Source organism: Molossus molossus, unplaced genomic scaffold (assembly GCF_014108415.1).
Source record: "Molossus molossus isolate mMolMol1 unplaced genomic scaffold, mMolMol1.p scaffold_m16_p_4, whole genome shotgun sequence".
NCBI classification, from domain to species: Eukaryota; Metazoa; Chordata; class Mammalia; order Chiroptera; family Molossidae; genus Molossus; species Molossus molossus.
Window position 1 is genome coordinate 120,495,446 of NW_023425377.1, and position 72,089 is coordinate 120,567,534.

The following is a 72,089-nucleotide window of genomic DNA, read 5'->3' on the forward strand; positions in this document are numbered from 1 at the left end:
AAAGCTTGGTACGGACAGGCTCTGAACGTCGGTTTACTAGAAAACTCGCTGTTTTGGTGACACCTCATTTTCTGACAACATGGATGGGTGAGGTATGAATTTACACATATTCATCAGGACAATGACTCCCAGAGACAGGAAGGAAGCATCATCCAGCAAATGGAAAGTAGGACACTACTTCGTTCAAACTGGGAAACAGACATCGAGGTGACTTCTTCGTGATTTCTCTTTTTTCACATTTGTCAGCGCTCTGTGGCTTCCACTGTTTTTAGTTCTCATTTCCCTGGGGCCAGACCCTGTCGTTACCACTCTGCCCCTTTGCTCAGCAAGGGCTAGTGTGGCCTTCGGTCTCAGTTCAACAATTTCAGATCAGCCTCCACAAAGAGTCCCTGGTTAACAAGCCCACATCTCCGACTCCGGTCCTCCTCCACCTTCGCTGTTTCCTGAACACGGCGTAGCTGTTGTCATCACAGTTCTCATCACTGGAAACATCCACGGGGGCCAGCATACCAGTGTCCGCGCAGAACACAATTACTGGCTGCTCAGTCTTTTGTCCCACCTTGTCTATTACGTCATCCATCAGATCTCACGTTGGAGCCAGATTCCCCCACCCAGGGCTAAAGACACCCATCACCTTGTTCTCTAATCCAGAGGTCACTGAACTGAGCAATAATTCCAAGGAATATGATATTTTCTTGGTGCTTTATTAAGTGCCCAAACTTTTCCATTTCCCTGCTTCGTTGAACACTCTTCAATGATCAGCTCTGATGTCTGGGGTTTTGCTGTGGATGCAAGTGTTTCTCAGTTGGAGAAACACTTTTGAAAAGGTGGAGCATTTTCAAAAGGCAGACTTTGGTTTCGGACTCGAGTTCTGGTCCTGGTTCCGCCTCACTTCAGTTACGTGACCTTGAAAATCGCTTTGTTCCTCTGAGCCTCAGTATATTTATCTCCATAAGGAAGTCATTGCAATGATTACATTACATAATGCTTGTGTGTAAAGCACCCAATCTGGTTCTTGACACACAGGAGATAATAAATATTGACTCCTGGCATTTTGTCCTTCCTACATGATTAATCTATGTCCTTTGCATTTTGCTTCCTTTCTACTAAAGCCATGCACAACAACATTTTTCCAATTATTTTTATGAACTTTCAGCTGCTCACCAAGTACACAGCAGTGTGCGGAGGGCTGCATTAGCAAAAGCGGCAGACTGCTCTTTGATTATGAATGGGCTTGCACTTGAGATCACAGCTCCCGAACTTCCTTTCTATGTACCATGGCATGCACGCTCCCCTTTAAACACCCCCCGAACGGTGGAAGAACTGGTAGGAAAAGCCATTTCTCCCTCCCCACATTCGGAAGCTTTGGCTTCCAAAACGGGCATTTCTGCCCTCTGTAATGAGTTGTAAATGTTCCTTTTGCTCTTATAATTCCCTCCTTCACTTTTCCCTCCAGGAAATGAGAAGAATCAAGGTAGCAGATGGAATTAAGGTTGCTCATCAGTTGACCTTAAAGTAGAGAGATTATCCTGGATAATCTCGGCGGAAATCAGTGTGATCACAAGAGCCCTTCCATGTGGAAGCAAGAGGCAGAGGAGTATCGTCCCAGAGAAGAGACCTAGGAATGCCACCTGCTGTTCCTGGCTTTGAAGACAGAAGAAAGAGGTCACCATCCAAGAAATATGGGTGCCTTCTAGGCGCTGGAAACTGCCAAGAAAGGGATCGTCTTCTAGATCCCCCAGAAAAGAAACCAGCCCTGCCCACACCCTTGATTGTAGCCCAATGAGACCCATTCTGGACGACTGAACTCTAGAACTAGGCAATGATAGATTCATGTTGTTTTAACCACTAACTGCACTCGGCTTTTACAGCAGCAACAGAAAACTAATACAGGCGGCAATGCAGGTAAATGACTGAATAACTGCTGAAAATAAGACTACTGGAAACTATGAGACCGAGATGACTTTAAATAGCAATTCTAAGATACCCCCCTATCACCCAGTGTGAGGAAGGATGCAGGAGGAAGATTAGATCATTTATGGAAAACAAGAAAAGCCACCTTTTGGTTGATCCCACTCCTGAACGCAGAGAGTCGAATCCGAGACCCTGTTGCACCTCTGTTCCGAGGCTTGCTTTTCTGTTAAAACCAATTCCCTTTGGAAATGCCACAGATTAAACTTTTCAAAATGCATGAGTTTATCGGATTGCCCCTGAAAACGAAGCATGAGTGAGGGGGAGAGGGGGAGAGTCCCGGCCGGCCGAGCACCCAGGTTCCTGGGAGGCCGGGGGAGGGGAGGCCGGGCTGGTCCCGATGCCAGTGCGTGGTGGACGCGGCCTGAACCCATTGCTGTCCTGGAGCAGAGCTGAGCTCAGTCCGCTCTGCAGTGTTCCTCACGCAGTCTCAGAGGTGCCACCAACTCTGCACCGCGTGGCACCGAGTGCGACAGGAGCTCGTTATGCCCAACAGCGAGAGCAATCGCTCCGTGCTCCTCAGGGCCCTCCTATCGCCCGGGCTTCTTCCCGCTGCATTTCAGGTACCTGTGGTGTGGGCTCTGCAGCTGGAGTCCCCCGTGGCACCCCTGGCCGCTGACCCCCCAAGTCAAGGCTTTTTTAATCCAAAGTTATTTTTCATTTTAAAAATAAACATCGCTGCCCTCGCCATCAATGCGTATATTCTTTGCTCTGGAGAGGCTTAACAACATGACGTTAGCGCAACACTGAGGAGGTGATGATGACCTGCCACATTCTACGTGGGCCCCACCCACGGCAGCGACGGCCGGAATGTCTTGTTTCAAAGGCGCACACGCACGTGGGGTACTTTAAGGGCAAGTTCACAGTATCTGTGCTGCCCGGGAGCTCACCCCGGATGTAGCAGCAGTTGCTGCTTAGAACAGGGAGTAGGGAATGAAGCTGCGTCCCAGGAGGGGGTGAGTCTAGGGAGTTCCGTGGCCAGGAGGCAGGTGAGCATCAGACGAAATGGGTTCGAGTCACCCCAACACTCTGACGCTTGAGAAGTACTCGCTGTACCGCTGTGGCCACCTAAGAAAAAAGTGAGGTGGGGATCACAGTGCCTGCATCAGAGGGTCCGTGCGGTGGCCGAGTTGATTCCTATGGAACACTCAGTGCGAGGTAGAAAGTGAAGTCTTGATGAACACTGGTCCTTTTTCCACAGAACCCAAAACTTGAGAAGTCGACACTTTTGCCAGACCACAAATATTTTTCTCACTTATTTTCCACTTTACTACACATCAAGATAAATGTTTAGCTCACTTTGATCCCCTGCTCACCTGAAAGTCGGTGTCCAGTCCCTTGCTCACCGGGAGTCCCTGGAGACATCTGAGAAGGCCGGTGCTGTGTCCGGGTACCCCTGACAGGCCTTCTTCTCTGTTTCCCAATCCCTGCCTTTCCCCATGTGGTTCCAATATCAAAATATTTAGTCCATCTGTCCCAGAGGGTTTGGACTTTCTCTTCATTTGTGCTTCTTGAAATAATATGCTCCTGAGGCACAGACTGTTCCTTCATCACTAAAAAAGGTCAAGCATTTATTAGTCTGTGTATAAACATGACAACAAAGGAGCCCTTGTAAAAAATGGAATGTTCAGCTTGGATAGAACACAGAGGAGTTCCTCTTGCGTCTGGCAAATACCCTTGGATTTCATCTCCTTTAAATACACCATGTTAATATCACTGTTTCTTTCTGGATTCTCAAGTCTTAAATCCCCAGGAGGACTTTCAGGCGCACTCTGCATTCATACAGTCTGTAAGTGCAACCTCGTTCTCAATTCAAACACATTGACAGTTGCTTCAGATAAACGCATCCCGGTACTACGACGAGGTGTGCTCTCCTGTGTGTCACACAACCACTTATCACCAAGAGGGGAAGACTTTCCTCTGCCCACCAGCAACTGTTTCGTACCAACGTTATTCCCATCCTTCTGGAACCCTCCACTCGGATACATTTTCCTTTTTTTTTTTTTTTTTTTCTATTTTATTGATTTTTAGAGAGAGGAAAGAAGAGGGAGAGAGACAGAAACATGGATGAGAGAGAACATCAATTGGCTGCCTCCCGCATGCCCCCCACTAGGGATTTGGCCCACAGCTTGGGCATGTGCCCTGACCAGGAACCGAACTGGCGACCTCTTGGTGCAGGGGTCGATGCTCAACCACTGAGCCACATTGGCCGGGCCATTTTCCTCTTTAGATGTCCTCCTCAGATGACACGTGCCCCACACAGAGTTCTCACTCAGCATCGTGGTTTCCTTTTCACCACCTACATTAGCCTGTTCCCTTTTTGAGCCCCGATCCTTGCCTGCCATATATATTATCTCAGTTTGTAAAACACAGCTTCTCTGATTTAGCAACATGCACAGTCTGGGCTTAAAAACATTCTTCAATTTACTCGTTGTCTCTTTGTAACCTGTTGCTGATGCAGCTCTTTAAGGAACGTTTTCTTGCCTTCCTGTCCGAGGAGGGACGAGCTGGCCTGCGTAAGGACAAAGATTCCAGCCAGTTTCAGGCAAAGCTTATCTTGAAGAAGGGCAATTACGTTCCATGTCCCTTTAAGGCTAACAGAGTAAAAACACCCATCTCTGATCGGAGAGCCCTCATTTTATGTTTCTGGTGAGGCTTGAAGGTATGTAGGCTCATTAAAACCAGCTTGATCAATCTGCATTCCTGCTCCTGCTAAAACTCTCTGTCTGAAAACATTCTATACGAACAATAGAGTGCTGGTAGTCTTCTCCAGCTCCTTCCTCTTCCTCTTCTTCCTCTCCCCCCTCCAGCTCTCCTTCCTCATTCTCCTCTTCCTCTTCTTTTTCTTTTTAGCCTGACTTGCACTTTTGCCCAGCGCTGACCGGAGAAGCAATGAGACTAGTTAAAGAACCCACCACTAAATCCTTATTTTACTGCTGTGAATTTCTCTGGTGCATAGCAGGAAGTCACGTGATCGTGCTTTTTCAACTTTATGTCAACTTGTATTATTTTGTAACCGCATAAATGAATATCAGCCCTGAAATTTAGCAGCCTTCCCTTCTCACAGGAAGTGCAAAGTACATTTCATTCAAGTAAATGAAACAAACATCTGCTTCCAGGGGCTGGCCCCAACTTAGTTTGCTAGTTTCTTCTTCATCTATCCTCCTCACTTCCCCAGTGAGTACACACACACGCACGCACACACACATACCATGCTGTCAGTACATCACATTATTCCCATTCCTCTGAGCTTAGAATGACTTCTGAGCTCCAGCTCGGTGGATGAATGAATGAAACAAGCTGTGCCATCACAGCCAGTGCCTTTGCTAATATTTTCCCTGTTTTTGGAACACCACCCTTTCCACCACCCCATTTTTATTGAGGAAATTTCTACTCATCTTTCAAGGCTCAGCTTGCTGCTGCCTCTTCTTGAAGTCCTCACTCTTCTTCTTACACTCACAGTTTTCCTGCTTCTTCTTATTTATTTTTTTTAAAAAAAATCTTTTTAGAGAGCAAGAGGAAGAGAGAGAAAGAGAAAAACACTGATTTACTGTTCCACTTATTTATGCATTCATTGGTTGATTCTCGTCTGTGCCCTGACTGGGGAGCCAACCAGCAACCTTGGTGTATCGGGACAATGCTCTGACCCACTGAGCTGCCCAATCAGGGCAAGTGTTTTACTTCAAAGGGTCACTGTCACCCTGTCTGTCATTTTTGTTTGCTTATATTCCTCTCTCCTTACAATGGAAGTTTGGAAATATCTCTTTTCATCTCTGTATTCCCCCAAACTAGCATAATGGCTGGCATAAGATAAGCATCGAGATGTTTAATGTCTTGGTTTGGTGGACGGCAAGGCTGAAGGTGATGCGTACCCCGACACAGACATCAGGTCGTCCCTTGAATCTGCAGGTCTGGGGCTGAAGACAGATCAAAACCAGATACACAGAGCGGGGAGTTATCAGTGTAGAGGTGAAAAACAAAAACCCTGGGAGTGGGTGAGGGCACTGAAGAGGAGGCTCGCGAGTGAGAACTGAAGAGGGCTGGACACAAACCCGAGGCAGCCAGCGGGGCACAGGGTCCACAGTGGACTCTGAGGACTGGTTTGAGGACCAGGTGGAGAACCAGAAGGGAGTGACATCATGAAAACGAAGGGGAAAGTCACGTTCAAGAAGGGTGGACTGGGACCAGGGTTAAAAGCGACAGAACTGAGCAACAGCTGGAGAGCAGTAGAAGGTTGATATAGGACTTTCAAAGAAGGGAAGTAACATTTTTCTTGAAAAGGTTCTTATGTTTAAGGACAAAAAAAGTAGTTGATAATTAAAACATAACAGGTCTAGGGACCCAGCCTCTCATTCAGACAATTATACACCTCATCAAATCTCACCAGGAAAACCATACTCCAATCAGAATTTCCTTGCTCCTTCCTATAAAAGAGATGACAGGAATATGACAGAAACTTTTGTCCACACCCTGTGACGTTAGAATAACTGAGGAACTCCAAACCAGATGCTCCGCCTGGATGATGAAACCCTACCTTGTTGGGACTCACGGTGGAGGGTCCTCGTGGAGAACCTTTGAGGACACGGACAAAATTACCCATGGCCTCCAGGAGGGTGATGGAAGGGAGCACTGGAAAAATAGCCTTGAGGTAAGCACTCTGATTCTTACTATGCTGATAATGGTTATCACAATTTAATCTATAGTAATTTGCATTTATTGTATTCATATTAAAAGAAAATATGCCTCTTTTTGAAACAGATTGCATTGATAGTGACATAAAAAACAATTACATTTTTTAATTTTATTTTTTAGGAGAAGAGGAGACCCATCTGTCTATTCTCCTGCTCATTCTTTCATCTACCTATCCATCCATCTGTCTGTCTGTCCATCTATCCAAATTATTTTTTAAGGCCCTCTGACTGACTAGGCTTTGTGCAAGTTCCTACCAAAAATGAACAGCACCAGATCCCAGACCTCAACATAGTCCTATCCAGTATATAGGAATTTGATATAAAACATAATTAAAATTAGGTCAGGAATCAGGGTATATATCAAATTAAAAAAAATAAATAAAACCCAAGGATATGCTTTAGGCAGATCTCTGTACTGCTTTAGTATACTAATGCTTCCTGACATTATTGCTATCACCGATAAATGTCAAAGGGGAGAGTGATATTTTTGGAGCTGTTTTTTTTTTTTTTTTTATCCTATTACAAAAATAGATTATAAACACATACACATATGTCACAGAAGGAACTCAGGCTAATATTTCTATACAGGGACAGGAATTAGCATGTTTTTAAAGTTCAGTTACATTCCTATTGTCAGTTATAATCATCTGTTGGTTTCAACTTCTTATTTTAGAATAACTATCAAAATCTATTGGTATGATGTAATCTCCTTAAATTTCACAAGGATATAAGAATTTTATAGTCAAAGGCTTGCTGAAGGAGGCTGTGTGAGTCAGTATTTTCATTCAACCATCTTCATAAAGGCATAATCTAAACCAACAACAAAAAAAAACGATCCCTAGTAATAACACAAAGGCATACCTGAACTCAGAGTTATGAATATTTTATTTTTAGGTCATTTCCCCCCTATTTCGGACATTAGTCTAAGTCAGTATCTAACTGTAATTTACATGAGGCCTACGCTTTGGGAAAAGACCATATATCCTAAGGCAAAGCACAAATGAGTCAAAGCTATCTGTGTGGTCATACTACTCCACCACAGGCCCCTCAGGTCCTCTTGGAAGGTTCTCAGTGCCTCCGAGGTTGGAGGGGGCACTAAGGTTAACCTGAATTGCTGCTCAGAGAAGAGAAAAATGCAATGCTTTTCATGAGGCTCTCTGGAGAAAGCTAAGGTTTCTCTAACCCAGGAGGGCACACCCTCGTAGAAAAAAAAGCCCAACTTGATCTGTTGGGAGTTGGAATGTCACATTATACGACATACTATGCTATATTTATTTCAAGGAGACTGTTGGAGGTACTGTCAAAACAGTAGGTACAAGGGCTGCAGGAGCTTTTATTATTCATCACAGATTGGCAGCCCGATGTGTAAAGACCAGGAGAGATGGAACATTCAAGTCACAAACTTCTTCTATTCTCCTCGAGCAGCGTGAGTTAGTCAGCTCTGCTGCTATAACAAACAACCTCCCACATTTCAGTTACAACTATGAAGGATTTTTTTCTGTGGTCTGAAATGAAGAAGACGTTGCATTAAAACTGGCCTCATGTCTTCTTCATTCCAGATCCAGTCAGAAAGAGCAGTCCATTTTGGGATGTGCAATTCTCATGGCAAAGAGAGAATAACAGGAGAGCTGATGGAAACATACAATGGCTCCGTCTTAGGCAGTTTAGGCTGCTGTAACAAAAAGGCCATAGACCGGATGGCTTAAACCACAAATATTACTTTCTCCCAGTTCTAGAGGCTGAGAGGTCCAAGATCAAGGTACCTGCAGATTCGGTGTCTGGGAGGGACCTGCCTCCCTGCAGCCTCACGTGTCTGAGAGAGACCGTCTCTCTCCTGCCACTTCTTGTATAAGGGCACTAACCCCGTTCATGAGGGCTCCATCCCCATGATCTATTCACCTCTTCAAGGCCCTGCTTCCGAATACCATCACCTTGTGGTTAGGGCTTCAACACACAAATTCTGGGTGGAAATATTCAGTCCACAGCAGGCTCAGATGAAGCATAATCAAGGTCACCCACATATACCACCGGCCGAAGTGCTCATGCGCCCAGGCTGACATCACGGTGGAGAAACTGCGTGGTATCCACAGCTCGTTGTGTACTCCTCGGGCGCAGGGGCGTGAGTCGCTAGGAATGATGACACAGTCCACCACACCTCCTTCCTTCCTGCAGCCCCGCCGGATATTCCAGCCATTCCTTCAGCGCAAGGACACCTGGAGTGTTCCATGGAAAACGCCGCACAGGACGTGAGCTGCAGCAGCCGTTCTCATCGGCCTCCGCGTGCAGGAGGCAGAGCTGGTTGCTGGTTGGGGAGGAAGACAAATGAGAGCCCTGGGACCTTTCTCATTAATGGGAGGGGTCACTCGGGCAGTGCCCGGGGCAAGAGACACAGTGACCTTTCTGTGCATCTTAGAGGGCTGAGCCTGAGAGAAGGTAATTAAGCCTACTCCTCCCAGCCATCATCCTATTCAATTAATATTTACTGAGCACCCACTGAGACTGGCCCGGACTCAGAACCGCAAACTCACTTGGGCTGGGAAAGGCTCTGACTCATTTGCACATTAAAAAGCACACAGTGAAAACCCACCTTTTTTTCCCTTCCCAGTCACCCTGGGAGAGAACCCAGCCTTCTTCATTCAAGTGTGGAATCCCAATTAAACAGCGTAAACAAAGGAAACTTCTTACGTTGTAATTCTCCTCCCTCTCCCCTTGCTTTCTTCGCAGTCAGATTTATGGCTCTAGAATGGCCTCCTTTAAGCATCATCCTCTATTACCCAGAGAGATAAAAGCCATAAAGACAAGGGAACTCCTTCAGTTCTTCTCACCAGTCTTGAGACAGAGCAGCGCCTTCACAAGGGGAGTTGACAGCTGTTGCCTGAGACGGCCCGTCCTGGACCGGGGCTGGACCCTTGCTCAGAACGCAGACTGTAGCCATCCGAGACAGAGCTGAGTCTGATGACCGCTGGAGCCCAGAGCAAATCTGCTTGGGCACAGGAAAAGAAGTCGTGTAGTTTTAAAGCAGAGGTGTATTCTTAAAATGGCTGGTTTGTAAAGCAATAAAATGTGGCTATTTTTCCTCTTCAGCCTATCGCAACAGTTAGAGTAAATAGTGTGACTTAAAACAGAGCGATTCTATCAGTCCCTTGTAGTATTTAGTCCACATAACTGGATGAAGCTTAAATCAGCATCATATATAGAAAGAAAGCATTTCACTGTCGCACGTACGGTATAATATTAGGAGCAAACAACATATGTCTCCATGGTTATAAACAAAGGTGTCATGTTTGCAAAACAGATCCTATATGTAGAACATGTATAACTGGGAAAAAACATGGGGTTTTCATTGGAAATGGTGTTAAATATTTCAATCCACATGATATTTGTAAGAAACATTGTCTCCTTCTCTGTGAATACCAATGAGCATTGACTTTACCTTTCTCCAAACCTGAGTTCTTGGCTCAGTTATGCCTCAGTGACCTTGAGAATGTCAACTAGTCCGAGCTCCTGTTCCTTCACCTGTAAAATAAGGTTGTTGAGCTGGACCTGGGTCGGAGTTTCTCCAGGTCTATTCTGGGAACATTGTTTCAGAGGAAATTAATGGGCATAACATTTTTAAAAGGTGGAACCATGGTCAAGTAAGTTTAGAAACTGTGACATTAAACAAAATTAAACACATTTCTTCTCTCAGAGCTTCAGCAAGCTAATCGCATTCATCTCGATCCTGCGAGAGGGAGACAGTATGCTTTGTTTCTCCCATTTGCTTCACCAGGAAACTTTTTCTTGCAGATCATTTCTCAGAATCAGTCTAAATATATGCTTTAAAGACCCTTCAGCGTATGACATTCTATGATTAAACTGCCTTTTTATTCTAACTTTCCAATTCCTCTCATCCGTGTCAGGAAAAGAGCTACCTGGGCTTTCTGAGTCCTTCGTAAGGTGAAAGTCGGTTTGTTCTTCGTTCTTTTCTCCCTGCAATTTACTGTGAAAAATTTCAGACCCGTAAAAAATAGAAAGAAAAGTACAATAAGTATATATTCTTCATTTAGATTCAACAATTGTTAACATTTTGCTCCAATGTTTCTCTCTCTGTCTCCCCCACACATATACACATACACACGTTTTATGTACTATCTGCATAATTTTACCGCTGAACCATTTGAAAATAAATTGCACTTATCATGACGCTTTACCCTTAAATACTTCGAATGCTTCAAGATGCATCTCCGAAGACAAGAACATTTTCCTATATAATCGCAGAATCATTACTATACATAAGAGGTTTAATATTGATTAATATCATCTACTGTATGCTCTGCATTTAAATTTCCTTAATTTGACCGCAAACTGTCCTTTATAATTGTTTTATAATCCGGGACCCATTCGAGGTTCATGCATTGGATTTGGTTATGCCTCCTTGGTTTCTCTGACTTAGACCCATCTATTCAACTTGTTCGTCTTCCATGAAATGAAGTTTTTAAAAACCCGGGTCATTTATTTTGTAGAATATCTAACACTTTAATTTTGTGTGTTGTTTCTTCATAATTACATTCAGTTTAAATTATTTTTGACAAAATGTTAATAGGCGATATGGTTGATATACTTCAGTCTACACCATATCAGGACATAATGTCATCTTGTCCCATTATTGGTGGTATTTTGAATAAGCTTGGTTAAGATATCGTTTGCTATATTTATCTATAATAAGGTATCCTTTCCCCTTGGTAATTAATGTGTAGTCTGGTAGCTGGTATTTTAAGACTTGTGAATAACTTCTTTCCTAACAAACCTTCACACAGTGGCTTTAGTAGTGATTAATTAAAGATTCTTGCCTGGACCAAATACTACATTGGGATCGCAAAATAGTGATTTTTAGCCTGGTTGGTGTGGCTCAGTGGTTGAGGATCAACCCATGTGCCAAGAGGTCACCAGTTCCATTCCCGGTCAGGGCACATGCCCAGGGTGTGGGCTCGATCCCCAGTGGGGGGCATGCAGGAGGCGGCCAATCAGTGTTCTCTCTCATTGATGTTTCTATCTCTCTCTCCTTCTCCCTTCCTCTCTCTCTAAAATCAATAAAGAAAAAAAAAAAGATCAAAATAATGACTGTTATAATCCTATCATTCCTTCTACTTTATCAACTGTTATTCTTCTATAAAGAAATTTCCCTTTCTCTCTTTCTCATTTCTCTCTCTCTCATTGAGAATCATAGATTCTTCTTTTTATTCAATGCTTTATAATCAATTATTGTGATTCCTTCTCTTTTTTTTTGTATCCTCACCCGAGGATATTTTCTCCATTTTTTGTTCAGGTAGAATGGGAGGGAGAGAGGAAGAGAGAGAAAGAGAGAAACATCGACGTGAAAGGGACACATCGAGTGGCTGCCACCTGCACAACCAACCAGGGCCGGGGACAAACTGCAACCGAGGTACATGCCCTTAGCGGGAACCGAACCTGGGTCTCTCTGTACCACAGGCCAACGCTCCAACCGCTGAGCCAAACCGGCCAGGGCTGTGATTCCTTCTTTTAACATTGATTCAGAGACTACTCTGTGCAGGTACTAAAGTGAGCCTAACTAACGGTAATCTCGGAGTTCTTTGCCTTTGCCCGCAGTGCTTAAGAAAACCATCAGTGCAACATGGACGACGGCCACCACTTTGTCACAAAGTTTTGTCCGTGGGAGAGGAAACTGAACACGGAGATGGCAGTGGAGGGAGGTATCCAAATTATAATCATTATTCCCCTTAATCACCCTTGGCCAGGTTACTATGGTTCCAACAATCATCAAATGGCCATCTGAATCATCACACTGGAAAAAAAATCAATTACCGTCTCTGTGGAGCCGTGCTGGGCCTGCCTCAGAAAGCAGACAATTCTATCACCAAGACCTCAGCCCCAGTACTCGGGCAGGATCCACGGACAGGGAATCATAACTTCTCTTTCTATTTATTTAATGATCACCCAGGTCATCAGGGAGACTGGGGGAACTATGTCCATGTCTTCAACATATAACCAGGTATTAAGCAAATATTCAGGTTCCCAAGGCCTTAGGAAACAGGAGTCCAGAGCACGTCCCTGGCCAAGCACAGGCCCCAGGCCCGCACGAGGGCAGCATCCTCACCTTTCCGGCAGGATCTGAATCATGGATTCCAAACAGTTAGTCACCAAATGAATCAGAAACAGCTTTTAGAGGAGTCTGCTGTCAGTGGACAGATAAGGGCCCTCTGTTCCTGGGATAGAACAGGCGCACCCAGGTTGGTCACATTGTTCTGTGGAAGAAGTGTTCTGAGCATCACATCCGGAAAGACCATGTCAGTGCAACAGGCCTGGATGCCCTAGGACCCAGCTGACTGTCAGAGGTCATAAAACATATCCCAGGCTGCAATCTTTTAGACGTGAAGAATATCACCCAGTCTGTGCTGCGGGGAGGGAGGGAGCAGGCAGAACAGGCAGAAGCTTGTGTCCTGCCAGGGAGTCGATATTCGGCGGGTGATTGTGGTACCCGGAATCTCTGTTACCTCAGGTTTATAAAACTTCAGTGTCTCTCTGGGGCCGCTGGGGAAGACCCTCCCAGCTGCCAGGGCACCCCCAAAGCGATAAGGGCCCAGTGGAAAAAGCCCAAGTTTTAAAAGCCAGAGAACTTGAGTTCAAATGCCATCCCCGAAATGTGTAAGGCCTAAGGCCCTTGCAGCTTCGTTCATGCCACTGCCCTCATCTGTAAAATCGAGATTCAAAACGCCTCACAGACCTGTTGTGAAAATCCTATTAAATGAGGGAAAGCTTGTGCATCACTTTATTAGCTAGGATTCCTTTCGTTCCAGGTCACAGAAACCAACCTGAGCTCATTTAAGAAAAATGTGAGAGATTGAGACACAGAGCATTCATTAGGAGGCTACAGTGAAATCCCGTCTTTCTTCAAATCCAGAATTCAGCTGAGTCTTCTGATGGGGCTGGAACCCAAAACCAAGAGTCATCAGGAATCGCTGCCACTTCTCTTTGTCATCTGGGTTTTCCCCGCCTTTGGTGAGGACTGGCTTTCCCTGCTCTTGGCCAACAGAGCGGACAGAAGGGGACCGCCACAGCTTTCGAGTTTACGTCTTCCCTTCCCAAGGCACCGATGCTGAGGGCAAGGGATCCCAGACTCCAGCCCCAAAGTCTCAGCTGGGGCAGGAGTTCACTGTGGCAAGAGTGGGTGGTGGCTGGGGACAGTGGGAGGGAGCAGGGAGCTCAGATTTCGAAACAGGGCTGAAGGGACTCAGCCCGTGGTGAGCAGTGGAGCTGGGGGGATCCTGGTGGGCTGGGTGCACCCTCTAAAATGTGTTTGCTGTAGTACCTGGCCCAGTCTCTTTCACACCACAAGGGTGTTATTTTTCTTTTTCCTTTCTCTTATTCCAGATACGATGAACCTAGGAGGAGAACGGGGGACATGATGCAGATCATTCGGGGGCATGTAGGGCCCTGTCATAGCTGAACTGGAAACCATTAGGACGAACATGGTACCTGGCCATAGTAACACCACTGGAATAAGTAAAGCAGGCTGCGCACTTTGAGGACCTTCCTTGTCTTCCTGAGTTTGGTCTCTCACTGTGCTCTCTGAAATGTATCTGCCCACTCTTGGGAAATCCCTTGTCTCTGTGCTATGGCGGCAGGGATAGTCCTTCTCTGGAGCAAAGTGCCCTCTACGGAAGCAGGAGGGTTTGGCGGTAACGGGAGGACTAATGGTTGAACGGAACACTAGAACAGAATTGCACAGAAACTTGGCTTTTTTCCTGCAGACCACATTTCCAAGTGTAGCAATCACGCCCCAAGCCAATAGTCATTCATTCTCTCATCACCCCCACCCCATGTTCACCAAGCTGAGCCCTGTGCTATTGACAGAGATACAAAGAAAAGCACTCAAGACATTTTACTGTTCCCCTTTCTCTCCTAGGAAAGTAGAGGCCCCGAGAGGACAGGCTGCCCGGGGCGGGAGCCTCCCAGGGAAGCCCCCAGGCCTTGGCCAGGGAGGCACCTCTGAAGGAACCCAGGCCTTTCTGACCTACAGAGAACAAAACGAGAGACTTCTAACGTGAGAAATGTTCTCCACGACAAATCTTTCTCTAGTAGCGACATCAGCCTGTAAAAGCCTCTGTCAGTGACTATCCCCCGCCCACCCCCAAACACGATTTGCAAAATTGCGATGAAAGAAACGTATTTCTTGGGGTTCACGGCTGAGACTGACGCACTCACGGGAGGGCAGACCAGACCCAGGCTCTGTCCTGAAGACACGACAACGTGCACGTGGCCCCTTAAGCATAATTTTTTTTTTACATCACCACTGAAAACAAACTACGTCTGGGTGGTAAAATACATTCGATGAATTTTGGAGTTTTCTCAGATGTTAGCAACTTAGATTTGAGGCAGCATTTCATCTTCACGTATTGGCATTTGTCCTTGCCTGAGTTTCTCAGCCCGCTGAACGCCCCGAATCCCGAGGAGATATTTAACAGGTAATAAGAATCACCTGAGCGACAAGTCCTCTCTGCCTAAATAGCCCGGTCATGTCTCTGCCGCTGATAGAAATGCTTCCGTATTACATTCGCGCCATTGATATCCATGGTGGAAAAAAATGTATTTCAACAAGTATGAAAATAATGTGGCAGGAAGGCAACCCTGGGGCATTATAAATATCACAGAAGTCATAACTGTAATGATAATATTGGAATTTATCTTCAGAAGACAAAGGTTGAACTTATCAAGAGGCCACAAGTGGGCAATAAAGACTTCCTTATTGAGTGCAGATAAATTTCAGATTTTCAATAATCTTGTTAAACACCCTGTAGTTCCTTATTCTTAACGCTATGCCTTCGTTTGAAAACGGCTCCCCGCTTTTATAGTTGCTGCTGTCTGTTGCTTTGCATTATCCGATCATCTTGAGTGAAGCACTGGTGAGGTGTCACAGTCTTTTCTCTGTTTCAGCTTCTCCCCCCCCAATTTCTTTCCCATCTCCCTTCTCCCCATCATCTACACCTAATAGTAGTACCGAAGACATAAACAAAGAGAATAAACTGCAGATAAGAATTAGATCATCGCCCTGGCCGGTTTGGCTCAGCGGTTAGAGCGTTGGCCTGCGGTCCGGAGAGACCCGGGTTCGGTTCCCGCTAAGGGCACGTACTTCGGTTGCAGTTTGTCCCCGGTCCTGGTTGGTCGTGCGGGTGGCAACCACTCGATGTGTCCCTTTCAAGTCGATGTTTCTCTCTCTCTCTCTCTCCCTCTCTCTCCCACCCACTCTATCTGTACAAAAATTGGAAAAATGTCCTCGGGTGAGGATAAAAAAAAAGAATTAGATCATCAATAACAGGAGAGAGAGATGTCCCAAGCCCCTGCATCCCTTTTCTCTAACAAACCTCATTCCTCCCTCAAGGTCACCTTACTAGTCTACACGGGCTGCCGGAACAAGTAACACAGACCAGGTGGCTTAAACAGCAGAAGTTCATTTTCCCACAGTTTTGGAGGCTGGAAGTCCAAGATCAAGATGCCTGAAGAGTTGTTTTTATTCTGAGCCTCCCTCCTTGGTGGCCTTGAGGGCCACCTTTCCCCTGGTCTTCCCATGGTCTGTGAGTGTCTGTGTCCTCATCTCCTCTTCTTAGCAGGACACTAGTCATATTGGGTTAGGGCCACCCTAATGACTCATTATAACGTAACTGCCTCTTTAAAGACCGTGTCTCTAAATACTGTCACATTCTGAGGTTGTGGGGGTTAGAACTTCAACACAGGGATTTGAGGGGGACACGATTCAATACACTTTATTAAAATATCACTTCTCTTCCACACCAGCCCACCCTGGTGTTGACTGTCCACAGCCTTGGTGATCTCTGCCATTATTTCAGTGGCTGATACAATGTAATGGCCACTTAGAGACACTGTCTTGAGCAGTTTGGGAAGAAAGTCATTTCTTTTTCCATACATTCCACGAGCAAAGGGATAGTTTTTAATCTCTTTTGATGCCTTGAACATGGTCAGCACGTGAGTAGATCGTCTTACAATAAACCAAATCAAAACATAAACAAATCTCAAAAGAACTGAAGGAATGTCCTTCTTTAAGTTGCTGTCTTTGCACATTTCATCCCCTTGAGAAGATCCCTGGAGGCAAGAGTGTGTGTGTGTGTGTGTGTGTGTCTGTCTGTCTGTCCGCCCCCCCCCCCCCCCCCCAGGAGAAAGCCATACAACTCGCTCAGGTTGGCCAGTGAAGAGAACACTCGGACAGTTTTCAAAATGTTTTGTCTTTCCAATGCGATTTTTAAGCCTAGTGATGTGAAAAATCTCATAAACAGGTCAACTCCACGAGCACAGAACAGGTCCTGAAAACCCGTCTGGCGGAGGTATCATCTACATTTTGCTTTGCAGTTGGGTTTTCCCATTTATAGAGCTACCTCAGATGCCTTCCCCACTTTACCAGCACGGCGGGTGAATCGTCTGCATGGTCTTGGAAGTCATCTGGCTCTTCCGTCTCCAGAACCACACCAGGCTCTACAGGGCTCACTCCGGGCACGCCGGAGGCTGTGCCTCTAGAAGAGTCTATTCAGTTACATTATCTCGTTCATTCAGAAAAGTCAGTCTCAAACAGGAGATGAAATTTATGGTGTTTTCCTGACTCTTTAGGGATGTAAGCAGATATCTACCTTATTGAAATAAATCACAATTCTTTAGCATAGGAAATAAAAACCAGATTTAGGAAATTCCAGAATGGCCAAAGTAATGGTTTATGTTATCTTTCAAGACATCTCCAAGGAGAAAAGACCCTCATTATCATGTCGTGGATAATAAAGAGGACAATGACAGAAAATTCTGATTTAACGCTTTCTGGGCTGTTCACTCTTCAATACCCAGGATCACAGCGAGGGTGATGGTGGTAATTCTCAGAAGGAATTAGACATTTGCGTAGTGTTCAGCCCATGAGATGATTCCTATTTCGAGGGAGACTAGAATGCCACTTGGCAGATGAGAGGCTCGGCCCAGGAATGCTGCGTGCCTCCCATTTGTCACCTCACTTAATCCCCATAACAACGTACTTAATGCGGTGAGTATTATTCTTCTCACTTTTACAGATGAGGAAACCGGGGAGTAGGGTGGGGTGAGGTCAAAGAGTTTGTGTAACTGTCCCAAACCCATGCAGCATGAGCCGGGGGCAGAGGGGTGACAATGTGTCCATTCCTAGAGACTGTCAGACCCAAGGGTGAAATTGGGGCGGGACACGCATTTGCCAAGGCGACAGGCTGGACTTTTCATCCTCTGTGAGGCACCTCCCTGGTCCAGCTCCGTCCAGCGTGGTCCCCGGTCTCTGTTTCCATCTTCTGAGAGGAAACCGACCTGCCAGACGACCCAAGAGCTCTCCACACTGGAGTAGAGGAAGAGTGTCCCAAATGCCTGAAAGAAGGCTGATTACGTAGGAAGAAATCACATCATGTGTTGGGACAGAGATTTTCTCTCCTTGAAGAACAGCAAGAACTATCATCCACAGGAAACAGGAGGGTGGCTTCTCTCCCGCGCTGGAAAACTCTTCGTTTCAGAAAATACTGTTCTTCTGTCACGTCCTTCGGGCTCCTCCCCGAGCCCGCGACCACTGTGACCCTGGACTTAGGGACCCCTCGCTGCCCTGCACAGCCTGGAGCACAGGTGCTCTCGCGGGGACAGGAGCCTGGCGAGGCTGAAGCCCTGACCCGCACGGTGTCCGGCGAGATTTCAGCCAGACCCGGCTGTCCCACCAGCCGTCGGAGCCCCTTGTTGATTCCTACCTTCAGCAAAAACCCGTGAGGAGAGCCAGAGCAACAGGAACCTGTCGCTGGCGGCCACCGGGGGCCCCACCAGCGCTGCTCAGAGCGGGGGCGCCCCTGGATCGCCCGCTCTGCCCCATCGGGAGGGCTTTGTCCCGCCGTCGGAAAACAGAACCTGCACAGTCGTCTGTCACAGACACCGCGAGCGCTGCGGGGCACAATCAAACAAAACGCTCGTGTACCCTGGTGGACGTGTTCGCATTATTTCACCGACCCGGATGAAGCACGTGAATGACCCTGCAGACCAAGGACCACGGCCTGACTTGCTTGCAGTCTGCCTCCTGCAACACAGCCATTGCCGCTCATTCCACTCACCCAGTTCCCACCCTGGAGACGCACTATTTTTAGACCAGCTTTGTCCATCACTATTTACAAAAGGCACTGTTAAATGCTTTGAATAGCAGCCAAGAGGTTGGGCGAGAACCTAGGAACCTGCCACACCGATCGGCACCCTAATCAATGCTGGGGCAGCCGGTGCTGAGGATCTGCCTTTGTCCCCTCCTCCTCTCTGCCCTGGCCTCACCAGGCTGTCACTGTAGAGAGGCGGGGGACAAAGACGTGGCCTTATCTGTGCTTGTCCTTAGAATGGGTTGGTTTACTCCCTGTCCCAGATAACAGTCCGTTTGTCAACATCTTTGGCCGTTTCAGCTGTCCTTTTGTCAAAACCACTTTTGGAAAAGATTTGATCATTTATTTACTCGGGAGCCAGCATGACGGCAGCAGGTGCGTCACGGAAAACTCAGACGCGTGTGCCTCGCAGGTGCTGGGATTCGGCCACCCGGGAAGGAGGGGCACTGGCGTGGGGCAGGTGGCAGATGAGGAATTGCAACACCCGGAGAGGCGAAGGGCTTCCTCGCATCATGCAGCCCACGAAAACCCTGAAGGCACTAAGTTTGGCTCTGTTGCTACAGCTTAGAGAACGGAAGCAATGACTGGGCTAATTCTGAACAAAGTTTTTAAAACTGAATTTTGATAAAAACCCGGACCTTGGCCTCAGGCCTGAGCTTCTGTGTATATTGCTCATTTTCCAACATTCTTTCATGTTTCAGGTGTCTTGACTTTGATTTGGTGCCCAGAGTGGGATTATTTGAGACATCCCTGCTGTCCTAAAATAGGAGGAGTTTGGGCCTTGTTTCCTTTTGCCCACCTTCCACACGGTGCTGTTTTGTTCCGTCACGTGGCCTGGGTGGGCTGGTGCAGCCACCTGAGGCTGGGCAGTGAGACCCTGTGCTGCCCTGCCCCTGCCCTCCTGGGATGCCCTCCTCGTCTGGACAGCATCCCTGTCTCTTACAGAACTCATCAGAGGGGAAACAGGAACAAGCTTTGAGTACTTGAGGTCAAAGTCTCTGCATTTAAGGCGGTTTATTATTTTATTTACTATTTCAAGTCCAGTAGGGTCTTTATTATAATGGTAGCGGTATCTGATAGAAACGTAGTGTGTCAGGATAATGAATAACCATAACAACAAAAGCAACTTACTTCTGAGCCCATATGTGCCAGACACATATCCACCTTACCAGCAGCTCTGCTCTTTCCCTCCTGTGAGGGACTACTGAGCGTCTGGGGGGACTTGGCCAAGGTCACCAGCCAGTCGACAGCAGATCTGAAATTCAAACCTAGGTTCATTGCCTCTTTCTATGGCACTAGGCAATACCACATGCAAATGTGAACCCATTGCAAGAACCAAAGGGCAGTTGGTTTTACTTTGATGAATCTCAATTCCATATAAATTTGGGTTCAGTTATTTTAACAGATTCAGCATGTTTATTTATCTCAGGATTCTTCTAGTCGAGTAATAGGATTGTTACTTGGGGTTTCACTGATAGAATTAGCTCATCAGAATTAGCTTGTCTGCTGCTACTTTTAATTTGTTAATATCTTCTAAATATTCCATTTCACCTGATTCTTTTCCTGGATGTGGTATGGAGAATGTGGTCTATAGTAACAGTGCATAAGAATATCCTGGCTCCTTTTATAGGTGCATAAATAAATCAGAAAAAAATAATTCCCCAACCCTGAGCATATAGGCAGCACCACTACATGGCAGGCTTGCGTGAACACAAAGCTCAATGAAACAGTCACGGATAAAGCCTGGGCAAGGGTTGGTGCTCAATAGCAAAGGAGCTAAGTTCATGAAGAGGTACAAAGAAAACAGGAAGCAGATATTGGTAAAATTTGCCTGCACAGTAGCATTGTTGTCATAGTAAATATCTGCTCAATAGATTATTCTCACTTTCCTCTTACATGTCCATTTATCGGTTGGTCACCATCACCCAAAAAGGGTAATGTGAAGAAATAAGGAGAATAGGTTTTTATCGATTCTAGAAAGGGAAAACTGCCCAAACCAAAGCTTTTGGCCTCGATGCAGATTACAGATATCTCTATACTCTTTATTACCTGGGTTTTTCTCATTTGCTTCTATCACCATGTTCCATTTCTGTCTCATCTGAAAAGAAAATGAAATAGAATTACCTCCTGCTCTCACACTGCTATTGACATTAAATTGCATCTTCTTTTATTATGATCAACAAAGTTACTCATAACACTGGAATTTGTTTTTTGCTTTTAAAGTTACAGCTACTGCTGCTGTTGGAATAATTAGTATTGCTTTGGACTGTGTTCCACCTACACTCATGGCGTTTGTGTACTATTTACCTCTCAGCTAAGCTGTTTTCCAAGAAGAAAAAGGAAATGCGTGTTCAGGTTTCCAGCAGCGCTCTGAGAGGGACGCGTGGACAGAACTGCAGGCTGTAATTAATGCAGCTCTTCATAAGATAAGAGGTTCTTTTATCTATAGAAAAATTGCTGCACTAATTCTCGGCAAGAACCAGAATGCTCCAGTTAGTGCTCTTTCTACAAGGGGAATTCACATTTTCTACTGTCTACATATATACAGTCAAATTTTAATATTTTCTGATGGAAAACTAGAGAGGGGTAAACATGCGATGATAATAATATTATTTTATAGGGCTGAGTCTAACAACCTTAAAGATTAATGTTATGTTTAGGTACAGCTGAACGGGGCTACATAAAGAATTTCCAAAAAATATCGACGCTGTAAGAATGCATATGTGAGCACAGACCTTAATTGGACACGGCCTAGATCCAGACCTTTTGGGGGCGGGGGGGGGGATAAACAAAATGGAAAATGAATGCTCATTTGATATAGTGAGAAAAAAGAGCTCTAGGTTTCTGTTATGTCCTAAAGTACTGTCCAAATGAGAAAGAAACCTCTGCTATTTCTTTCTTGATTTACATATCTCCCGGTAGAACACACACTGCAATTCAGAAACAATACTGTACGAACGTTTTATGTGTGGGCTTGCAGTCGTTGGTAAGTTGTTGGCTCTGTATTCCACCGAAATGCGTGGCATTTGTATACTATTTAACTTCAAAAAACACACCACTATTTCTCCAAGAAGAAAAGAACGGGAGTACAGCAAATGACTGGAAGCTAGAGACCAGAAGATTCTTCCCTGCGGTCCCGCCAAAGGAGACCCCCTGTAAGGCGGTCAGCCCCCTGTGGCCCCACTGATTCATTGTCCTTTGGATGACCGTCATTTTCTGCGTCATACGTAGTCAGATAACCATCCTTTTCCTTCCATTGTGACACCCTGTGAGGGGGTAGATAGGTTTGTCATTGGGCACAAAGGCTAAAATGCTTGGTCCACATAGAAAATGAGGTAGTTGGACTAAAAAAAGGTGCAGAGTTTCTGGGTATGAATGATTCCTGCAAGTAAAAATGAGTGGGAAGTTTCAGCAAGAAGGTGATTGTTACTTGGGATATAGCGGCCATTTTTTATTAAGTGATAGGAAGTTTGTGACACTTCAACACAAGAGCAGACTAGAACACGACAGAGGAGCACCGTAGCTCCTGCGTCAGCCCAGCCTCACTCTCCTGTCGCTCGCCCATGTGCGCAGGAGGGGTTCTTTCTTACATGTGCACAAATGACCAGACCTGAAGCTCAGAACCTCTTGAGAGTGAGAAACTTTTCTTGGCAGGCGACCAACGGACGCGGGGAGAACAAATCCGACAAAGCTGCTCTCCTTGGTCCTTTGTTCCTCTTGTTCTCTGCCCCACAGGAGGGCTGCGGGTGGGATGAGAGGACCCACCAAGGAGATGAAGGTGACTTATTCTGGACCAGCTTCCAAGCGGTCCCAGGCCTCCGTGAACACAGTACCACTCTTCCTCGTCTCCGGTCCTCGGTTTTTGTTTTGTATCCTTCAAATAACATTGACATTGAATTGGGTCAATGGAAACAAACAACAAAATCAGTCACCAATTATTGCTGACAATTTTGCCTCCCCCCAAAAATATCTGGAAAATATCCCTTATCTGAAATACACACTATATAAGGCCCCTCGGGTAGCATTCGAATCTATTCATCTTAGGATAAGATGTTTATTTTAGACTTGAACTTGCACAATTAGAAAATGCAGCCCTGGCCGGTTTGGCTCAGCGGTTAGAGCATCAGCCTGCGGTCCGGAGAGACCCGGGTTCGGTTCCCGCTAAGGGCATGTACCTTGGTTGCGGTTTGTCCCCGGCCCTGGTCGGTCGTGCGGGTGGCAGCCACTCGATGTGTCCCTTTCACATCGATGTTTCTCTCTCTCTTCCTCTCTCTCCCTCCCACTCTACCTGAACAAAAAATGTCCTCGGGTGAGTATTAAAAAAAAAAAAAAGAAAATGCAGTAATGTGCTATGTTTCACAGAAAGAGACTTATATCGATATACAGTAGCCCCCCCTTATCTGCAGGGGATACATTGCAGGACCCCCAGTGGATGCCTGAAACCAAAGATAGTACCAAACCCGACATAGACTATGTTTGTTCTTATACATACACACCTATGACAAAGTATAATTTTTAAATCATGTACATTAAGAGAGGAACAACAATACCTAATAATAAAATAGAAAAATTGTAATAAAATGCTGTAATAAAACTTGTGTGAATGTTGTCTCTTAAAAACCTTCTCGTACTCATCCTGTCTTGTGATGAGGTGATGGAAGGCCCACGCGCTGAGAGGAGGGGAGGGGAGTGGCGAGGGCCTGTGATGCAGGGGTCGGCACTTGACCTCTGACAATGCTTCAGGAGGATCCTCTGCTTCTGCTGCCCCTGGACCACTGAGACAGGCATGACGATGTCGATGACTGGAGATCAGGAGCAGATGACTTCAATAGCATAAAAGTCCTTGACAGTCGAAGGGTTTTGTTTGTTTTGCTTTGTTTTTGCTGAAATATTTGTTTTTTTGTTTGTTTGTTTTTTTATCCTCATCCAAGGACATTTTTCCATTTTTTGTACAGATAGAGTGGGAGGGAGAGAGAGGAAGAGAGAGAGAGTAACATCAACGTGAAAGGGACACATCGAGTGGCTGCCACTCGCACGACCAACCAGGGCCGGGGACAAACTGCAACCGAGGTACATGCCCTTAGCGGGAACCGAACCCGGGTCTCTCCGGACCGCAGGCGGACGCTCTAACCGCTGAGCCAAACCGGCCAGGACTTTGCTGAAATATTTGGAAGAACATTCTAATCAGAAGTTGCTGTTTCTTTCTTTTTAGCTCATCCAAGTGTTGCTGCAGAGGTGTATCCAGTGATCACACGGGTGACTGGAATGCTGCACTCAGCAGGGGACTGCGTTCCATAATTCCTGTAAAATAAGGCTCACCTGAACACAAGCAGTGCACAATCCCGACAGCTGATCTGACAGCTCAGTGACTCACGGACAAGGAATGTGTGCAGCTTGGACGCACCACTGGACAAAGGGATGATTCATTTTTGGGCAGGATGGAGCGGGACAGTGAAATTTCATCGCGCTACTCAGAACGGCACCCGACTTAAAACTTATGAATTGTTTATTTCTGAAACCTTCCATTTAATCTTTTTGGACTGTGGTTGACCGCGAGCAACTGAATGTGCAGGAGGTGAAACCACGGATAAGGGGGACTATGTAAGCAGACGTGTGCCCAACAGAAGTCCTTGTACCAGCGGACATGTTAAAAAATGCTCATAGCCCTGGCTGGTTTGGCTCAGCGGTTAGAGCGTCGGCCTGCGGTCCGGAGAGACCTGGGTTCGGTTCCCGCTAAGGGCACGTACCTCGGTTGCAGTTTGTCCCCGGCTCTGGTCAGTCGTGCGGGTGGCAGCCACTCGATGTGTCCCTTCACGTCGATGTTTCTCTCTCTCTGTTCCTCTCTCCCCCTCCTACTCTACCTGAACAAAAAATGGAAAAATGTCCTCGGGTGAGGATAAAAAAAAAAAAAAAAAATGCTCATAGTTGCGCTATTCAAAGTAGACTAAACCATCTAGAAATAGCCTAATTGACCGTTTTCAGGAAAATAAAGTGTGGCATAGTTGCATATGGAATATTATAAAGAGGTAAAAATGGACAACTACATATAACATTATAGACGAATCTTAACAACATGATACTGCATGAAAAAGCAAGTTCTGAAGATTACTTAAAGCATAAAAGTCCCTTTAAAGTAAAAACATAAAAAAAATTATTAAGTAAGTATATTTACACACACAGGGCCAAAGATGGTATAAAAATACAAAGAACAGTGGTTATATTAGTTGTGAAGAGGCAGGGAGATGGAGAGGAAGTAGTACACAGGTAGATCATTGTCAACGTTTCAAACATGAAACATTAATTCACGTTGGCTTATTATATTATTCAACATTAATAATCACATAGATAAACAAAAGAACCATGCTCGGGGAAAAATAATTACTTCTTTGTGTATTGGGGTCACCGATCACAGTGTGGGATGGGAACTATCTTATTCATCTTTATATCCCCTCTAATGCTTGGCAAGGTGGCTAGGGTGTAGTAGAGTCTAAATAAATTGAATAGTCATTATGTAAAACAAGCTAATTATAAAATTTAGTTTTAATTTGCATAAACATACATCTCATTATCATCTTAGCAAATAAATAGCAAGCACTTAGCAAAAAAATGTTTTCACTGGACTTATTCCTTATTCCACTTTTCTCTAGTTCTCACCAGGCAAAGTGATGTCTACTGAGTGGGTGAATGAATGGTTGTAAGTCTATGCATAGTAAAATCTTTCAACAGCAAATTTACATAGAGCCAAATCTTGTTGTGGTCAGAATTTGAAAATCCCACCAGACTCAAAGCAATTTGTAAGTAACAAAATTCCATTTCAAGTGTGTCTGTCTCTGGTTTCGTAGACTGTGTTGCAAAAACACATCTATCTGTAGATAAATCCATCTCTGAACAAATATCAACATCTGTGCGGCTTTATTTGTCAAACAGATGTGTATTCACACCTAGAAAATAAGTAATGTTATACTTTGAATTCATGAGGACAATTATATTAATGGATTCTTAATAGACACCATCCATGTAGTAGGTTTTCTAGAGAATAAATAAAATTTAAGATTTAAATTAAAATTAAGAATTAACATAAATTTATATTTTTATGGCCCACAAACCATTGAAAAATGACACACGCAGAACTTTCCCAAATCTCATTTCAATCTTAGTTGTTTCCTGGAATTTTAACTAATATTTGAAGAGGTGGGAAGGGATGTTTTCTTCCTTTTTTAAAAATAAAATTAATAGCCCTGGCCGGTTTGGCTCAGCAGTTAGAGCATCGGCCTGCGGTCCAGAGAGACCCGGGTTTGGTTCCCGCTAAGGGCGTGTACCTCGGTTGCAGTTTGTCCCCAGCCCTGGTTGGGTCGTGCGGGTGGCAACCACTCAATGTGTCCCTTTCATGTTGATGTTTCTCTCTCTCTCTCCCTCCCACTCTATCTGAATAAAATATCAAAAAATATCCTCAGGTGAGGATAAAAAAATAGAGAGTTAATAATTGTTAATAATTTTTTGTATAACAAAAAGGTGACAGTGTGAGAATGGCTGTGCCTTAGTGTCACATGACGTCTACAGATTATGATGTTAACTTTGGGGTCTAAGCCCTGTCTTCACAGTCCCGTTCCACCGGAACGCCTTCCTGCTACAATACACAGCATCTGCTTTCTTTCCCGTCTAGCTAGTCTTCTCGTGAGTTCAACACTGAAAATGTGCTGCAACGAGAGTTCCTGGATTGAAAAGTTCAATGGTTATATTTGATATAAGGTCCTCTGATCTACAATTAGGGACTAATGAGGAGACGCTGTTGAGTCAAAAGGTTGATCGCTTGTATATCACGACCCAGAGCAAATCCCAGCTCCTTGAGCTGTAATAATAAGTCACAGCACATGATTTTCTCTCCCTTTCCTTCACTTCACCTTTGCCCCATATGACATATAACTTTGAGAACCAGAGCTGTCTTTCCTAGAAAAGAAGAGAATTAGAACAAACATAATTGCTGTTGGCCAACACTCACAGGGCTTAGCGTCAGAGGGCAGAACACAGGGGCGGAATTCACAGGGATAACAACACCAGCTCGACCTAAGGACTTTCCAGCATGAAGAACTACCGATAACAGAATGGGCTGCTATGGGAAAATCCAACGTCCCATTAGGGGAAGTGATCACGGAGCAGCAGGTGATCATTCACAAGGCTACTGTCAAGGAGATTCCGACACTGAACCACAAAGGGCTTTAGCATCCAAAGCCTGAGGACACTATAAATCTATGATATCGGAGATTTAATATTTATGACATTATTGCCATTCAGTCTAGTTCTTGGTCCTATCTAAGTTTTGACTGACATTTTGTCAGTATAGGTTAGTCACTGGAAATTGTCATTGCACCTGAACTGTCAGTAAGAGAGTAAGAGGATTTGATGAAATGATCTCTAGACTTCTGTCTACTTCCAGCCAAATTTGAAACCAATAATGAGGGGGCCACTGTGTATTTACCTCAATAACCATTTTTGGTTATCATGTAAGAAATTTAATAAATGCATGACATTTTCCAACAACACTTATAACCTTTGGGAATCAGTTCATTTTCCCCGATTCAATTTGAGTCATTTTGATTGCTTTTGTCAGTGGGGAAAGATAATGTCACATAATTAAAATAATAAATAACCTCCCCAATAATTTGTGTTTGTTAATCTTGGGACAGAACCTCCAGCTATATTATATTATAATGAAATTAAAATAGCACATAACTTGCAGCTCCTGCAAGTTTTTATAATTTAAAAATTGAGGATGTGCTGTAACTGGAGTTCTTGAATTATAGGGCTCAACAATTATATTGGATACAAGATCTTCTGATCTACAATTAGGAACTAATGAGGACACACTGATGACTCACAAAGGTTGAGAAGCTTGTACATAATGACCCAGAGTAAATCCCAACTCCTTGAATTCTAATGATAAGCCACAGTAATATATATGTCATGGACCAGCATACCCCAGGCTGTTCAGCTATAGACATGCATCTTCTAGGATTGCCAATATCCCATTCTCTGGACTGGACTAACACCCAACCTCCTAACACCTCGATGGGATCCTTCCACCCCAATCTATGGGATTTTTAACGCCTCGGCTCTGAGATAGCCAACACTCCAGCAGGTGTTGATCAAAGCCTGAGACCAGTGTGACACTAAAATATACGGAGGCTGAAACTGCAGCTTCTCTCACTCAAGAACGTCCCCAGCAGTGGCATGTGCAGAAACACCTGACCTCAGGCCACGTGAGCCAAGCCCTGCGACCACTTGGGCCAATGATCACTTCTCTGCCTGTCAACTTATCTTTCATCAGTTAATTTTCAAATGTAAGTACAGCTCAGTCGTCGGTCTTCTAGCAGGATGATCCTCCTCCAACGTTTTGGATGAGCCCCACCCCACTCCTCCTCACTTGCCCAAGCCTTCCACCATGGCCTCCAAATGCTTCACCTTCAGCAAACTCTCTTACTTCATCAACTGCGTCTCTGCACAGTCCCTTCAACGTCTTGTTCCAAATAGAACCTGGCTTTTGCCTGAAGACAGCATTTCTGTGGACCTCTCAAGTGATGGTTGTTTCTTCTCCCGCACACCGGGTGGAGGGGGAGTTGGTGTTTTACTGTCCCCACTGCAATTTCCAGACCTTTGCTCCATTGCACTCTTGTAACCTGCCCCTCCGGGCCAGCCTTACACCCTCTGGGAGGCCCTCCTCTCCCTCCTGGAAGCGTCCATCTCTGGGCCTCCCGTTCGCTCTTTGGGTTCCTAGTAGTGATCCTCTCAACCCCAAATCCAGCCAATTTGCAGTGATTTCAAAATCCAGAGTTGACCCATCTGATAATCTGGTCTTGGGAGTTTCAATTTCCCCATCTCTGGTGACCCTGACTTCTCTCCATCTCTGCTATCCACTCTTGGGGTCACACCGTGACCTGGTCACTATCCACAACTGCTCCACTGCCAACATCGCTGATTCAAGCTTCCTGCTCCAGACCACAGCTGCGTCTTCTTCAGCTTGGCCCTTCCACCGTGATTTCTCTGTGTCGGGTTTGGAGTTTCCGTCCCTTGACCCCCTTGACGTTCTACCCGTCCACCAGTCCTCGTCTTTCATACCTTTCTTCCTTCCCCAGCTAAAATTCAGTGGCCTATCATTTCACTAACACCCTTGCCAGTACGATGAACTAAGATCACACTATTCAGGCAGAATCCTAGCTCCACATGGATCCTCCTTTATTTCTCTATTTCTTTACCCAAGATGACGTTCTAGAGGAAGTTACACAACAAAGAGAGGGTGTCGATTAAAACTGCTTCCTGTAATCTTCAGCGGATAATCCTCATGGTCCAAAGAAAGATGACTACACTACTGGAGTTAAGGGTGCCACTAAAGAGTCAACTGGACAGCCTATGCCCCAAGTCCAGGGCTGAGGCCAGTGTATACAAGGTCAGGACATACTGACTCATAGGCCTAAGGCAAGCTCCTTGCCCTGAAACTGTAGGGACCATCTCTTTATCCACATGCTATTAGGTTACCCAGTGCCAAACTTCAACTGTCCACACACTACCTACTCCAGCAGAGCTAAGTGAGCCTGATAATTTATTCTGATGTATTTGGCTCCTACCAATTTTTTTGTAATTTTAAAAATACTAGGGTAATATATTTGACAGTAAAGCACATTATTTCAACACCTGATTTACTCAGTTTAACATATGGCTTATATCTAAATGTGTTTTTAAAAGATTACACATTCTCAAATGGATAGAATTATAATTCCCCCTATTTATGGGTTACATAATTAAAGTTAGGCATGTAATTTTTGTGGAAACAGATATAATATCATCTAGAACATCCTAAAATACTCCTGCTGCATCTCCTACTGATATTCCCTTGAGGAAAAAACACAAAAATTTAACCCCAAAGAGGTCTTTCTACATCTAATACCTCATTTCTTACAGTAGCAAATTTGAGAATTTCTTTCTAAAGTTAGATTTTTGAGGACTCTCCATTCAATCATAAGTATATTTTTAGTGTTCAGTTGAGTGAGAAGACATATAATGATAAAAGCTTCTATAAGCCCAGTAATGTTCTGAAATGAATAATAACCACAGTACTTACATATAGCTAAAAAACAAGAGTACAAATATATACATCACATTATTTATTTACAATATAAACAATGTAGTGGAAATACACACTTGCTCTCCTACCCTAATGTCTTCACCACAGTGCAAAGCCCTTAGGTGGGGAACCACTAAAGAAGAGTTTTAACTGTATTTTTTTCTGCTACTTATTTGGTGGTTCAATATCTTAGAAACTGATCCAATATTTAAAGCAGAAAATCGAATCACTGGATGGAGACAGTCTTAGGCAAAATACAAATAAAAAACAAAAAACACGTTCATTATATGTACTTTTGACAAGGGAATCTAGAACTTGGAGATATTCCAAGACTTTCTCTGAGCTGTTTCCCACAATGCAATAGAATCGTATCTAAATCATTCATAACAGAAATAGCTGGGTGACTTAGCTGGAGCGAATACCCGGTGGCTAAGGTATGATATTTCCCACTCCTTTTTTATAATGGTTAATCCCTGCTTGTTTACTTCTGCATGCAAAGGCTGTCATTCTTAGAAGAACTCCATCCCCACCCTACGTGGTTATGATAAGCATAACATCAGTGATTCATGAGAACAACATTCTGAAAACTTCCCCATTTTAGGAGCTTTTTTCCGTTTTGTGAAACATGGTACGTTAGAAACATACTTGGATGACAATGAAAAAACAGGCTTCCTTTAGACGGTACTCTCAGGACCCTGTTTTTAAAAGTCGCGGTTAAGCCCTGGCTGGGTTGGCTCAGCAGTTAGAACATTGGCCCGCGGACCCGTCCACGGCTTCAATTTCAGTCGAGGGCGCGTGCCTGGGTTGCAGATTTGCTGTTTCTCTCTCTCCCTCCCTTCCACTCTCTCTAAAAAACAAACAAAAAGTCAATGAAAAAAAAAAAGGTTGTCGTTAATTTTTCTAAACCTTCAAGCTCTGGCTCCAGAGCTCCTGCTTTTGTAAGGCATCTCAAATGAGTCCTAAAGAAACAGCTGTTCCTCTAAGATCAGGTGTTTTAGGTTATGCTGACTCCGAACTTCGGAATCATAAGCTCCCCTCCTTGACCATGTAAACTCATGACACCCTCGTCCCTAACTTGCGACCGGTCCTTCCGGATTCAAGCCTTTTACAAACAAATCCATTTTTGTCCATATTCCAAAATGAAAGCATCCCAGTTTAAAAGAGTTGTACTTTGCTGACAGACTTCTTTGCCTGTTCACCTTCCAAGATGCATAGTGGCAATTTGACTGGTAGCCACCTGCCCAGATAGTAAAATGCATGTATCTTTAATGTCTATACAGCCAGGTTATACGGTGTGCCTCAGGAGGGCCCTGAGCTACTCCTGACTTGTTTATATTGATTGGTACAGTAATTCAGATTCCTCTGTTACTTCAGCAACGAAGACTATTCTGTTACACATCACAACTCATAAAAGACTATTTCTTAGACTATCATAGCCTAATAGATACCCAACAAGTATTTGTGGAATAAGTGAATGAATCAATTTATAGTCTTGGATGGGAAAGACAAAGGGTCAGATCTCTGATCTGTAACCACAGCATTTACAGACGTGGGAACCCTGTCCCAGCATCCAAATTGTGAGGTCAACATGCCCCAGGAATGATGTCAAGTGCTCTGCACGCACTATAGCATGAAATGCAAGTTGTCCATTGATTTGCGTGAAACAATATAAAATTCTATTTAATATAAAACTAAAACCGGAGGCAGCCTCTGGGTGTCACTCCACGAAGTGACGTCAGGTGGTGGCTTCCACCACAGCCAGCATTTTGTCATTCTACACTTCTCTCTTCTTCTGCCTTCTCCGGCCAAAATCTGATGTGACTCAGGAATTTTCTAGTCCTTGGAATTTTAAAAAAATCTTAGCCTTAATAAAAACACATGGAACATATCAAGCAATTCCTTCTCACTCAATGAAGAGCAATCCAAAGAATGATTTCTAGAGAACTATTAAAACACACAGGAGAATTTACATTATTCTCCAGTAAGTAGTAATGGATTGAAAACATTACCAATGCTTTATAGTGTGGGAAAATCCTGACTATATAATATTGAGGCTATAAACAGAATCTTGGGCAGCGAAAAAGAAATAACCCAGATTCCGTAACTGAATTGCTGACCTTTTTATATAGCTGTTCAACATTTTTCATCTCATTTTAATTTATAAATTTGTGATTTTCTTAGGCTAAATTCTATATTCAGTAGTCATAAAATGTCAGCATAGCTAAGAAATATTTTTGCATTTTACCTTTACCTCATATAAAGTTTGTGACTTTGAAGATAATTTAATAATTTGGTACCCTATTATTTATAATTCAAACTGAATATATATGAATATGTGTGTATATGTATATATATGAACATATTCAGTCTGTATATTAAGTCTGGTTTGAATTAATTAATATTAATATATGTATATTCATTTTATTATAACCCACCTGAAGTCATATAGAGAAAAACCTCTGTAAAACAAACATATGTGTAAGTCCCAACCAGTGATCCATTTCTAGGGAATGTTAAGTAAACCAAGTTCTGGTTTAACCAAAGAACTGAGAGAGTCCTCCGGAGTGTTCTGCTACCCCAGGTGTACCTGATTAGAAAAGTTTCTATCTGGAATTTCAGGGGCAATTAAAACTCTTAATCGTTCATTTCCTCCTTGTCTGTACCTTTACTGGTTGGCAATTCATGACGTGGCTTCTGACCAATACAGGAAAACAATGCTTCTTTCTCTTGGGATGACGCGTCCTTGTCCAGCTCTCAGATGCCACTGGAAATTGACCCTGATAGTCATAAGCAGGACAGTTTTGCACAGATAAAATCCTATTGGTGGAGAAGCATTTTCCATTAGGAAATTCCTTCCAATAAGAAATAACTAGAAGCAACTTGTTCTTTTTGTCAGGAAAATAGCCCTGTGACTGGCCCTCGTTCCAGGCCCTACCACAGTGACATCTCTTCTATACCAGCACGTCACCAAAGCGGTGACAGGAGCATGGGGCTGAGCTGTGGTGGTGACGAGGCGCGTTTCCAAGGCCACCCTACCGTTGTGGTCAGCCTCATGGGGAGGCCTGTCTGACCTCATCACCACCGAGCAAGACAGCCTTCTGTAGAACATTCTTTTTCCATCTCTTTAAAAAAGAACAAGCAAGGTCACATTAAGAACTAGAAATTGGTTTCTAAGAAATGTAACCTCTCAAAATTTGGGCATTATTTAACGATATGGTCATTCACCAGCTGTGGCTGTACAAATACAAGAATGTCTACAAAAGATGAAGGACAACTATGAATCATTACTACACTACTTCGGAGTAATGATAAGATTATTAAAGTTATACATCAAAGCAACACTTTTCTTCCAAAAAAAAAAAGAGTTGATAAGGGTCACCATCCAGTGAAGCATTTGTTTTCCAACTAAACCCAGTTAGAAGCTGGGCTACTGGCCCCGACTCCCGCGAAACTCCCGCGCCTCTCCGGGGCCTCCAGCCTGGGCGCGCGCACAGGGCGGAGGGGCTGCGGTTCACCCTGTCGGGCTGCCCGGCGCCAAGCTGCAGAGGTAACCACAGCCCCGCAGAGCGCGCAGGCCCACGCACGCCGCGTGGCTCGGACCGGCCTCGTCGTCCGGCCCGGCCCCAGACTCACACTTAGCCGTCAGAGCAAGGCGGAGTGGCCAACAATGAGCACCTGGCGGAGGGCCAGCCTCAGGCCCTGACGCAACGCCGGCCACACACAGCTCACGGGGCCAGACGTCCATGGGCAGTGGCTGCCGGTGCATAAACAGCAGCTCCCTGCCCGTGGGCTGCGAGGACGCAGGGTGGACGGCATCTAGTCTTCAGGTGCCTGTGTGGCGGTGGGCGGCTAGGAAGCAGCATCAGACAGGGACACCAACGTGGCGCCTTTGCAGACACCTCGGGGGCTCTCCCCCAGCAAAGGCACTGGCACGGGGAAGAAGGCTGAGTGGCGGATGGTGCTGGCCTTCAGAGAGGCCAGAGGAAAGGCTGTAAGCGGGATCCGTGGAGGCTTGAGGCCGCTGGGCAGGCGCCTTCAGGTCCCTGCGGTCTCGCTCGGAGGCGGTGGGAGGTGCTGCGTGTGGTCCCTCCCTCACCACCCAGCCCCACTCTGCACTGAATTCTCACCGCCACGAGCAAGAAAAGAGCCTTCTGTAGGTCAGGGACCACAAGGCTCAGACAGAGAGAAGCTCAAGGTAGAAGTCACAGAGTAGAGCAACGCCGACCAGAGCTGCCCCGGGGGGGATCAGGATTTGTGTGTGTGTCCACGCACACACAGGCCCTTTCCCCGGCCTGCACGGCTGAGAGTGAGTCATGTGTCCAGCTTGGTCTAGGTTTCCAGGCACTTGGGCGTCTGGGACATATTTAGAACAGGTAAGTTTAATGTAGCGTCAGGAAAAATGACTGCCTCTCTCCTCTAGGTGACCTCGGAACAACAGGACAGGCCGGATGGAGGGCAGCAGCCAGCTGACGTCCGTGGCCACTCCGGGCACAGCCGCTCGTGTGCCAGGAAAACAGGAAGAAAGAAGTCTGAGCACAAGGCAGGAAAGCGAACTCCACAAACAATTCTTGACGGACAGCCGAGACAATGCTGCTTGGTTTCGGACCCCAGGCTCCGCAGGCGGTGAGTCACAGGAGGGAGAGTGTGCAGCGGCCGCAGGGGAGGCGGTCAGCGGCAGGAGTACATCGCACCCGCTCCGCCTGCGCTCTGTGCCCAGGTCACTGTCCGGCCGAATCTGGCAACGCGTGCGAAGCTCACGTGTTCGGATTGAGTAGAAGGGGATTCGACCTAAAGAGATGGCTAGGAAACGTTTTCCGGAGAAAGCAAATAATTATTTTTTGAGCATGAGTGAAATAGGAGACGTTTTTGTTGTTGTTCGTGGGAAAGTTCTGCAAGTATTGACTTATCGAGGAAAATCCCGACAGTCGGGTACCCAGCTCCGACCCCATGGAAGTGATTTCGACCCCTTTCCACGAAGGACTACCACTCTCGAGTCGAAGCCCCAGGTCATTTCTCAAACAGAAGCGCTTAGGTTTTGGAGTCTGGTCTGAGTTGGACCCACAGGATTGGGAGGGGTGCAAACGCTGGCTCAGCGGCACCGGTCAGATCATGGTTCCAGGTCGTTTTCTTCGGGACACATACTGCGTCTGCACAGAGTCTGTGAGTAAAAGAAAATGAAAAGCCTGGGTCTAAAAACAGGCTTCCAAAAGTAGAAATAGGGCGCAGGAAGTGGAGAGTTGGGAAAAACCGTACTCGCAGACTGAAGAGTACTAGAGAGAGAGGGAGACAGACTGGGGCGGAGACTCTAAGGACAGCTGGGGAGAGCAGGACCGTGGCTTCGTTTCAGTGAATGCCTCACTCAGTTCGTTTAGCATCTAGTGACACAGGGTGCCCACACGTTCTCACCTGTCCCCCAAGTGTGGGAGGGACGCTACCCAGACTTCTCTCACCACAATATCAGATGTGTGGGAGATGGGGGCAGAGGTGAGAGCATTTGCAGAAGGGGTGTGTAATTAATTCCCGGGAACTCCACCTGATGCAACAGACGGGCCACGAGGGACTATGCAGCTGAGGTCGACAATCCTACTGACCGTGCCGGGCTCTGAACGGGGCACTGGGGATGCTCCGATGAATAAGACATGGTTCCTGCAATTGAGGAGATCTCCATCGAAAGAGGGGACAGATGCATGAACCGAACATTACGATTCAATATGTGCTAGGAGACAGGTAGGAACCAGGGCTGGGGGCCAAGGAAAGGGGCACCTCGCCTGAAAGAGAGGATCCTGCCCCAGCCCCACAGAACAGGTCACTGGAGTCCTGGGCAGCCTGGGACTCGGGCTGGTCCAAGGCTTCCGCCGCCTCCCGCAGTCTCGTGTCTTCTGTCCGTCTCTTCTCACTGGCTCCTACTGTCAGTCTCTCCAATACTGTACACCTTCCTTTCCAACTCTGCTGTGCCCTCAAGCTACTGGCCAAGCTCTTTTCTTCTTTAATGTTCTAATTTATTGATTGATTTTAGAGAGAGAGGAAGGGAGAGGGAGAGAGAGAAACATCAATGGGCGAGAACATTGACTGGCCACCTCCTGCGTGTCCCCCACTGGGGATCGGGGCCACAGCCTGGGCATGTGCCCTCACCGGGAATCGAACTGGTGACCTCTTGGTGTGTGGGTCGACGCTCAACCACTGAGCCACACTGGCTGGGCTAAGCTCTTTCCTTTAACTGACCAAGTGCAGCCTACATCTTCCTACATCTTCCCACCCTTTCATTCTTCACCTGCCGCTGATGTCAAGTTCTCACCCCACCTCTCTACAGTGCTGTCCCTCTTGGAGAAGAACCACACCAGTGACCTCTTTGCCACCAAATTCAACGACCCTCATGGACATGACAGAGCTGAGCTGACTCAGTGGAAACTGAGTTACCAGTGGACACTCTGCTTCGTCAGCACCAAGGCCCCCTCCACCCCCAGAGCGGCGTGCTCCCCAGCCACCGGGAGCTCGTCTGCGCCCAGAGTCCCACCTCCTCTTCATGCCGTCGGTGCCCGGATCTGTACCCTGGTTCTGATCCTTCACTTTATCCCTAGTTCAGAACGTCCAGCTGGACACTGGTCACGTCCACACCCACAGTCACCTGGCACGAGAAGGGAGGGAGGTCCCAGTTCACCACAGAGAGCCCTACTAGGTCACCTCCGCCGCTCCCTCCTGACTGCTCCCTGGGACCTTTCTGTCTTCCAGGAAGCAGACGGTTTAGGGTCCCTGAAGTGCCTCACCCGCCCAGGGTGGGGTATGGCTATGTTACACCCCCCCATTCTCTCTCCAGGCCTCCTTTTCCCTCGTGGTGAAATGGAACAGTCATCAGCCCTTGTGGCAAGTATTACCGCTCATGCTAACACTGTTCCGTCTCGTCAGCTGAATGACATTAGGACTGACAGACAAAGTGACTTACACCCCAGCCTCGCTGTGCCTTTTCCCATGACCTTTGTCCCCCAACAACAGCAGCGACAATAATAACGGCACCTGTAGGCCAGGCGCTGTGCTGTGTTAAGTAGCATACATGCGTTATCTTCCTGAATCTTCTCAAAACCCATGAGGCAGAAGACACTTTATGGAGGAGGAGATGGGGCTTTGGGAGGCGGAATGACGGGCTCGGGGACTTCAAAGTGCGCATGCACTTCATGGCCCTGCATCGCCCAGCTGCTCGTGTCTGCCGGACCCCACGAGGGAGGGCTTGGTGGCTTCACACCCACGAACACCCGAGTGCCCGCCACACGCCGAGCATGGTGAGATACAAAGATATAGAGGATCAGGTCCATGATCTCAAGGAGCTTACAGTCTAGCGGGAAGGCACCAAGATGAAGCTGACGCCGGGAAGTGATGGGAGCCGATCCGATGAAAGGGCTGTGTTTGCACACAGCACTCACGTCCCCGAACTCCAGGTCCCTGCCCTTGGAGAAGACCCCAGCTGCCGGGTTTCGCCTCGGCGATGTTTCAGATTTAGCTTCCCCTCTTCTTTGATCAGGCTCCTCTGTCTTTCTAAAGCTCACACTATACATATAATTTCCATTCAAATTCAAAATCTTTCCGATTATTGTAGTGAATGCAATGTTATTCAAGGATTTTTTTTTTCCTGAAAGAGCACCTATCTGACATGCATTTTTAATTTTATGTGCAATATGCAAATGTCATCACTGTAGTTGTTAACCGCAGTGCAGGATTGCAATTAACTATGGAGCTGTGCATTTTAGTTATATGCTAATGCTAATGAGATTTTCATAAAGCAAGTCCAATTACCAGCCCTATTTTTTTTTTAACTGCAAGAGCTAGTGCAAAGCAAAGGTGTTGACTTCTTTTGGAATAAATTATCCTTTGTCCTTGGCTCCTTCATCATATTCAATCATCCTAAAAAGTAACTCCTGTTACTTTGAATATTTTACCCTGCCTTGCGCTGCAGTACAATATTAATGGAGACTGTGGGCAAGATTGTTTGGAAACCAATTTATGCCGCACAGGCAGCAGGAAAACTTCCTCCCAATGTCAGCTGCTCCAGCGGCAAAGCAGAGCTTTGAACAGTCAAAGTAAACAGGACCTGGAGGAGACTGGAGACTCAGACAGTGAGATCGCAAAAATAAACCACGAGGGAGCCCGCGCACGGGTTACCTTGGCGTGCGGAAGCTGCCCGCTGTGCGTGGGGAGCGAAGCTCAGATTTACCTCCAGGTGTGTCCCCGGCTGAGAAGAACAACCTTGGAAGGACAGTCAGTCATTCATTCAGAGCACAGTTGGGGGGCTTCTGTGGGTGAGACGCTGAACCTAGGCACAGAGGGTTCAAATACGAGTAAGATGGGCAGGGGAGGGGGACTCCGGGGAGGGAAGTGAAGGGAGGTTTCCATGCTGTATTTTTCCATTCATGGATTCTATTACAAAAGGGAAGAATGGGTGAATTACCTGGTCAATGAAGGAGCAAATAAGCACAGTGCCCACCATCACCGAGCTTAGTCAAATGGAAGGATAGAGACACGTGAAATAATTGTGTGGTCAAGTATGACTCAAGTTATGTCGTCTTTAGAGGGGGACAGCATGAAGGAAAAGGTGGGGAGCAGGGAGGCGCAGGGGTCAGGAAGCTTCACCCAGACACGGAGATGCTTGAGCTGAGCCTTGGAGGGGAGTGGGGTCTGCTAGAAGGACGGGGCAGGGTGGGGGGTCAGCCCAGAAAGAGCCAAAGTGCAGAGTGTGAAGCAGCCTCGTCCCTCAGTGGTCCGTGGCCAGTGCAGGCCCAGGGTGCGAGGTGCACCGGAGGTGAAGGTGCAGCTGGAACGGAGCCCCGGCGGGGTGTGAGCCGGGGTGTAAGCAAGCTCAGGCTGGCCCTCAGAAGGGCCCCTTGGCAGCAAAGTGGAGAACGTGGGCGGGGGTCAGGGCAGGTGATCACCTACTCGCTCTGCTTTTTCTGGCCACCTTTGCAGGAACTTCCCTCTGTTCAGCTCAGACCCTGAACAATGGTCAGGTTATATATAGTTCCCTGAAGAGGCATGTTTCCAGAGCTCCTGCAGAAGGCTCTCAAACAATACATCCTCCTTCTAGTTTTCATATTTTCATCTAAGTCAGAGAGCAGAAAAGACAGGAGAGAAGACGGAAAGCTGGCTGGTGGAGATCTGTAGTCTGAGCATCTTCCCGGCTCCCGGTCAACTTCTAAACAAGGTAAAGGAGCTAGGGACCAGAGAAGGAAGAGAGGATGATACAGATACTGCCCGAAACCGACTAGAGTTGTAGACGGGTAATAGGGCTCCCTTTTCTTCTTTCATCCCCACCCCCACCCCCAGCCCTCACCTCCAGCAGGGAGGGGACTCCAGGAATTGGGAAGGGACAACGGGACGTGGAGTCTTCCAGAGTCATGTCCATGGAAACAGACTTTGTAACAGATGTCACAGTGGGAAGGAGACAGAAGTTCTTATAGTACAAAAATGAAGTAACTGTAGCACAGCAAAATGTAAAGAACATCCTAAGTGTGTGTGGGGTTTAGAATACGAGAGCAGCCCCGGCTGGTGTGGCTCAGCAGTGAGAGCATCGGCTCGCGGACCAAGGACTCACAGGTTCGATTCCGGTCAAGGGCACGTACCTCAGTTGCGGTTCATCCCCTGTCCTGGCTGGGGTCATGTGGGAGGCAACCAGTTGATGTGTCCCTCTCGCATTGATGTTTCTCTCTCTGTCTCCCTCCCTCCCACTCGATCTGAAGATAAATAGAAAAATATCCTCCGGTGAGAATTTAAAAATAATAATCAATAGAATACGAGAGCAGAGCTGTACCTGTTTGGGTCAGGAGAAACGATTCCTCCTCCGACCTGTGGGCATCGTTCCTGCCACCCAGATGCGAGAGCTCTGGGATCACGTCCCTATCCCAGGCGTCTGAGTGGAGGAGGGGACTAGAGAAGTAGGAGAAAGGGCATGCACCCATTCTCTTTCCGAGAAACGTTCTAGATGCTTCTATGCCACACTCCTACCTGCATCCCATTTGTCACATTTCCGCAGAATAAGCAGGTGGACTGACCTCCAGTGAAGCGGTCCACGCCCCTGGAAGATCAAACACTGCCGCACGCGGACACGTAAGTATGGTGGTCGGGAAGGCAGGACTGTCCCCTCGCCGTCTCCTGCTTGCGTCGTGAAGGACGCAGTAAGCGATCTGCCGAGCGTGACCGGGTGGGAAGTACAGACAGTGACGAAGTTGGAACGGCAGACAGTGGGGTCCATCTGGGGTTAGGGTTTCCCTAGGTCACGTCGATGGAAGGGCCAGGGGTCGAGGATATTAGAATAAGGACGATACTGCTGGGCAGGAGGAAGCCACACACGCGCAGCCGCGGGACAAGCAGCGTGGAGAGAGGAGGAGAGGGGACGAGCTGGAGGGCACGCGGTCCGAGGGCAGTTTTCTGCAGCCGTCGAGTCGGGGAAGGGGCAGAGGTGGCCGGGCCCAGGGTAAAGCCATGTGATGGCCACTGGAAGACGAGGTCAGAGCACTGAATGGTCAGGGGTTAGCTGGGCCGTAGAAAGACTGTGAGACAAAGGCCGGAACTGGTGACCGAGGAGGAGGGAGCAGAAAACCAGAGCAGAAGTCACGGGAGGGCGCAGGGGTTCGGATGCACGTTAAAGGAGCAAGCTTCCGAGGCAGACAGCGCTGGCTCCCGACTCGGGGTCCCTCACCCTCTTTTCCTTTCTTCCTGACAGAGCCTTCTCCCCGCTAGAGGCACATACACGGCTTCATGACCCAACGCCAGGGTGGGGCGGCGTGTTGTGGACTGAATCCTCGGATGCCCCACGATTGACAGGCCAGACTCCTAACTCCCTGATGTGACGTGCTGGGAGGGGAGCCTTTGGGAGGTGACTAGGTGCCTTCACCAGCCACCAGGTCTTCGGTGCCTGGGTCTGGGACTTCCCTGCCTCCAGAACTGGGAGAGATAAATGTTTGCACTTTCGGCCATCTGCTGCGACAGCCCACACGGACTAAAACAGGGGCTTCTGCAAAAGACTCTCTCCCTGTGAAGAAATTATAGACGAGGAGAATTGTCCTTTCCACCTCTGGACATCGCAGTAAGCTGAATAATGGCCCTGAGAGATATCAGGTGCTGATCCCTGGAATTTATAACCGTTACCTTGTACGGGAAAAGAGTTTCTGCAGATGTGCTTAAATTCAGGATCAGGAGATGAGGAGATTATCCCGCATTATCCTGGGGGCCCCCAGTGCAATCACAGGTGGCCTAGATGTCTCTCACACGACAGGGGCAGAAGGAAAGTTGATATACACGAAAGAGAAATGCACACAGAGGAGGAGGCCGTGTGGAGATGGAGGCAGAGAAGGGCGTCATGCAGCCACGAGACAAGAAAAGTTGGCACCACCAGAAGCTGGAAGCAGCAAGAAACAGATTCTTCCCTAAAGCCTTTGGAGGGAGTGCGGCCCCCCGACACCTTGATTTCAGCTTCGTGATACAGGTTTCAGACCTCTGGCTGCCAACCACTGAGAGAGTAAGTTTCCACTGCTTCAAGCCCCCAACGTTGTGATCATTTGTCACAGCACTTATAGAAAACGCATACTGACAGAGCTGTGAGGGATGTGATGTCTGGAGCTGCCGCAGCTATCTTGTGACAATGAGGGAGCAGGCCTGGGTGGGGATGTGGAAAGAACTGCTGCAGTAGCCAATTATCACTCAAGCTTTTGACTTCTCATAATGTTAAGAGTATACATGTTCGTACTGTGTATGTCTCTTCTAGTTGGAGATTCTGTAGCCAAAGGCATACTGATTGACAAAGGCCCACCCCAAAGAATGGGGCAGTCATGACTGGGAAGTAGCAGTGGGTACTGAGGAAGGACTTGCTCCACTTGCCTACGCTGGGAATAGTATATAAAATGTGGGAACCGAACAGCGCCCATGGGAGTGGGGAGCAGGACAGATGACTCAGGGGAGAACCACAAGGTAAAGAAAATGTCCATTTAAGAATGGGGGTATTTGTTCATTACACAACAGGCTTTTTAGAGGGCAGGTAACGTGTTTAGGAAGAAGGGAGTAGTGGGAGTTGTTCTTAGAAACAGATTATGTGATAAGATCTTACAGAGTATAGATGGAATAAGAAATAGAGAGAGACTCATGCTTTGGCCTGTGACCAAAGAAAATCGATTTAAAGCTTGGTACATTTAACCAGCCCCAGAGTTGCCAAGAAAATCTGCTCCTACCAATGCTGGGGCCAAAGAGGCTTTTAAACTTGAGTGTCCTAAGGTTCGTCTGTGCAGTTTGTTTAACATGTTATACATTCCTGCGCCCCAACACTCAGCAGAGCCCAGAAATCTGCATTGATAATAAGCATCCCAGGTGGTTCGACTGCAGTGGATCCAGGACCACAGTGGGAGCACACTGTCCAGGTCAGTGGCTTTCAAATGCTTTGGACTCACATCTACACTAAGAAATGCATGTCACAGCGCAGCTGCACACATAAGGCGGGTGAAACAACCTGACTTCATACAGGCGACGCTTCTTTTTCATTCACACTAAGCCCAAAGCTGAAGTCCCGGTCAGGTAACTCTGGTGGGTGGCCCTCCTCCAAATGACAATCAAGGACCCAGGCTGCTTCCACATTGTGGCTCTGACACCTTGTGGCTTCAAGGCTGCCCTGGTGTCAGCCACTGGCACGTGGGAGGGAGGAGGGGTGGAGGAGCCTGTGCGGAGAGTTTTATGTGCTGTGGCTGGAAGCGGCATTTTCTCTGACATCCTCCGCAGCCAGGTCTAGTCACACAGCTGGTTATAAGGGAGGCTGGGGAGTGTAGGGGAGCCCCCCACCCCATCTGTCAGCACTATCAGATGCTCCACTCTAGACAGAGATGTGTGTATTTAACTAAACCACACTTTCAGAAATCATACTAACCCCTACCACATGCAGTATCCTTTGAAATTTCTCTATTTTGCTCCGTCCCATTCTATCCTCTTTATTTTGTAAAATGCCAGTCTCCACAACTAATTTGATTGCATGTTCTACTAAACAATCCACAGTTTGGAAAGCACTGTCCTGGAGCACTCTGGCGTTTGTCCAAAGGGGTGGTGGCCCCATGGCGCCAGGGGCTGTTTCCTTTGCGTGCACGGTCATCACGCCCACAGTCAGGCAAACAGTAGGCACTCAGGATGTGCTCATTGTTGCTGCTGGTAGGATGGCGGTGGTGAAGAGGAGGAAACAGAAAGGATCTGAGAGCTCATTTTCCCCAAACAGCTGCAACACTTGCAATTAACAAAGTGTAACATGGCCTCCTTTCTGTACTTTGGTTTAAGACGCTAAAACTGAAACTTGCAACTGAGGTAAACGGGCTAGAGAAAGAGTGTATATACATTAAGGGCAGGACACTCCACACAGAGCTGTTCTGCATGCTTACTGTGTGGCCGGGTTTTGCCTGCACCTGCCCAAGCCACAATTCACCAGGATGGCAATGCCGCAAACCCAAGGCTGAGAGGTCTCCGTAGAGATGGCCCACCCTTTCCGACTGGACTGACTGGACGGTTGGGTCTTGGATCCGTGGCCCTCCGTTGTATTCCTGATGCTCCAGGGGGGAAGGGGCGGGTAGGTGAGAAGCTGCTTCCCTGACTCCTGCTCCTCCCTCACCTCCTGACCCCTCCTGCCCTTCCTGCGTCTCAGACGTGGTTCGACCAAGGGCCAGAGATACGGGGAAGGGGAAGAGAAGTAGGGAAATGCGTGGAGATGAAAAATGGACGTGGGAAGAGCGAGAAAGAGAAGAGAACTCAGGAAAGCACGCCCGAGCGATGTTCGCCAACCGAAGAGAAAAATAATTAAAATGCTCTTTACTAAAATAAATAAAGTAAGTAAGTGCTCTTTGCTCCTCTTCCCACCTGAAGCACGGCTTTAGGAGAAAAACCGAAGATGCAGAAAATGCCCACGGTTGCAGATTCGGAAAGGATTCAGAATTGAGTGTCATGACACATGAACACGACCCGAGGGACATGCTAAATGCCATTCAAGAATCATAGAATAAAGACTACTCTTGTTAGACAAGTGAGCACGTAGATCTTGGGTGGAAAATCAGAAAGAATCAGCTGTTGGGGAGTCAGAAAGGGCTGGTAAACAGGAGATCTGGTGCAGCCCCCCCCCCTCCCCCCAGTAACCGCAGCCCTCCAAGGGTCTGCAGAGGTGAGACCCGAGTCCAGCTTTCTATTTTTAATTCAAAGCCTGGAGATAAGAGTTAAATATAAAGCAGATTAAGACTTCCCTTAAATCTCCTGAACAAAAGGAGAACTGGAATTAATCTGCAGGGCCCCTCTATGGATAGCTCAACACCATCATTTTCTAAGAATAAAATTAGAAGTGGAAAACTGTGCCCCTATCCTTTTGACATACAAGAATTATTGCCATCAAAGTACTACAGCCCATGAAATTACTTCCCAGGTTACACTCATTAGACTGAGCATTTTCATTCTGTAGACCTTTCTCTTCTAATGGAAATGAAAAGAAAGGAAAGAAAATCCCCTCACTTCATAAGGCAACCGTTCCCATAAAGCAGCCCATTAATGGGATGCTAATGTGTGTGGAAGTCATTACAAAATCACAAACGCAGAGCTGAGAAGATTTCAAACGCCAGTCGGCCTGGGCTTGCGGTGGAATTTTGGACCAGGAGAGTGTGGGATTCAGGTGGTGCCCTGTAGCCTGTATTCCTGCTCACTGTAGCTAAAGGGGTGTTCCATTACAGCCTGTGGTTCAAAACACACACACACACACACACACACTTTTAATCACATTATATGCTATCACCTCTATGGATTGGACATTAAACAGGAAGCTAGCTGGGCTGCTGGGCCTTTGTCCCTGGACGCACTAGCCAGATAACAAGGTGGTGGCAGACAGCAGGAGGGCAGGCTCTGGAGCATCAGCCGGGCTCAAACCCAAGCCCCACCAATTACTCACTGTGTGACCTTGGGCAAGTTGCTTAATCTCGCTGTGCCTGAGTTTCCACTCACGGAAAAGGAAGACAGTCACAGCCCAGCCTCAGTAAGGACTGGTTGCGGCAGTGCACACAAACCGCGCCGCAGTGAGTGTCCCAGAGCACCGGGGTCATTAGCATGACGCTGGCCTGAGAGGGACAGTCTGGAGCGGCAGTGCGCTCTGCGGTTCTGTCCACAGTGGCCGAGGGAGACAGTCCTCCGCAATCTCAGGCCTCCCCCTGCAGTGGAGGGAAAACGGGCACCGTTGTCGCTGGTGCTCTGTGTATCTGAAGTCGGCCCCACCTCGGGCCTCGCGCGTGGGTGATGCCCGGCTGCGCGCTGGACCACTCCTGCGAGTCGGGCGCTCTTCTGCACAGCTCTGTGCGGCGCCCTCGGGGCCTCGGCGGAGCCACAAGGCGGAGCTCTGGCCACGGCACACACGGAGACCAGCTGGGGATGCTCCGGACGACCAGGACACTCGGCAAACTCCTTATGGGTCTACGATGACAGGGAACGGTGTGTGCGCGGAGCCGCCAAGATGCAAACATGACTAAGAACCAGTGTTGGCTTCAAGTTCACGATGAGCAGAGGGATAGATGGGGACAAGACACAGGCCCAGCGAGTGACCTGCTAGCAAAGCAGCACAAGCCGATTGTTATGGAATCTCCTCAGAGGCCACCCCGCCCCGGACACATGCGACCGATTCTGAAATGTGATCCACTGGTGATCAGAGAGGAGCACAGCGCGGACTCGGCTCCCAGATCCTCACGGGGCATGCACCAGTTGTCAGGAACCATAGGTGCGGGGACAATCCCTGCCCTGTGGGCAACATGACAATAAACAAAGAAAGAAGGCCCAGAGTGTGTCCATGTACATAGTTACACACATATGTGTCAGGGGTGCCATTGTTATAAAGGAAAATAAAGTAGGTCAGGCTTTGAGGAGGGACAGAGGAAGGAGGTGACAAGTTGCTAATTATGAGGTAGAGGTAAAAACTGCAAAAGCAATGAGATGAGGTGATAAGTGAATGTGGGCTGCCGGCATCGTGGGACCATGCTGTGACCTTGGTAGAGAGCGCAGTGTGGCCAGAGGAGAGGCAGGTGATACAGGGAGGGGGCACCGGCAGGCAGCGTGGGAGGGGCCGGTGCTTTGGACCACAGATGTCATCTGAAACTGCTCCCCCTATACTTGGAGGGCAGGGAGAGGCGGAAGAAAAGGCAGGTCACTCCAGACGGGTAGGTGGCAGTTTCTACGGGCAAGAGAACTTACATACAGGCTTGTCTTGGGCACCGCCAGACAAGCAGTTTCCACACCCACCTGCCAAACCTCACAAGTTGATGCAAAGGCCGTACCTGGGGCCGGGCGCACGCCCAGTGCAGATGGTCCCACCCCCACATGCCCATCTCAGGGCTGTGCCTTTGGGCAGCGTCTGTGCAGGGAAGCAAGAAGAGCGCACAGTCCGAGCCCAGGCGGAGGTGGGGAGCCTCTAGTCGCTCAGGTCTGGCTCTGGGGTCAAACCTGCGGTCACACCTTCTTGATGACCTCCCCCAACAAGGTGACCGAGGGATCTGAAGCCAGAGGCGCTGGGCCTGGTGCGGAACCACACAGGCTATTGGGTGTAAATGTCAAGTGCTCCGTTTCCATTTCAGCTGCTGGTCAGGGACCAGGGCCTCCGGGCTGTACGTGGGCCTGGTGACATCAGGACCCCTCCTTTCTAACGGAACTGGCTGCTCACCATAAAGAACCTCCGAAGGTGTGGCGGCGCCAGGCCACCAGCAGCCCGCAGCAGCACCCCTCTGTGCCGGTGACGTGCCCTCCGTGCCGGTGACGTGCCTGTGTTTCCAGGGGTGCTGACCGTCACCGCTGCGGCCCTTGGAGTGAGGGGACAGCAGACCACACAGGAGAGGAAGGGTGCCTGAAAGGAGGGGGGCTGGGCGGGGAAATGGCCAGCAGGGCTGTAGTGCCACGTCGGGGCCTGCGTCTTACTGTCTCTTCCTCCGTGGTCGCGTCCCCGTGGCCAGTGTGCTCAGCCTTCACCCCTCTGAGGTTTGCTGCCTCGCTTCTGTGGGTCAAGCAACCACGTAAGTAAACCTTTAAAAAGTACATGGCACAGCCCTGGCCGGTTTGGCTCAGCGGTTGGAGCGTCAGCCTGCGGTCCAGAGAGACCCGGGTTCGGTTCCCGCTAAGGGCACGTACCTCGGTTGTGGTTCGTCCCCGGCCCTGGTTGGGGTCGTGTGGGTGGCAACCAGTCGATGTGTCTCTCTCACATCGATGTTTCTCTGTCTTCCTCCCTCTCTCCCTCTCGCTCTATCTGAAAATAAATGCAAAAATGTCCTTGGGTGAGGATTAAAAAAAAAAAAAATACATGGCATATAAACACGAAGATGACTTGGAGAGTTGAGGAGGGCCTTTCACACCTTGAGCTATTTGGGGATACTCAGAGCCCTTTTTAAAGAATTGTGTCTATATTTCTGTGGGTTGAGTTGGCTAAAATTCTAAAGGGCGCCCCAGAACATTCTGTATGAAGTACATGCAATTCCTTCGTGTAAAATCAAAAGGCCAGGCGTCATGGGAGTTTGCCCAGCTTGCGAACTCAAGGGAGGCGGTCTAATCCAGGGTATGTGTAAGATATCTTATTTAAAAATTATTATTATTATTATTATTATATGATTAATCAGTTAGCCTAAAAGTCAGAATCTCTGATACGCAGACCTTCCGAGGGGCAGCTCCCTTGGAAGCCCAGCCAAGTGGAGTCATTTCCCTTGAGTGACCAGCACATTCTATGTCCCATCGATACAACACTGTTGTTCAGAGGTGGTTGTTTTTTAATTTCGCTTATTCATTTTTTTTTAATAAATCTATTGAGTACCCATTATGTCCTATGTGCTAGGGATTCAGAGGAGGACAAGCCCCTGCCCCCTACATGGAAGGAACAGGCCACACTTTTCCTGGCTTCCTAGATGGGTCCTCTAAACTCTTGCGGAGAAGTCCCGCCTCTGCAATGCTTGGAGAACTGTGCTGTCATCGGGCCTCCGTTAGGCACTGCCCCGACTTCCGCAATCAAGTCAGGCATTAATTGCAGGGCAGAGAAAAGTTCTGTGGAGTTATGTCTTCCAGATGACATAAAACATTCATAAAGTCAGAATCGAAGGTGAGAATTGTGAATAAGCAAAAGTAACTTTGAAATTCCCTTGGGACAGAACCACGTCTGACACCTTGTCTGGATCAATCTAACTCAGCCGATGTTTCCTCTGGCTTTGGTCGGGCACTAAATTTAACGGTGGACTCGCGTTCAGGGGCAATGGTATTGATAAAATACCATTGTATCTTTAAAAGATGAGAATTGCACTGAGCGTCTGATAAACTGGGTCAGAGTGAGAGAACAGCAGGCCAGTGTATCGACTGTTTTGAAATAGTAACTGATGAGTTACATTCGCTTCCGATAATTCTAATAGCAGCGCAGCTCCAGGCCGAGTCAAAGGCATGCATTATACCAAGTGTGTGGGGGGATGGGTCGCAAAGCAGCCTCACCGGCCTCCCACTTCACACTTTGTTTCAATACTGAGTTTCTTCCGGTCCATATTTGGGCATAGGCAGGATCCTTCCCCTCACTATCCTTCCACCCTTCTGCTGAGATGAAGAACTGCCTATCAGAAACGGGGACTTGAGAGCTAAATTACGCTCAGTTATAGGCAAACAAAGTTACATTTCTACTCATATGAATAGTCAACATATCCTAAGTCAGCTACACGTCTCCAGGTCACACTCTCTCAGACATAACCTCAGTATGTGAAATGGCAGAAAGAGTCACCAGCACAATTAAAATGGTTCTATGTATTGAGAGAATTACATATCGAGTTTTTATGGAGGTCCTTCAATGCATGGAGCACCCCATCTCCCCCTACTCTTGGTTCCCCCTCTGCAAAGGCTCTCGGGACAGTCAGCTTCAAGAACATGCCGTTTATTGGATGTGCGACAGGCGTGGTGTGCAGCCACTAACACATCGGTCCAAACTTACCAAAAGCACAGGAGAAATGAGAAGTTTCGTTCCACTCTGTGCCTAACACCTTTCTGGTTTAAGTAAGACTGTTTTATCATTCGGGTTCTGGGCATTTTTAACTCTAACAGTTACTCAGAATCATACTATGTTTTTTCTTGTCATCCACTATTGAATACGGCACAGATGGTCAGTAAATACTTGTTGACTGTTGATTAATAAATTAAAAGAGTATACTTGCAAGCCGGATTGGTCAGCAGGACCTGGGCAGGTTATATATTCATACCTTAACAGGAACCAATATTCCGTCGAATAATGTGACCTTGAGACTCTACACAACCCCGAGATCCCATGGTTTCTAGTCTAAACCACCCAGCATAATTGCAGTTCATCTTTAAGAAACAAAGACTAATTGATTCTCTTTTGGAGAAACAACTTTACCTTTGCCATCCTGTCTGGTTATCAAAATTGCCATTTTTAAGAAACCCCAGCTCTAAAGGTAAGCACCAAGGTGGCCGGGCTTGCTGTCGGGAAGGTGGAAACACACCTCCCCTGTACTTTGTGGAGAAGAACTACTCAATTAGGGAGGAGAGGAGATTAACACTGTTCGCGCTGCCCAGGGCAGAGCTCAGCGAGACTATTAAAAGGTAGAAACTGAGAACAAGTCTATTACAGAAATGCAATTAGCTTTGGAGAGCAGCGTCTCAGAGCCATCCCCACGGAGCAGAGGCAGCTCTTCCCAGCAACCAGGACACGAGTGGCAGCGTTGCTGGGGCCTTGAGGGCCGAAGGAGAGAAAGTGAGCAGAGCCGAGCATGTTTGTGAAGCTCCCGGGGCCCTGCGAACTCGTCCCTGCGCTCCAGTGCTGGCTAGCTGCCCAGAAGGCCCGGCCCAGCTGCTGGGTCTGGTGGCAGTCTGTTTAACCTGATGAGACCGGGAGCAAAATCCCAGCTCTCCAGTCGGTGCGGGCGTTTTCCAGGCAAAAGGTCTTGTAAGCATCGGCTCACCGGCCACTGCAAATCAGGACAGCTCGAGGGCAAGGCAGGCAGATACGTCCAGCCTTCCAAGGAAGAAAGTCAGTGTGGATGTTTTATGGCTAGCGACACCAGGATACTTGTAACCAGAGCTGTAGTTACCAGCCCAAAATCTCTAAATCATATTTATGCTAAAATTCTAGAGCTGAAAGAGACTATGGAGATTGTCTCGTTTTACGAAAGCATTGGGAAAGTTTAAAACCTCTCAAAATTACACAGCTATTTTGTGGCAAAGCTAGGATGGAAGCCCACATAACTGACTGATAATCCAGGGATCTTTTCATTACACATCACAGCTTTTTGAGAATGTATAAAACATCTCTCCCTGGTCACCTTCCAGCCATCATAGCTCACTTCCCACAAGTATCCGAAAAGGGTGTTTCTGAGAATAAATATCTAGAAAGCTTTTGCAAGTTTTGTTTAGAAGGTTTTCATTTGCAGCCAACATCCATTCTAACATTTTGTGACATTTTCCTAAATATATTTATTTCTCAAACTGCACAGATAAAAATAATAATTCAAAAGATAGAAATAAAAAGTTTTCATAATTCCCAACCTCTAGAGAGCCACAATAAATATTGTAATAAAAACAGGCTATATATAATATATAAATATATATGTATAAATATATATATAATATGAGATGCTATAATATATGAGTTGTTGACAATTTAATGCAGCAGGATAGAAAAACTCAACCACATTAATAAGCTTTTGTTATTTTTAAAAAGGCATGCTGTTTATTCTTGGTGAGTGGAAGGTGAGCTATTAAATATCTAAAGAGTGAAATTCTTGCCTGGCTGGTGTGGCTCAGTGGTTGAGCGTCGACCCATGCACCAAAAGGTCACCGGTTCGATTCCCAGTCAGGGTACATGCCCAGGTTGTGGGCCAAATCCCCAGTAGGGGGCATGCAGGAGGTGGCTAATTGATGTTCTCTCCTATCGATGTTTCTATCTCTCTCTCTTTCTCCCTTCCTCTCCCTCTAAACTCAATAAAGGGGGAAAAAAGAGTGAAATTCTTTGTTCAGAAAGTCTAGGCCCTCTTCACCACCACCCTGTTGCACCCTTACTCATCACTACCCCACTATTAACATATTTTTTGTTTTGTTTTTCAAGCCCCAAGATGAGAATTTAATCTGGGACCAAGGCTGCCTACTTGGAGAGTAAGAAGATGGAGGGACCCAACTTTTGGGAGAGGGAGGAGGGAGAGCGGGCTCCCAGAAGCCCGCAGGATGGGGGTGTTGCCCATTCCTAAAGCCTAGGAGCTGGTGGAAGTTCCAGAAGCGATGGATGGATGCACCGAGACAGGCCAGGAGCTCAGCATGCCCCTTGGAGGTCTCAGCAAAGACATCAGTGCCAAAACATGGGCGTGGAGGAGCTGCCTACCCACAAACGCATTACGTGGGCAGGAAGACCAAATGCTAAGACATAAACCCAATTGCCTGATAACCAGGGACTTTATCACCATTAATCTCTGACCACTAGGCCCTAGAGTTCTTTTATGATTCCAAATGGTTGAAAGGGGTTCCCTGAAAAATAAATGAGAGTGGATTTCCTAACAACCCTGATGGAAGGGATGGAGTCTCATTGAAATGAATTTAGAAAAATAAAGGTATGTGGTCACTCTTTTACCTATGAACTGTGGAGCCCATCAAGCATATAACATGTATGTGATATGATTTACATATCAGGATACCCAATGATGCAAAAATTATTTATTTCTATTTATACACATACTTCATACTAAATATAAAAATTTATCCAAGAGACATTAAATACTCAAAAGTAAACAAGTCTCAGAGAAATTTTAGAAAACTATAGGTATCAGCTTGTGATCACAGACCATTATATGGTTTATATCAAAATCAGAAATTCAGAAGTGATAAAAGATGGATATATTTGATATATAAAAATGTAAAAATTTTGGTATAGAAAGTCATACAATTGATAAAGTTAAAAAATGCTGGATTCTGAAAGAATTGGCATGGGTATATCCGATAAGGGTTAATATCAATAAAATGCAAATACTACCTATAAGTTAATATGAAAAATATAAATGATGCAACAGATGTAAGAGTAGATAATATGAATAAAAAATTCACAGATGAGCAAACCCAAATGGTGATTAAACACATAAGAAGATGCTTTATGTCACTAGTTGTCAGGGAAATGTAAATGAAAATAATAATAACATATTCCTTCTCACTCACTAGATTTCTTTAAAGGAATACTCTCATGTAACTGAGGCTGGAAATTTAAGCATACCCACATACATTCTTCAACCCAGAAAGCCCACTTTTGGGAAATGTCTTCATAGCATAGAGGTAGGGGAAAAGTACTCAAACAAGACAGATAAAACATGAACCATAAATGAAAATATTGACTAATCAGCTATATTAATATTTACTTCTGCAAAGTATGTCCTAAACACTTTTTTTTTTAATTCCTCACCCGAGGATATTTTTCTCTTTATCATCAGATACAGTGGGAGGGAGGGACAGAGAGACAAAGAGAAACATCAATGTGATAGAGCCATATCGACCGGTTGCCTCCCACACGACCCGACCAGGACTGGGGATGAACTGTGACCGAGGTACATGCCCTTGACCAGAATTGAACCCGACACTCATTGGTCCGCGGACTGATGCTCTAACTGCTGAGCCAAACTAGCCAGGGCCCTAAACACATTTAAAAGAAAAGTAATAAACTAGTAAAAGATAACTGCCACTCATATAATGATCAAAAGATTAGAATCCAGAAATATTTGTTTTATTTATATGAAATGGCCAATATTCAGTAATTTTTGACCTACAAAAATGGCAGCGTTGTATGATTTAATCTCATACAAAGAATTCCCCCAAATCAATAAGAAAAAGACAATCAACCCAAGAGGAAAAAGATGGACAAAGAATATAAATTAACAGGTGAAAACCAAATGGACAATAAATGTTTAAGAATACATTTTTAGCCCTGGCTGGTTTGGCTCAGTGGTTAGAGTGTCGGCCCATGAACCAGTGAGTCGCAGGTTCAATTCCAGTCAAGGGCACCTACCTGGTGGGGGTTGTGCAGGAGGCAGCCAGTTGATGTGTCTCTTTTGCATCGATGTATCTCTCTCTCTCTCCCTCTCCCTCCCTCCCTCTCTGTCTAAAAATAAATAGAAAAATATCCTCAGGTGAGGATTAAAAATAAATAAATAAATAAAATAAAAATACATTGAACTCATTAGAAACCTAACGAATAAAATGATGATGAGATACAGTTTCAGCTCACAAAGTGCACAAAGATTTTTAAAACACCGGTAAAAATATGGGGAAATGACTCTGGATGGTTTGGCTCAGCAGTTAGAATGTTGGTCTGAAGACCAAAGAGTCTTGGGTTCGATTACCGGTCAAGGGCACGTACCTGGATTGCAGGTTCGATCCCCGGCCCTGGTTGGAGTCATGTGGAAGGCAACCAATTGATGTGTCTCTCTCACACTGATGTTTCTCTCTGTCTCTCCCTCCTTTCCTCTCTATCTGAAAATCAATGGAAAAATATCCTTGGGCAAGGAGATATATATATAGATACACACACACACACATATTAATCCTTGTATACACACACACACATATATGGAAATGGAATTCTCACACGTTATAGGAGTGCAAATTGGTACAAAGTTGGCAATACAAAATTTGATAAGCACAGTATTTGACCTACCAACTTCACGACTGGATCTATACACCAACTACAACTTCAAGCAGACATGTATAAGGAGGGTTAATGAACCATGGTTTGCACCAGTGAATAACTGGAAACAGTATGAATAATATCATAATTTGTAAGTTAATACCAGATAAGTCACCGGTAGAATCAATATGTCAAAATTAAAGAATTGGCTTTACATATGTCAATATGGAATCTTAAGAGGCACAATGTTGAATGAAAAAAGCAAACTGCAGAAGGAGACCTAGAGTATGAGCCTACTTATGTAAATTTGAAAATTACACAGAACTGTACAAACATAGTAAAATGTGGATGGGAACAATATATAGCTCATTTAAGATGGTGTTCCAGAGGGAAAGAAATGGGATGGAGAAGGACTAAAGAGGTCTTTATAATCCTTGCCTTACAAAAAAAAAAAAATCTGAGATAAATATGGCAAAATGTTAATAATTATTTTAAAAATAATGTTGGGTACTTCCATGTTTGTGAATTACCATCTTTTTTTCCCCTGTACATTTGAAATATTTCTAACAAGAAAGAAATACAGGTCCGGTCCGGAAGGCTGCACGAACGGGACGTCTGGACAGCACCTCTGCCAGGGCACAGCTGAGCAAACACGGCGGCCGTGCCGGGTTCCACTCACCTGTGGCTGGCAACGGACAGAATTGGGCTTTTGCTTAATGTGACTATTGAAATAACGTGACATTCATTTAGCACCTCCCATTGCCGAAGTCGTGAAAAATGGGACCCTGTGATGCACAGTGCTCTGAACCGGCTCTGTACTATGTCATCATCGAGAAGAGGTGACGTCATAGGCGCCTGCCCAGTTGCCTCACCCTGTTTATTGATGATGTGTTTCCTCCCCTCTGCCCCTCCCATGTCTTTGCAGTTTTGATTCCGAAAGTCCTTTACCAGCCTCCATCTCCTGTGTGGTTACAGCCGGAACCTCTGGGTCACAGAATTTTGCAAGAGGATAAATTATGACGCCAGGGTCTTTGGTTTGATTTCTAATTAAACAGAAAGGCCCTTAATAACTAACTCATCCATTTGTGTGGGTGGCAAATGTCAGGAAGCACTCGGGGATTTCAGCTTTCTTCCTTCCCATCATCAAGGGAAGTGTCTACCAACGTGGACCTCCATGTCCATAGCACCTTTACCCGAGCTCAGTGAACCTCCTGCCCCTGGACCCCTGAGCTCCTCCGTGAGGCCAGGCAGGACGCAAAGCTACAGACACTCTCGAAGCGTCTCTGCTGAGTACCCGGGGGCCGGGAGAAAAAGCAGAGACGGCACATATAGGACAACACTAATAACAGATCAAGGTTCAACAAGGGGCCCGATTCTCCATGAACTCAGTCCAGCACTGTAGAAATTCAACCCATAACGATTGCTACTCTGTCACAGAGGTTACACCATTATTTGAAAGATTCAGCAATATTCACATAGTTCCTTAAAGACGTTCTGCTCTCTCTCAACACCTCCTTTGGCTGACCTTTTAAGGGCTACCTCTATACTTTGGACGTGTAGTTGAATGATGTTCAATAGTTACAAAAGGATCACTCATACGTATACCAAGCCATCCATGGCCATCCAAAGCCCTTGTCATCCAGAAATAAAATTCTATTTCTTAGGAGGGACATGAAAGTTGTTGTGTGTGTGTGCGTGTGTGTGTGTGATGCTGAGAGTTTCTTCTCACCGCAGTAGGTTGGATCAAAACCTCTCCGAGGGGGAAGAGACTGAGGGAAATGATCTGAAGCTTCCTGGTAAAAGTAGGTCACACTACGCTCCCTTCCTCCTCTTTCCTGTCAACACCTCTGCAGGAGACACACCTCCAGAAAAGCAACTGCTCACAAGGCTTCTCCAACCTGGGAAACAAGACTGGAATTGATAACTACCGGCAGCACACTGGCCATTTGCAAACTGCTCCCTCTGCAGCGTTTAGAGGCATTGTTTGGTCAATTGAGGACAAAGGAAATGCCCTCTTCTGTGTTGAAAGAAAACGAGTTAACGACTTCAGTTGTTTCCCCTGCAGTGGCTCACTGGTTGCTGAGATCTTGTTTCCCTGTAATGGTTTGGATGCGGGGCATTCTTCCTGTGACGCTAACACATCCAGACAGCAGAGTGCTAGTGTCACGCTGGGGCTGCTTGGGGGCATGGACTTGGCGGGGGTGTCTATAAAACACAGGATCCGGTTCCCAGAGACAGAATAACACTGGATGTCAAGTGTGGCATATTAAAGGAGAAAGTGCTTTTGTTTCAGATGATGTCTAAGACGTAGTGCTAATGTCTACCCAAACATTAAAACGACTCCCCAGATGCGATGCATTTGCTTTTAAACCTCTGTCCTGTGATCATCTGGGTCTTTTATGGAGCCCCTCAGCCCAAGGCCGTACCCTCTGCTCTCGTCAGGGCCCACCTAGGGCCTGTACCTTCCTGGTGGGAAGCACTGCTTATCTTTCTCCTGCTTTTAGACCAGCCTCCTAAAAGGTGAGTGACAGGCCTGGTCCAGGACCGAGGAGGGTGCCCCCAAGCATGGGGAGAGGGGACCTTTGGGCACGTCCACGTTCCAACTTAAAATGCTGCTGTATGGGGAGCTGAGGCTATTCTGTGAATTAGGTTTTGGCTTATAGCCTGGGGACCAAGGGCCCTGGGGTACTGGTCTTTTTCTCCTTGGAATTCTCTTAGGAACTTAAAACACGTCAGCGCTCTCTGACAGACTTGGTTTTATATTCTACCTGGTTGCGTTCGGGGAGGGATGTCAAGTGAATGGCTGGGAGTTGAAGATGGGGAGGAAGGGTCACGATTCTCCGGTGGTCACCCCCAAGGCTGCACAGTGCCTCTCTTTCGGGTCTCTGTTCCTCGTGAGTTCTCACCACTCATTACAATTGCACTGTCCAGGCATTCGGCCACTTTTGCTAGCCTTGATGTCACTGACTCATAAATATAAATGTGTGGCTGATATAAATGTGTGACTTGCATTGTGCCGCCTTTTTTTCGTGGGTGGAGGGAAAAGGATTCGCTCTAGAAAATGAGCAGGCTATTCCCATCAATGTCCCTGGTAGACCTTGGCATTCCTTGTTTAGAGACAGTACAACGTGAACTTCCAATAACAAAAAAGTATATAAGCAGCTCACTCTGGTCTTGAATAATAAAAGTTAGTTGTACACTCTCAAACTTCTTTTACTCAGTTCCTGTAATTCATTTAGAATTTGTAGATCAATTTGATGCTATGATGCATTCTGCTAGAGAACTTCAGCGTTCCAGACCGTTAGGTGTGCTTTTAGGAGTTAAATTAGGTCAGCATCCTCCATTCCATTATCCTTAGACTCCTTAACAAGGGGCTGGGGGTGAGGGCCTGGTGTGCAGCCCTGAGACTGCAATGCATAAGAAACCAATGGGGAGTTCCTACTGCCCCCTGCTGGTGAAAACGGGCCAATATCCCTGAGACCCCTTACACTGCATGGTATCAGCTCCACGTGACTTTAAATAATTTTAAACATTTAGTTTTCTTTTTTTATTAGTAAGACTGAGCAGTAAAAATCTACTACTAGGCTGTTCCCTAATTATACTCCCACTCCTCTGTCTTCTTAGTTTTGTTTCCAGTACAGTTGACTGTGGTGTCATTTAAAATTTTAGGGCTGTTGACTTGTCTTAGGTACTCAAGTCCCTCTTATTTGCGATGATAGATTACAGATAAAACTTTTCTTAAAGTGTTCCTTTGCGACTGCATCTTGGAAGTAATTACACGGGAGGCCACTGACTACACGTAGCAAGTGCTGAACTTGGAGCCGTACGTTACGCTTAAAAGCTCAGCTCCGACACGTGGTTAGCTGTAAGACTTAGGTGAATCGCCTAATCTCTTAGATGTCATTTGCGAAAATCTAATCATAATAATATATAACGCACAGGGTTGTTATGAGTATTAAATGAAATTATTTCGATGAAAGTGTTTCTCGGAAGGCACTACAGGGACCAAAGGAGTGGATGAGAATGTGGCTGCCCAGGTAACTGTTATTGGGCAGGTGTTTGGAGTCCAGCACCCTAGAGCATAGCACGAATTAAACATTAAACTTTAGATACTGTTTGAGATTAACATTATTACCATTGTTTAATATTTAGTTCATATTGGTCTCTAAGGGACCAGGCTGTGTGGAACATGTTGATTTAGACATTTCACTGAGTACCCGGATCCCCAGCTAAAGTGGGTACATAACAGAAACATCTAGACAGACGAGAAGAGCCACTCCATGAAGCCCGCGTCGAAAGCGCTTTCTTCGCTAACAGGGCTGCCAGTGTTAACCTGGTCACGTGGAGAGGCAGCCAACCTCTCTCCTCTGGGAATGAGGAAAACTTAGTACACTGAAGGTTTGGGGTGTGAGCTGTATTTTTCACCTGGGTTTTTCTGCGGTAAAGGGTCTGTTATCGATAAGACACATATAACCAAAAAGTTAGAATCCCTGCAAATTCACCAAAATTGTCTGGCTGCAGCAGCCGGACGGTTCTTTAATTCTTTTCAACAATGGCTTATAATCTTTACTTGGATTTACTTCTTAGCGTCCTTGGTCTTTAATCCAATTTTGAGCTTTACACGGTTCCTATTTAATGCGTAATGAATATTTTGGGATTGTAGAAGAGTCACACAAAGTCAAACTCAAGGTCCCAGGTTCGGTTTTCGTTTGTTTGTTAGTGTGAATTGATTGTCATTATCTTGTTATGTGCTTATTCTGTGCCCAGCAGGCTTTCTTTGCTCACACCTTCCACAGAACATAATTTAGAAAATGAAGTGGCTGGACGGTGAACACACTGAAGAGAACCTAGAGAGTCGCCATCAGAAGCGGCAGAAAAAAGCATTTCAAGGGTACAGTGGAACCATTTCAAAAACCATGGTCTCTGAATTTCTGGGGGGGAAATGGTGGTGGGAAAAATAACAGTACATAGCTATAAGAAATAGAAGAGCTTCTTTAGAAAACTTTTAGCCCTACCCAGTGTGGCTCAGTAGTTAGAGCGTTGGTCCACGCAGTGAAGGATTGAGGGTTTGATTCATGGTCAAGGGCACATACCTGGGTTGCAGGTTTGATCCCCAGCCCCCACTGGGATCATTTGGGTTCAAACCAATCAATGTGTTTCTCTCTCTCCACCCCCCCCCCCGTAAAACTCAATAAAAAAAATATCCTTGGTTGAGGATTCAAAAAAAAGTTTTGACCATTTTAAGAGGAAGCTATAAAACACAAAATAAATCATGTCAACAAAAAGTATATAGCCTTTAACTTACAGGGGCATTAATCAGAATTGGGCCTTGTCAGCCTGCTACCAGACCACAGTCACCTGGTTCAGGTGGCTGCTGACTCCTTCAGGAGGACACACCCATTTTTAGCAGGAATCAAAAGCAGGGAGAGTCACAGGGACAGCAGGCTGACGCAGCGACTCACAGCGGGAAGCAGCCCACAAGGCCCTGAAGAGCATCCGCGCCATCGAGTGATACAAGTAGGACAGTGAGGCCACAGGGACCCACATACACCTGCTCTTCTTATGTTGGTCATGATGGTGCCAAAAGCAGAAACCGCGGACGGTGATCCCTGAGCTCACAGGCTCAGTGCATCTTCTTGGGGAGCCACGCAGTTCTGTATGATCCCTGTTACTCTACCGACTGAACCCATTTCTTTTCTCTCTCCTGTGGTTATAAGAATGAAAAGCGTGCCCGGCCGGTGTGGCTCAGTAGCTGAGCATCAACCCATGTACCAAGAGGTTGCTGGTTCGATTCCCAGTCAGGGCACATGGCCAGGTTGTGGGCCCGAACCACATGGGGGGCGTGCTGCAGGCGGCCAATCAATGTTCTCTCTCATCAAGGTTTCTATCTCTCTCCCTCTCTCTTTAAAATCAACAAAGAAAAAAAACTTTTTTAAAAGAATGAAAAATGTGATGATCTCTCTCTGATCATGAGCACTTTTCCAAGTGTCTTGCCAACCAAGTCATATTTGCCTGATTCTACTGATTAAATAAAGTCTGCATTTACCAACAAAATCAAACTGTGCATGATCACATTTATACCTTTTTACATAAGGAACTTCTTAATTTTCCATTTATCTAATTTATTAAGTAGAATTTATCTCTATTTTAATAAAATAAGTTTTCCTAATCTCATATACTACTCAATTTATATACCTAAAATACATATCCAAATATATATGTCAGCCATATAAATATCATATTTTTACGGAAAATAATAATTGGAAAATAATAATTCCCATTAGTGCTGTTTATTTACCTTTCCAATGTCATTGAATTTCTATAAGAGTTTCTATATAAGTTCATTAATTATTATTATTTTTTAATCCTCACCCAAGAATATTTTTCCATTTATCTTCAGATAGAGTAGAGGGAGGGAAAGAGAGAGAAACATTGACATGAGAGGGACACATTGACTGGTTGCCTCCCACGTGACCCAACCAAGGTCGGGGATAAACGGCAACAGAGGTACGTGCCCTTGACCAGAATCAAACCTGTAACTCATTGGTCTGCAGGCCGACGCTCTAACCATGGAGCCAAACCGGCCAGGGCTCATTAATTCTTATTAACAAATAAATATATGGTTGGATTTCCCCAATACATTTGCACTTCATGGCTTATCATTTTAAACAAGAGAAATACTCACCCAATATTTTTTTTTGCTTACTCTTCCCATGAAGATTTCACTTTTCTTAGAAAGGGTTAATATAGAATGACTATAAATAGTATGTTTAAATAGTTTATACATTTTCTGTGTGGTTATTCTTTTGCTGTTAGACTTTATAATGCTGTCAAAGAATTGTAAAAATATCCTCAGCCTGGAATTTTTTAATACAAAACTTTCTCCATTTTCAGAAGGGATAATTATTCAGAAGCCTTGTAAATTAGTCATTTCTTAAGAAACGAGATCATTCAGTACTGTGTCTTCAACAGCTGCCCGCGGTCAGCACAATGCTGTGGCATGGTCTGTTCGATAGCCCCAGCAGAAAGCCACGTCACTCCACCATTAATATCTCTTGACCTTTCGACTTACAAATGGAGCCATTCCTGTGGCCATTTTTTTTTTCTATACGTCCCTGGAAAAAAACAAGGATCTAGGGCTTGAAATACTAAATATTTTAAATTTAATCCATTTTAGCCATAATCCTGGTCTTTCGTGTAATAAATGGACTGTTTATTCATTTCATGACATTTTCTTAAGCACCAGTTACAGGCAAGCTACCGCGCCAGGTGTCAGGGAAGCGAAGGGAACGGAGCCGGATGTGCCCACAAGGAGCTTGCGGTCTGATTGGGGAGAACACAAGCAGCAAAATGCTACAATGTACGTTTAAAAAGTAGGAAATACCACTGGAGAAATATAGACAAGGTAATCTGGGGGTTCAGGAAAGAGAGTTTATAGAACTTTTGTGGGTTGGCGGCAGGGGCAGGGAATTGATGATTAACCTGAGAGGAGGTGGCATTTGAACTTGCCCTTAGTGGGTAGAATTTAAACACATAAGTGTGGACAGTATGGATTGAAGAAACGGCATGAATAAGACCATGGAGGTCAGAAAGCATGGGGTAATAAAAAAAAGTTTCAAGTCAGTCAGTTTGGCCAGAAAACAGGGTGAATGAATGAAAAATAAAATCAGAAAATTAGTTTGACAGCAAATCTAGAGGCTGTTAATGCCAAATGATGAAATGTAGGTTCGATTTTACAGACGATGGGGGCCCGCTGCAGGGGTGCTAGTCAACACGTGCTCAGAGGTGCGTTGGACTAAATTGGAAAGGGGTGTGTCTGGAAATGAGAATGGCAGCCCACTGAAAAGGTTCTACAGCAATCCAAGAAGAAATAGCCTAGCCGCTCTGGAAAGCAGTGCCTGAAGCAAAGATTAAAGTGCTGACACAGCCCGGCCGGTGGTTGAGTGTGGACCCATGCACAGAGGTCGCTGGTTTGGTTCCGGGTCAGGGCACATGCCCAGGGTGTGGGCCCAGTCCCCAGGGGGGGCATGCAGGAGGCGGCCAATCGATTTCTCTCTCATTGATGTTTCTCTCTCCCTCTCCCTTCCTCTCTCTCTAAAATCAATAAAGAAAAAAATTTTCTTAATAAATAAATAAAATAAAGTGCTGATACATCGTTTGGAAAGTGCAAGCCCAGGCCAGCCAGGCTGCATGAAGGAAAAGGAAAGAAGGGAAGGGTGTGAACTGATGCCTGATACCTGATAGAACTGGCCTCTGCTTTGTGATGAGCCATGGGAGGCAGAGCGAGTCACACGATAGGTCTGTCCCCTTCGCCCATGTGTCACCTAGCGATGGGGTACGAGGAGAAACCATGCCCGAGGACTCCCTGGGAAGGACAATAGGGATTTATCTTCCCTGCCACCTCACATTGCCTGCTTCTTGTTGGTCAAAGTTTGTCCCACTGGAAATGAACGCCCTCTCGTGTTTGACTTACATCAAACGACCTCCCCAACTACTAGAGATGCCAGACCCCACAATCTGATGTATGATGTGTCATCCAAGTCAGGACTGATGGGAAGAGTCAAAAGCTCTGTGCTGGCTTGGCTTGGCTGTACGTGTGTGCGCGTGCGCAGTTGAGAGGTAAGGAGTCGAGGGGGCTCTCAAGACAAGTGGCTGCTCAGTCCCAGCAAAGGAACTGGGTTGGATTGGGGAGCAGGCAGGAGATGGTAGCTGAGTAGTGGAAGGTCCTATAAGTGGGCAGTGGCCATAACGATCCAAGGAGGTCTTTACATTGGAAATAATGAGTCAAGAGAAAAGAAGGAGCACTTAAGGAATAATTTTTTGGTGGGCAATCATGCTCTCTGCAACATTGCTTTATTTTATTTTTTAATCCTCACCTGAGGACATTTTTCAATATTTTGTTCCGATAGAGTGGGACGGAGAGAGAGAGAAACATCGATGTGAAAGGGACACATCGAGTGGCTGCCACCCGCACGACCAACCAGGGCCGGGGACAAACTGCAACCGAGGAACATGCCCTTAGCGGGAACGGAACCCCAATCTCTCTAGACCGCAGGCCGACGCTCTAACCGCTGAGCCAAACCGGCCAGGGATGCAACATTGCTTTAAAAATCAGCACCCTTTCAAGTATGAAGGCTGAGACTCCGTGACTTAAAGATATTTCTGTGTAGTATCTGAGTTAATAGGGTGTGAGTATTACATTTCTTTCATCCCAAATCTCATGACTTGTCCTCATAAAGTTTTGTCATGTACAGTCCCGGTCTTTGGAAGAGGGGTTCAAAACCATCCTCACAAAGTAACATCTACCCTCGGAGGATGACACTATAAACACCCAACTGGACATCACCAAGCACTCTTAGCCTTCCTAACTGGACATGCACGGAAGATAAGGTCACGTAAAAGAATAAATTCTTAATTGCAAATCACTTCTGAGGACCAGGGTTGACATGCCAGTGTGCCCCCAACACTGAACAGGGAAAAGAGACCCTCTTTTCTACTTCTCCTTTTTTGTTTTATCTTGGGTTTTTAAAACTCTAAGCCATGCTTGGTGCACCTGAAGGACAACTGGAATTGCGGTCCCACCGGCAGGCCCCGCCGTGCCGCCCCTGCGTGGAGCAGACGGTACAGCTCCCTGCGAGCTCGGTCTCCCGGACTGCAGCGAGGACAGTGGCACTCAGCCGGCCAGCCTCGGGACAACACTAACGGGGGAGGAGCTCCGAGGATGCTCCAGTGCTGCTCGAAGTGAAGGGCTGTGCTTTCTGCAGCTCCGCACCCGCCACGGAAGCCTGACCTGAGTTTTGTTAGCATCGGGCTCCGCCTCCGGCAGTTGACACCGGGTGGGTCTCCCACGCCCCGCCGCACGACCCGGTCTCATCATCAACCGGTCGGGTTAAAAATAACAACACATCTCTGTGCAAAGGAATGAGCAGTAGGTTTAAAGGTTCTTCTTATCACAATGGCCTCCCTCTTCGCTCAAGTGCTATGAAAATTCAGAGAGCCACTTCACCCAGTTGTGGAGAGGGAAGAATAGCGACGACATCAGGCGGGAGCAGCCCGTGGGTCGGGCTGCGAAGGCCCCGAGCGGTGCGTGGGCGCCGCAGCCCCTTCCTCTCTCAGCCTCCGAGAGGCGGGACCCCTGTGCGCCCTCCGGGGCTCTGTCTGGGGGCTGCCCTGTTGGGGGGAAGTCTGTCTCTGCTGGGCTCTAACATGTGTACATCTTGGGTGAGATGGAACGAATGCGCAGCATTTTTAGCTTCTCTAACGGACTTTCGCTGCTTTGGGTTACCCCCCCCCCCCCCGGGCAGTGGTTCCCCCCCTTCCTAATGCCCGACCCTGCGATACAGCCCTCGTGTTGCCCGTGGGCGGATCTGCACGTGGGCGGACCCGCCCGGAGACGGATGGAGGAGCCGGGTCTCGGATCTTTAGACCCTGGAAAGACGTGTTTTCCGTGGTCTTAGGCGACCCCTAGGAAAGACCCCCGAAGGGGTCGCCACCCGCAGGATGGGAACCGCTGCTCTGGGGCACTGGACCAGGAAACCCTCGCCGGTGGAGCCTGGGGCCCGGTGCTCTGCCAAGGACCCGAGAACCACCGACCATCAGGGCGCACACATCGGGGGAGGCTGCGCTGCAGGGCCCCGTTAGCCAATGAGAAGCCAGTGTCAGAGGCCGAACCGGCTTCCCCAAGCCACAAGCTCATAAGAAGAGCGATTCAGCAGGTCACTGGCTCCAGAACTCATGCTCTTGGTCACTGTGAGAACTAACGTTAGCCCCGGCCGGTTTGGCTCAGCGGTTGGAGCGTCGCCTGCAGACCAGAGCGTCCTGGGTCCGGTTCCCGCTAAGGGCACGGACCAAACAAGAGAAATGACATTAAACTTGACCATTGAAACCGTCTATTCATATCAGGTGTGAACTTTTTTCCCAGATGAAGTCCATCTCTTTTGGGTAAACAGCCAGTCACGTCCTGGTGTCTGGGAGCGGGCCCCCTGAGGCCCTACCTGATGGACGGACACGGCCGCTGAGAGCGCAGCTGGGGAGGCCCGGGTCTGTGCTCTGTGGCTGTGCTCCGGGCAGTGTGCGGGCCAGCCTCTCGTGCCATGGCGGACCGGTCACGAGCGGCCAGCAGGGCACCTCTCCTGCAGCCTGCCGCCCCGAGGGTCCCGCGGAGGTGCATCTGCTTTCCACCTGCACCATCCACACCCTCGGCCTTGACACCGAGTCCCTCCCACCGCTGACCAGGCTCCTGGGCTTCCCTTGGCCCACCAGAAAGCGAGGAATCCTGGTAATGTCAATGCCAGCTCCAGCGAAAGGGACTCCGATGCTGCCAAACCGTTTCTGAACCACCACACGCCACTCCACAGGCGCTGACAGCTCGCCCAGGGTGCACTCGGGGGGGTTGAAACGTAAACATTACGACTCAAGTACGCAAAACAGGTAGTTCTCTCTCGTCTTCTGCCATTGATCCCAACTTGCTGTGGATCCCATTCCCACGCAGTAGCAGAAATAATTTTTCAAACACTACACTTCAGTCTCTTCTGCTCTCTTTGGGTTAGATAGATATTCAATCAATTCGAAGGGACTCCCTCTGGGTGCTGATATTCTGAATCCCGGAGGGGGCTCTCCCTCCCTCTCCTCCTTCCCCTCCCCAGATGGCCTCTGACAGCGAGGGAGTCAGGAGTGGGAACTGTGGCCTTCTGGCCAGCAGGTTTTGGTTGCACTGGTTTGGTTTCTGACTGCCCTGTGCCGGGGTGGTTGATCGTGGTTGGGGATTATGCTAGATTAAGGGGGTTATGCTAGAACCCATAGCCAGACTCTGGGGTCCCTGTTATTTGCTTCCAGGTATAAGGCCTCCTCCTTGCCTTGTCCCTAGGCCTCTTCAGACTCACTGTCACCAAAGCCTCTGTGCACCCTCCTCAGGTTCCCGTGGAACCACTGACTGGGCCATGAAAGTAAGTTGAGGCAGTGGCTGGACCCTCAGTGAGAGGCTTTTTCAGTATACGTGGTATGGAAACATTTCTGCCATTCAGCCCCCAACATTGCACATGCCCCTACCACGCCATGGTCTAACTGGCTGTTCTCTGGTGTGGCGCTGGGCTGACTGGTTCCTAGCCATGTGGCCTCCCAGCTGATTCTGTGAACTCCCGAGACTCTTGGGCTGTTCTTTTCTGCTGAGATGGCTCCAGTGGAGTCTGTTGTCTGCAACTCAGAGCCCTGAACCAGGCAGTGACCCTGTCTCCATGACTCATCTCCCCTCCTCTCACAACATAAACCAAAGTAGGATCCTGTTTACAGGATTCACATAAATTACTGCAAGAAATATTACAAAACTAGAGGGATCTCTGTCTTAGTCAAGGTTGTCTTCATGTTAAATAAGAGGCATTAACTTGAGCTAGCTTTGCCTAAAAGGAAACTTCCCTAGAAAGATACTGAAAGATAAAGATGTATGGTGCTCTGGGAACCGAAAAGCCCTCAGGAGACTAGGAAGCATCTCTCTTTTCCGCTCTCATTTGTGCTCCTCCATGCACACTTCCTGGGTTCATATTACTCAAGTTTCAGCCACAGTAAGTGGAACCTCAGTTCTCAAACTTAGCTCATTCCGGAAGGCTGTTTGAGAAGCCATTTGTTTGGAAACAGAATCATTTTTTCCCATTAGAAATAATGTCAGTCGAATTAGTTCCAAATCCCCAAATGCAAAAAAAGAACATGAAAGTAGTCACAGCACAATTTCCTGAGATGTTAACAATGCGAGGTTTACCAATAAACTGACTCATACTGAGCAGTCTCTCCTGTGTGCGGCCTGAGACACGTGTGACTGGTCCTACAGGTATCAGCATGAAAGCGTTGTCGAGTCAAGAACTAAAGTTTTGCTCGACAAACGAGATATATTTTTTTCCGTGAACAACTTGATTGAGAATCGAATTGTTAGAGATGGAAGACATTTGAGAACCGAGGTTTGGCTGCATAGACTATGTTTTGGTGCCAATTCCAAATCCTGAAAGGAAGATCGAGCCTAGCAGGGGTCCCGTTGTCCACCCCAATTCAGTCAGTTGGGGCCAGAGGACTGCAGAGCTTCAAACCATGGCTGTGGAGGGCAGAGAGTACCCAGAAAAAGAGGAGAAGATGACAAGTCAAACATACAACCGGTTTTACCAACCAAAGTTTTCACCAGACAACTCAATTAATGGTAGAGGTCATGTCCTTAGGTAGGCTGGGATGTACTATTTCAGTGGTGTTTAGAGTTTCAGAAGGAAACTAAGAACTATGGTCTGAGAACTCTAGGGCTCAACCATACACTATGTACCAGAGAACAGGATGGGACACTTCCTATTGACTCAGAATTTTGGTGAAAACCCAAAGCTGGGACAGTAAGTACTAAGTACTCACATAATATCCAAAAACAAGACTTAATAAAACATGGAAAAATCAATCTAGCAATTAGCACCCCATCCAGACTATATAAGACTAGAATATTTATTTTTGTAATTCTTGGAGAGAGGGAGGAAGAGAGAGAGAGAAACATCGATGCAGGAGAGACGCATCGACTGGTTGCCACCCATGCGACTCCAACCGGAGCTGGGGACAAACTGCAACTGAGGTTCGTGCCCTTAGCGGGAACCGAACCCGGGACTCTCTGGTCTGCGGGCCAATGCTTTAACCTCTGAGCCAAACTGGCCAGGGCAAGACTAGAATTTTTAAAATAGATTTTTAGAAGAAATCACATCAGAATAGAGAGGACTCGTTCACCATTTCTCCATCCGTATGAACAGGCAAGCCTGCAGTGAGGGGCGATGGTCAGCTTATTCCCTATCTGAATCTTTGCAAAGCTTCCCAAACTCAAAGGTCCAACTTCTGCTCCCCTAGTATGGCCAATGGGATGCACTGTGGGACCCTACCACAGCATAGGCTGCATGCAACAGAACCCCTGGTATGGCAGATGGGACGCACTGTGGGACCCTACCACTGCATAGGCTGCATGCAACAGAACCCCTAGTTTGGCCGATGGGACGCACTGTGGGACCCTACCACTGCATAGGCTGCATGCAACAGAACCCCCATCCAACTGAATAAGGGAAAGCACCTAGGCTGGAAATACAGCCAAAGGAAACCAAACCAAAGCAGCAAGCAGGTTGCACACGTGAAAGACAGAACTCTGAAGGCAGGTGCTGACCGCCGGCCAGGAGCTGATTGTGGGCCGGAGAGTGGGTTTAATACAGAATGAAGCAAGGTGCAAGGAGACCCCAGCTGTGACATACTGCCAAGGGTCACAGTTAAGTCAGCTCTGAAGTCACAGCTCCGGAAGAACCCCCTGGGTATGGAAACAAGATCATAACAACACTGTTGGGTAGGAGACATGTTCACCTGATGCCTAACCCTCCTTGGCTCCACACAGAGAAGAAAGAACCAGAGGCAACCAGCGAGGAGAGGTAACCGAGGACAACAGACGAAAAGACTCTGCTTCCCTTCCCTCCTGGGGACACTGCAACTGCGGGTTAGGAGCAGGGAGAAGATTTAACCTGCGTGGACCTCCACGCACACCTGCAAGAGGCCGCGAGCTCCACGCGGGGGAGGGAGAGCGAAGCGCGTCTGCCGGCGATGGCAGGAGACCGAGCTCCGGTGCGTTCCCCCCGTCAGTAGCAGCTGACTCTCACCCAGACCGCGGGAGGCCCGCCCCTGCCTCATAGTTGTCTCAAATGAGTGTCCCCAAACTCGGGTGCGATGTCGTGGATAAGCCCTGAACATGAGCCTGGAACAAGGAACCAAGGACGTCTGGCCACCAAACAAATGAAAAGCAAATCGTATGGCTCATGTTTACATGAACGTGTGGACACTACCGCCCAAATCATCCGCACAGAAAACAAACTTGAAAGGATGTCGGCCGGAACCCAGCTAGTGGGTCTTGGTCATCAAGACCGTGGCTCGGCTGTGTCTTCTCTGGCTCTAGAGGGTTCCTGAGAAACTGCATATTTGGAACCTCCGTCACTGGCATGCACTGGGAGAAGGTAAATGAGGGGTTCAGCAGAACAAAGAAATGTGGGAGCTAGTCACAGAACTGGGGAGCAAACCATTTATTTTGTTACTTTTATGTGATAAGGACAAAAACTAGGCTGAATGTCCATGCAAAACCACCACAAATCAGCGGGACTCAGAATGCTGCATAGTAAAGTGTCACGAGCACAATGTTTCCCTTTTTTATTTTTTTGCAGAATGAGAGTAGGTGCTGAACCTAGACGATGAAGCCATTGTAATAAAATCCTTAATTTTTCTGAACTTATTTTAGACCAAAAAAAAACCAAAAATCTTACTAGCATTTATCATTTTGAAAACAAATGCTTGTTTTGAGGCTATTATTCTGAATGATGTGTTCACACGTTTGTTATCACAAACGTTAAATGCTTTAGGTTTTGAATAATGCGGCTGAGGGATTCTTGTATCTCCATTTCAGAAGTCAGAGGTGGGTGGGGGCTGGCTGAAGGGAGGGGTCCTCTTTACCCTGAAACTTCACTGGGAGAAGACAGACGTGGTGGATTCTGCACTTTTGTTCAAGTAAAGAGTACAACAGCGATTGCATCCGTCTTCCACGGACACCTGACATTTACAGAGCACCAGGCAGAGTTCCAAGGGTTTCACGAAAGGTGCGGCAGTTACAGCCTCGAATCCACTGCGGAGGCCTGGCTCCTCGTCCATTACAGGCTGTCTTGGGGCCTCCAGCAAGCCAGCCCGTCCATCTCTCTGAGCTTCGATCTCCTCATCAGGGAAAGCAGGGCGTTCCCTAGCCCATCTCGCTCAGGCCCTTCCAGCCTCGGACGCAGCGGTCCTCGCGTTTAGCAGCCGCTGAGGCAGCGCAGCCGCTCCAGGGGATGAGCAGAGGTCGGCGAAGCTGCAGAAACCGTGCGTGGCCTCGGAGCCTGGCTCAACTGATGTGCAAGTGCTTCAGGCAAAGCAAAAAAAACGGCAACTCCTTTTCTGAATCCTCTCTGTGATGTGTATGCAATTTAAGTCCTAAAAAAAAAAGAGAAAGAGAGGGAAGAGTATTTTCACCGCTGGTATGAGTCCAAATTTGACACAGTTGCCTGCCATGCATCTGGCGATTTTAAAGTGCTCAGAAGTTTAGTGACAAGGGTTCTTCCGTTTCCTCTTCTATAAAATTATTAGACTTTGGGGGTGAGGAGAAGAAGTGGGGGGGGGGGGTCTGAGTAACCCTTTCAAGGGCTTCTTCTTCCTTTGGCACACGGACAGTTCTCAAGAGGAAAGAAGAAATTTTTTCAACCGTATAGTTTTCCAGGGACAGGAAATTCATAGCAAAACATTTCCCTTTGTTTTGAGGTAGTCACAACACCACAAAACCCAAGGGCCCATACTGAGAAAGTCATGTATAGATCTCTGTTAATCAGCATTCCTTGCCATATTGCTTATTTAAAACACACACACACCCCTAAATTCACACAGGAAGAAAATTTAAATGTAGCCATCTTTTCACATACCTATCATATGCATCCTATATCTATAACAAGATTAGTCAAATTATGCAGTATAAAAATCCTGATCTTGCTCAAATTACCCTAACAATGCAGTGCAATGATTTTCAGTCAGGGTCCCGGGGCACTTTGGTATGTCAGAGAAAACTTCATGAGTGTGCTCACAAATTTTAAACAATGTATAACATTTATTCTGGCTACACCTGGGACTGAAGGCTAGTATGATGGTCCATCAGAGGGACCACAGAGCTCAACAGGCAGAAGCGACACAATGCAGAACAAATGGACAACTTGCCTGGAGTGGGACACGAGGCGGTGGTAACACCAGATCAGAACAAAAGAGCATTTACTGAAACAAGAGAGACCTTTGCCTTTAGAGGCCTGTGGAGAAAAAGTCAGATCCACACTGCGTTCTGTCAACAAAAGCAGATGATAAATGCAAGCTGTGTGAGGTGTTAGAGCCGACAAGCGATTGTTCTATGATGATCGTGAACTTGCTAATTCTCAGTTTCTTCAAGTGTGCTGACCGAACCCTGATGCTTGCAAGTATGTTGCAAACCCAAGAGGGCGAGAACCATCATTACATGAAAGCATCTGGGGTTTGGTCTTGACTTTCTCGTGGGGCCTGTGGAACAAGGCCCTTCGGGGGAGGGGTTCCATACACGAAGGAGCGGACATTCTAAGCATCTGTCATCCAAGGGAGAGGGGTCCTTGGCTGGAAAAAGATCCTGGAATAGGTGGGAAGGAGCAGTCATCTCTCTTTGGGACTTGGCCTGAGGCCAACACCAGGTGGTCGAGATGGAAGATTTCCTTCAAAGGAGGTCAAAACGGAGCTGAATCTTGCAAAGACAGATCAGGTTTTTATGTTACCATTAGTATTCATTTCTCTGTGGTCATCCCAAAGTTTTTGGTACCTGACATTTTTGTTGTAAAGTTCCAGTTTGGTCACAGCTTTGGAGAATTAAGGAGATTGTTGGGTCTGCCCTTGAGCGTCATTGAAGGAGGAGTATCCCACAGGGATTACTGTGGTGACAACAGCAAAACAAGTAATAAATCCTCAAGGGGAATAGCAGTCCTGGGAACAAATGTTGGCCATAACACCTGGCCGTCCCTCCCGAGGTGCAGATTCTTCCTTCACTGCTAAGACTTCATGAATCAGCTTTCAATTTACCCAGGAGTCTCCTGGCTCCTTTACGCACATGTTAGGGAGGATGGGGTGTGGTGGCTGGTAAGTTTGCCATCATAGGACAGTCAGGATCAAACCTAAGATGTTATCACAATGGCCGACAAACCCTCGGCATAGATACTGATGGAGGTGAAACAGCTGAAGAACATCAACCCATTCATATCCCACACTTGGGTAATCATCTACAGGTCTTGAATGCAGTACCTACCTCTGGAAGCGACATTTACCACGTTTTTTTTAGCTCTTAAGTTAAAGAGGGTGTTGCAAAGGGACAAATCCCAGGATTTCCTAATAAAAATAGAGCATTAGATTTTTCAGCTTAAATTGTTTGATTCAAGTGTCTGCAGTGTTGCTTGTGAAGTAGCTGCAGTACAAGCTTGGTAGGATTTTTGTTTGTGGAGACATAAAGGGAGGCCAAAGTGAAACAGAGAAATTAGATGAGAATCCGGAGGGAAAATTCACTTTCTAAAATCCAACAAGGACAACTCAAAAACCCACCACAACCCTTTGTCTATCAAGACCATTAGCACCCAGACATCTGGGCCAGGCCAGACCTCAAGCTTCCCGGGAAAGCACAGACTCGCACATGGATCCATAAATTCTTCTGTCCTTAACAGGCATGAAATAGCAACCCTCCCAACAGAGACAACAGTCGGTATCGTGGTGTTTTAGTCCTCGTCATCATTGTTAACGAGTATGATGTTATATTACTAAGGATAATATCCATGTAGGAAATGGGTTAATAACAGCAATCTACAAAATGAATTTCTGTATATTAGCTCTAGAGTTATGACTGACATTTATTCTAAAATAAAAGGCAGGGCCTGTTCCTCCTCATCCCACCCCCAAAT